This window comes from Canis lupus, chromosome 11 (genome assembly GCF_048164855.1).
Source record: "Canis lupus baileyi chromosome 11, mCanLup2.hap1, whole genome shotgun sequence".
Taxonomy (NCBI): Eukaryota; Metazoa; Chordata; class Mammalia; order Carnivora; family Canidae; genus Canis; species Canis lupus.
Window position 1 is genome coordinate 40,542,621 of NC_132848.1, and position 72,089 is coordinate 40,614,709.

At 45.5% G+C, this 72,089-nt stretch overlaps 2 long non-coding RNA genes across 2 annotated transcripts in view; both read right to left on the reverse strand.

The window, feature by feature from the left end:
* The window catches only part of LOC140643032 (uncharacterized), a 23,350-nt gene extending 7,256 nt beyond the window's left edge, over nt 1–16,094 (reverse strand). Inside the window, exons 1-2 of the long non-coding RNA XR_012039416.1 lie at nt 15,499–16,094; nt 14,237–14,355 (exon numbers count right to left, since the gene is read on the reverse strand). This is a non-coding gene — a long non-coding RNA (uncharacterized lncRNA). The remainder of the gene's footprint in view (nt 1–14,236; nt 14,356–15,498) is intronic.
* A 22,068-nt stretch (nt 16,095–38,162) lies between these two features.
* On the reverse strand, nt 38,163–55,871 carry LOC140643033 (uncharacterized). The gene is made up of 4 exons (XR_012039417.1): nt 55,634–55,871; nt 55,096–55,156; nt 42,759–42,991; nt 38,163–39,661 (listed from the first exon to the last, which is right to left on the reverse strand). It is a non-coding gene; the product is annotated as an uncharacterized lncRNA (long non-coding RNA).
* Between the last annotated feature and the right edge of the window lie 16,218 nt (nt 55,872–72,089).

Genomic DNA, 72,089 nt, shown 5'->3' on the forward strand with positions numbered 1-72,089 from the left:
AGGTTTCTCTTCATTTCTTCTTTCCTCCCTTTCACTCTCTGGTTCACCCCTAAGCTTTGAGAAGGTGAGTCATTCACACTCCCTTTTATTTTGCTACCAGCTCTTTGATGCTATTCTCCAGCAAGACTTCTTGCAATTTTTGACAGCCATTAGCAAAGTCTAATAATGACATGCAGCAAACTCATAAAGTTCTGTTGCATGAATAAGTAAGCAAATGAATAAATGAATGAGCTGCCAAATATGTTAATCATAAAAACACAACAATTACTACCCAAAGACTAATGTTCAGTCTCTAACAAGGGAAAAAAATACGCTTCTAGAAGATGCACACTGACAATCTATGGAGTGACAACTGAGGACATTTATGTCCCCCAAAAAGGGACATAAAGCAATGGCCCTGTCACCATGGCATTTTGGTGGTGAAAAAAGCCAAGTGGCTGTCCATATTTGGGGTTGTCATATAGTAAGTTTATGTACTTTCAAAATGAAGACAATTTGTGATCCAGCTATCAGATCATGAGCAGAATTGATAGGAGAAAAAAATAGTGCGAAAATAAGTTGAGTAAAGAGAATGATGGAAAAAAAATCACTTGGAAGTACTGAAGGAAATCCTTTTTTGCATTGTAAACTGGGACATATTTACAAAACAAAAGGCAAAACAAATACTTTCCAAGGGTAATGTGTTCCCAGTTACATAGCAAACACTCCCAGCCACTTGGACAAGCAGGTGGGACACTCACCTCCAAACAGTAAGTGTAGATGCTGGGGATGCAGTGTTTGATGTCACATTACCTCCCCAAATGGCTTGCTCCATGAAAAATCAACTGTTAGCAGATATCAGGAAATGTGTCACATGCATTCTCATAAAAACATTTAGAAGGGATTTGCTATAAAACCTCAGTATAAACAGTCAACAGGAAGTTTCCAAGCATAAAATCATGGTAGAGATTATTTGCTTACCAAAGTGCATTTTATTGGCCTCTGAAATCTTGCTTCCCCTATACTTGCACCTTCTCTCTAGGTTCAAAATGATCAAAAAATGATCTCAGTTGTAAACAGAGGCATCAGGCATCAGAGTACTTGCCAATGGGATGAGCAGAAGTGAGGCATGTCATTTCTAGGCCACCTGGTATGCTCCTCTCTGGCTCTTTCTCCCCATCTGCCACCGTCAAGACCAGAGCTGCTTGAAAGCTTTGTGCTGAAGGTGACAGGGTCTCCATTAGCCCAAATCCCTGGATGATTGCATGGACCCGAGCCCCTGCATCCCCATTGGCTGGACTTTCTGTGACAAGGAAGTAAACTTCTGTTGGTTGTTAAGCCACAGGTGTGGAGCAGAGGGCCATGCCCACTCCGACATATCTTCTTTTTCTAGCCAACAGAGTGGGTATATCCCTGAACTATGGACAAGGAGCAGTGGTGGGCAGGAGAATGAGTCCACTAGATTATCACAGGCGCTAGGGAGGTAGGGCCTGGTGAGAAACCACTCAGAGAGCAGACCCAGCACTCTGCTACCCACTCCTGGCACACACCTCCTCTCTATTCATCAGTGGGGGATCTTTCTCAATGAGCTAATATAGATGACAGAGAACACAAATTTTTTCTCCAGTATTGAGGGACTTTGAGTTATTCCTCAGAAGACAGCTTGGTTCAAATGATTATATGGGTAATACGTTTCTCCTTTTTCCTAAATCACATGTTTTATAATTTTGTCTCAAAGTAGCATTTTCATGAAAATCATCAAGAAAGTAACACTAGCAGTGTTCCTTAGATTGAACTGTGGCTCAAGATCAAGTGCCACCCTGCAATACATAGGAACTTGTTTCCTTTCTGAGTTTCATGAATCAAGGTGAAGCATTAAGAATATTTATGTGGATCCAAAATGATACTATCTTAGTTTGAGTTCCTCAGAAGCAGACCATGAGAGACATCAGAGGGATTCCTTAGTATTCCCAGGAAAGGCCCATGGTTGGGGAGTAGAAGAGAGGAGGGAAGAAAGCCAAACAAAGCTACAGTATCCACTAGAGACCCCTGGCAGCCAGTGTCCACTCAATGCCACAGGGAGTTTGGGGCAGTGGGGTCACATGGCAGAGTTGCCCTGAGGGTAAGAAAGCTCCAGTGTTTATAGACTCTCATACTGTCAGTCCTTTTATGAAGAGTGGACACCTCAGGGCAGCCCTTGTGTCCGGGGCTAGGGGAGGCCTTTGGGGAGCCAGGATTGAGGGGATAAAGGCAGAGCACTCCCAGTATCCCCTATAGACAACATGAATAGAGTGGGCAGAGGATTGTCCCACCCCAGTACTCCACCACCTTGTGCTGCTGTCCCTGGGTGGCTGCTACACACAAATTAGGTCACCCCACTCATCATTTTGTTCTCTCCAGCCACTCCAAGCCAAAGCTGAAGTGGAGGAGGGCAGCTGAGACATAGAGGGTGGCTATGGTTGGCCACCAGAAACCCCACTCATGGGGGCTGTGGGATCTGCCGGGTGGCAAGCCCTCCCCCCACCCCCCCCGTAGCTGGCTTGGCGTTCAGTGTCAGTACTCTACAGAGAACACTTTTATGGATATTTTCATACAGGCTGAGCTTCCTAGGACTAACAGTCCTCTGTTTTACTTTGTTTTCTGCTCTGACTTCTGTTCCCTGGGCATGATTTTAAGGAGTCTGTATTTTTACATGAAGAAAAAAGAAAAGAAAGACAAGTTACCGACTTATCTACATATATTTTCATTTAAACCCTAGTGCCACCTTGTGAAAATTTATCAAATGGTGTATCCATGGTTTGTGCAATTGTCTGTTTTAGTTATAGTTCCATCAAATGCTGAAAAATAAGTATAATTTTACATTTTACCTTCAGAGCATGACCAGCATTCACGGAAAATTTTCCCCTTGCCTCACACTTTAGCTGGAGCTCTTAAGTGACAAGGTGGATATCCTTCTGCCAGTCTAGATGTTCAGATCTGGGCTCTTTGACTTGTCCTGGAGACCTTGACACCAGGTGAATCGAAGAGATGGCTTGCCAGGTTCCTAGCAGCCACTGCCTGGGTCAACCTGGCTGCCAGCAGAACTTAGGTCATAGAGAAGGTGGAAAAACCCAGAATGATAAAAAGGAAAATACTATCAATTTTCCAAGAAGATGATTCTCAGATATCGCAAGAGTGGATCTGAAAACAAAGTAGCACTCATTCAATTATTTATGGGACATATTTAGCTCGCTGGAAATATTTTGCAGTTTATAAGCAGAGCTAACTGAACCCTATTATTCTGTTTGTTTGCATGGCCTACATATTCTGGAAGAGAATTCTGAAGGAAGATTCTATTGCTGAACAAGCAGATGGGAAAGATACTACTTAATCTTTCTGAGTCCTGGCCTCTATGTGTCATTCCTCTCAACTCCCCACATCTGACCGAAAATAATGCTTAGGACCTAGGGTTCTAGACCTCTTCTCACCCAACATAGCATGCATGCCTTGAGCAATTCCTCTCTGTTCTAAAATTCCCTCATGTCTGAAAGCCTTTTGAAGAAGAAATGTTAAAGGAAAACAGAAACCAGGTCGAAAAAAACGATGTGATTGTTTTTTTCAGTTGGTCGAGTACCAACTACTAACCACTCCAAGTGCATTTTTCTAAAACTGTCACCCATTCTTTCTCAGGGACATGTGAAGGGATTTAAAATAAATGAAATCAGCGTTCTTTCTCTCCCACTGACACACGTGTTCCTTTTCTCAATGGATGGCTTTTCCAGGACCAATAACTACTAATAGAGGTCTATCACCAATTCTGACTGCTATGATTATTTTTGTCTCCAAGGGGAATATTACTTTGTAATTCAGAGCCTTCTGAAATTGCATCTGGCTCTACTGAAAAAAGACATTTATTGAGGGCTCCCAAGAAGCCTGCAACTTAATCTGAAACTATGATTAAAACATACACCAATCAAAGGTCCAATAGGATACAAGCGTGACATTCAAAACATTTCAATAAAAATGATTTTTTCAGTAATAGAAATAGCATATTTAATTTTGAGGGGCATAAATGTGAGAAGCAAATGAACATCACTCACGACCCCCATACTTAAGAGGTAATGACTACGTTGTATGTGTGTACTATATACGTATATATGCACACATATACAGAATTCCATTGAATGCAATTTCATATTTGCCTTTTCAGTTTATATGAAACTAAATCTTCTCATACCATCACATATTCCTTTAAAAAATGTGCATTTTTAGGGAGTGCACTTGTCATGAAGAGCTCACAGTCATGTGTGGCAATGTTGAATCACTATATTGTACACCTGAAACTAATATAACATTATGTTAACATAGTGGAATTTAAATAAAAACTTAAAATAAAAGAAAGGTGCATTATTTACCACTGACAGAATGACAGGAAGAGCATCTTTGTAGCCATCTCTCAGCCAAAGAAAGAAAATATTTGGATCCTGCTGAATTCCTTTGTGCACCTCTATCAGTCGTAAATCATTTTCCCCCACTGAGAGGCAACTGTCTTGCAGATTTTGGTGAATACTATCTTGTCCATTTCTTTATATCTTCCCCTCATGTATTTTGGTTCCTAAGCAAGATACAATGGGATTTTTTTTTGTACTTTTAAACTGAAAAAAAAAATGCCTTAGTTTTCTTTATTTTGCTTTTTATCTTCTCATTATTTTGCAGAGATAATATTTTGTTTGGAGGTTCATGAATGTGGATTTGTGCCACTTAGGCTGTTCACACTCACTACTACCTGGTGAGCTGTGAAGTATATCCACCAGCCCTCTAGTGCACTGCTGTTTCCTGTGTGTTTCCTTTAGAAGCATCATTGCTATTACCATTCTTGGCTGTGGAGCGTTTCTCTAGGAAACTATACCTGGAGTGGAATTGTGGGGCACTAGACGTTGCCCATTGTGCATAGATTTCATATAGCTTCGTGGACTTATTGTCAGACTCTCAGATTTTTACCAGGTTGATGGGTATAAAATATTATTTCACTGTGGTTTTAATTAACCTTGCCTGTTACCTAAAAACACAGTTTTCATAGATGCATAATACTCTGTCTTAAAAAGAGATCAAAACTTATTCATTTTCCCCTTATTACTGGATATACAGTGTGTTCTCAATTTTTCACTATATCAACAATGCTTCTCTGAATATCATTGTACATCAAATATCCTTTAATGGAGGAGAAGCTGATCACTATTCCTTAGGATAAATTTAGGAGGACACATTACTCCAAGTGCTTACACTGGCTGCCCAATTCCCTTTCATGAGGACACACCCGTTTCCTCACCATGGAGCCACTTCTGAGTGTGCCCATCTGCTTGCACTTCCATAAATACTGGTTTTTAAATTATTTAATAAACAGTATTTATCAATATGTGAACAATTGTAACTTGTTTAAATTTGCATGTTACTCCCTCACTGGTGAGTTCAGTCTTACCATTATATGTTTGTTGATTATCTTTATTTTTTATTTTGTGAATTATTAACACATTCTCACTGCCTATTTTTACACTGACTGTCTAAAGAAAGAGATAGCTTGACCCTTGAAGATATTGTCGTTTAAAACTGATTTTCGATCAACACAATTGCAGGATAAGTTCCCCTAAGCAAATGAGCTATTTTGTAAAATGGTGTATGTCCAGAGTGGATATTATTAATCAAGTCACATGGTACCATTAGGAGGATAATTATTATATGGACGCGGAACTTTCAGACTTTGGTTTTGATTTTAGTTTGAGCCAGGTTACCTGATAATGTTTCCTACGGACTATAAACCTGGCATTAATAAGTTCAATGTTAAAGGTAAAGTATGTTAAAAGAATATTTTCTACAAATCCAGGGTGTGTGTTTAGCTGAGAGAAATCTCACTGGACCAAGATAGCTCCTTCCAATATACTCACACACAGCCTTGTGGCAAACTTCATAATTAAGTGTGATTATAGATGAGAATATAATTCAAAGCCTTGGCAATTTTCTACTAGGACCCAGAGCCATAAGAAAGAAGTTCACTCTAGCTAAGAGAAAAGTCATAAAACAAGCTGGTAATGAAGCTCATTTGCAAGGGAAATGCAGCATTTGTGTGAGCTGAGCTGATTGCTTTCCTTAAATGGGAAAAAGATTGTCATCTTTTCAACCTGATAGGAAGGCTCTGATATCTGTTTCAGGAAGACTCTGCCTGTCTCCCCAGTCTTCTTTCCCTCCCTACACTGGGGTGAGAAGGCCCAAGATGTTGACATGGCACATAATTAAATGGCAATCAACTCATAAATATGCAAGAATGGGGAGAAAATCATTAGTTTGAAGTCAAATGAAGTAACTATAAATCTGAGAGAAATGTAATGAAGCAATTAGAAGTCTGAAGACCAAGTATCTTAATATATCTAGAGTCTAACCTTGTTATTCACAGGATTGTCGACCCTCACACAACACAGGGACTAGGGGCACTGGCCCCCACATAGCCAAAAATCCACGTATAACTTTGGACTCCCCCCCAAATTAACTAACAGCCTACTGTTGACCAGAACAGAATAGTGCATTAACACATATTTTGTATGTTATATTTATTGTACACTGTTTTCTTACAATTATGTAAGCCAGAGAAAAGAAATTGTTAAGAAAATCATAAGGAGGAGAAAATACATTTATAGGGCTCTATTTTAGAAAAAAATCTGAGTGGATCCAGGTAGTCCAAAGTCACGTTGTTCATGGGTTCATTGTAGTTATACTCTATAAAGTCACCTCAAACACTAATTTAGTGAATACTGAACCTCTGCTGCTAGAAGAAATACAGAATTAGGTTTCTGCAAGCTTCTGGTCAACAGATCAATACATCAACTTATTTTCTGTGTGCTTCGTTTTAAGGACACCTTATTTAATATACACTGTTGAATCATTGACATTGAACTCATGGCTAACAGCACTCTAACTCATGCGGGAGCGAAGCACATCTCACACTCCTGTGTTCTTCATAAGGCATCTCTCAGCCCCCCTGTGCTTGGGAACACAGGCACCACTTCAGCACAGCCCCGAGGGCCATTTTAAACACAACGTCACCAACAAAGAGTTCAAAGATGCAAACAATTTCATAGTATGAAATAGCCTGGGAAGAAGATGCTTTTTTACAGCATGAGGGTTGGAACAAGAAGGCAGACCAGTGCCTTGTCCCACCTGGATTTGGAATGAGCACATGAGTCAACTCAAATCCCCTGCACCCTGTAACATGTCTGTGAACCACCAGGAAAGCACCCAGAGTATTGATTTGGTGACTGCAAATAAACTTCAGTGAGTGGGTGAATTCACAAATACAGAGTCCATGAAAGATGAAAGATAAGGACCGACTGTATTTTTACTGTACCGTTCCATCATGGCAGACATTAGTTGTTTCAGCCTCTGTTCCTCATTTTTTCCTGATAATGTTACTTAGTTTTTCCTGAGATGCTCGCCTTCCTCCACAGTGAGCATTCCCGACAATATTTCAATTAGTAATCCGGTTCTCTTATGACCAAAGGATGGACATGCCATTCAAGCCAGACCAGTAAGAATATCCATTCTGGGCATGTGAATCTTGAGTTGAGTGATACCTGGAAAATGGTTGAAGCTGATTCATGCAGACAGTGGCACCTACAGGACTTGGTCCTTTGGTTCCTACGCTCTTGAGCCCCACATGTCCTTTTAGTTTCTTCCTTGACTGTGAGCTACCTCTCCTATCCTTCCATTAGACTCCTCTTCTGTTTAGTTAGCCAGAGTGAGTTTCTATTGATTCTGCCTAAAGGGTCTTGACTAATACACATCCTGAAAAAGGGTGGGTGGGAAGGCACCTGTCTTGTTTTGTCTCCTTCCACACAACTGTACCAATTTCTGCTCAAGGAAGCAGGCTCCTATTATTTGCATATTTTAGGGCCAGGGAAAGTGGCCTTCAAATGAAATTGTGCGTAATTACAATATACAATACATTTTTAGTGCATATGTTTGGCATTTTTTTAAAACAACAAAATACCCATTGATGGAAAAGGACACAAAGTATGCACATCAATCTGGCCATCTTCAGTGACATCTGTTGATGGGTAAACCTCAAGAACCTCAGAGAGCCTGTCCTCTGGTTTCTTTCAAGAGTATTGAGGGCATTGGGCAGCAGCTGGTGGAAAATAGAAGGTTCTGGAAAACAAGGACTCCTATCCTCTTCTTTCTTAATGCCTTACCTCTGGTGAGTAAAGCAAGACCTCTATTATTACTTCCCATTTAAATGAATGGCAAAATTCAATATATCCAAAATTGCTTTAGTTAAATGATTGGCCTTATCATTATTGTTGTTGAAATGGAAAGTTAGGTTTATAACATGAAAGGGTACTCCCAGATATTTTTATATGAAAGGTGATGATAAAATTAAGCCAACTGTTTTGAAGGCACATGTCCCTAAAATCCTTGTGAATCTATTCATCCATTTAATGACCATTTAACAAGTATCTGCTGTGTTATAGGCACTGAGCTAATCATTAAGGACACCAAGATTCATTCCTTGAATTCATTCCACTCAGTACTGGCTGAGTGCTTCTGCACTCAGGAAATCCAAGCTTCTGCCTATAGGGGATTGCTCATTCTGGTGCAAGAGGTTTACATGTAAACAAATGACTGGAAAACACTCCATTCATGTTACTTTTGTGGGCCTTGGCTACTCAGAGTGTGTGTTGAACTAGCAACACATCACCTGAGAGCTTGTTAGCAATTGCAGGAGGTGATGAGGAAAGAGGTAGTTTAAAAGTAAGTCTGGAGGGACAAGTAGAATTATCAAGCCAGGCCAAGAGTTTTGCCTTTAGGAGTGAAGAGCTTTGCTTTTCAGAAAAACAAGTCCGGCAACTACACTGAGAATTAATGGTAGTATGGAAATTTGGGGTGACAAGAAAACTATAAACTAGACAAAAGACAGGAAGACTAGGTCCATCAATCCCAAGGCCTTTCTTATTTCTATCACACTGTAAGTGACTGTACTTTCCAGATACAGTCCTTTTGAGCTCCTTCATTGACAATTAACATGGTTCTAGAACCTACCATGCTGGCTGTGTTACCAGGCTGTGCGGGGGGCTTAGGATGAACAGTTTATAGATTTGCCTTTCCAAACACCTCCAGTCAAATTGGCAAGGTTGGAATGTTGAGTGTGTACCTGTAAAAGATGACTGTAATACAAGAGTACATACACCTAGTGCCAAATAAAAGGTGGAGTTGGTAAATGCTATGGGAAGAAGGTGATGTCCCTTGGCCACAGATGTTGAGGGGAGTCTTTAAAGAAGGTGGGGCTGGAGGTGGATCTTGAATGACCTCTCCACTCCTGTCAGGAGAAAAAAACTCACAGGCTAATTCTTACTTGTTCATTCAAGGGCAGTTCTAAGACTATAGGAAGAAACATGAATGAGGCACAATTATAGACTGAGGATCTCTACACTCTGGTGAAGAAATATTGCATTATTTAATTTTTCTAAAACATATGAAAATCCTGCCCAAGTCTCATTTTCCAGGAGGTAGAGGAACTTCAACTAAGCTCTGGCATTCTTCGAAGGGAGTGTATATTGCTTCCATGCCAAACTTGGGATTAGGTGGAAAGCTACGGACCTAGGGTTCCACTCCACCTGGAGGGATGGACCATCCAGCATCTCCAGGCTGACGCCCTGCCTCTTTCTGGGATACTGAAGTGGTGCTTCAGCTGCTCCCATGCCTGCAAATCTGTCTTCTATCTCCTCACCCCAGGTCTGCGTGGTGCTCCTTCACCTTGCCTTTTAAACAGGGTTGAACTTCTATAGTAAGTGGAAAAAAGACCCCAAAGATGTCCAAATCCCAATCCCTGGAACTGGGAATATGCTACCTTATGGGCTGAAAGGGACTTTGCAGATGTGATTAAGGATTTTGAGGTTGGGAGATTATCCTGGGTTGTCTGGGTGGGTCACTATAATCACAGAGTACTTGCAGGTAAAGGGGGAGGGGAAGGTGGGAGAATCAGAGAGATTTGAAGATGCTACGCTGCTTCTTTTGAAGATGGAGGAAGGGCCATGAGCCAAGGACAGAAGGTAGCCTCTAAAAGTTGGCAAAAGAAAAGGAACAGATTTTCTCCTAGAACCTCCAGAAGGAACGTAGCTCGACTGGCACCTTAATTTTAGTCCAGTGAAACCCATTTTGGACTTCAGACATCCAGAACTCTTAAGTTAGTGGATTTGTGTTGTTTTAAATCACCAAATTTGTGTGAATTTGTTATAGCAGCCATAGGAGACTAATACAGGCCTCCTTTCCTGAGGAGGAGCAGAGCGGAGGAAAAAGGGAATCAAACCTCCCCATTCTGTTTCTTGCTAGAGTGTTAAAACATGAGTCAGGGACTTAGCCCACTGTCACACGATGTGGAGCCCAGCCGCCTCGGGAGGGAAGCCTGTTCTGTCACAGAAGGAGCTAAAGGCTGTTTCTCAGAGATGTTTTGGAAGGAGTTCCTGCTTTTGTGTGTGTAGGAGGTGGAGTGAGGGGGAAGGGTTAGTCTAGAATGTCCTCTTCTGTGTTTTCCATACCTGAGTTTCCATTATTTTGAATTAGAAAAGAAAGACTGCTTTTCTTCTTTATGCTCAAATAACAAATCCCTTGTTCTAAAAGCTGGATCTTTTTTTGGTTCTTTTTGCATTTGGAGATGGTAATGTAAGCTGCCAAGATGGCTTATAATCCTTTATTTGAATAACATTCAAATAGCAAAAGGGGCTTACTTACACCACACGTGGTATATGTGCTAATCGGGTTCATTTTGCATTTTCTACAAGAAGGATTTTTTGAGCATTCCAAAGCAAGCCAGCATCCTGAGATCCAATGAACCCCATGAGTCCAGCTGCATTGGGTCTGGAGCCCCAGAGTGAGATCTGAGGAATTTTTCAGCCTCCTGAATTGTAGGATGCTCTCTGAGAACACCGGGAACTCGGGTTCATTCCCCACATATGCCAGGCGTGGAGCTGGGACAGAAGTGGGAAATACGCCTCGTGTGTGCTGGGGGCCTTGTGAGCCTCCCTTCTCTCATCTGTCAAACTGGAATAACAACACCTGGGAACGTAGGGTTGTTGATAGGACCAAATGAGTGTGCAAAGCACAGCGCCTGGCAGAAACCGAGTTTCCTGGATCCGCCTTGTCCAGCTTTTGGTGCTTGTTTCCCATTTCCAGTGACTAAGTGTCCATCTCCTTTCCAGGCAGGGCCAAGGCCTTCAAATTAATTGAGTATAGCTCGTTTTAATTTTTCTTCCTCAGAGAACTTGAACATTAAATGTGCTGCCCAGAGAGGGGCATGATTAACCCAGAGGAAAGCGGGTCAAATGATGGTGGTCTGGGTGCAGAGCGGCAGGGTAAAGAGGACACTGGCCTGGGGAGATGGGGCTGGGATCGGAGGACATCCCTGGACAGCTCACTCAGCACCACACAGAGAGTGTACGTAACTACCTTCTGTCTCCTGGGGGGTGGCCTTCAGGCACAAGGGAGCTGAACAAACAGGCCTGGCTCCGTCCAGCTTTCCCTTGAGAAGAACCAGGGCCTGCCCTACTAATGGCAGCCTGCTGGCACCCTTTTCTTGGCATATATGGCACCCCAAAACAAAATAAAAACCAATGACCTGAAAATGGAATTGTATTTCTTCTTATTCTGGGTAGCTGCTTCTAACTGACACAATGATCCCCACACCTTTCCCTAAACACAAAAGCCCCCCTGTCTGCCGGTCAAACATGCTGGTAGGCCTTCCAGTTCAACTCAAGCACACTCCAGAGTCATTTCCCAGCTCTCAGGAGCTTATGTTGCCTCTCTCAGCCTTGATTTTCCCAAGCGAGGCTGTTAGGCTGGGGTCACAACGTTTTGGGGGGACTCCACTGTTTTTTGTTTGTTTGTTTTTTTTTACCTATAATCTTTAGACTATATGTAAAAACTGAGGGCTCTATAAGGAGCATTCTTGAGCTAAGGACTTTTTCTGACTCTCCTGGGCTAATGAGATGTGTGGAAGGTTGCCCAGACTCAGAAAAATGTCACGTCCTCTGTTTGCAGGAGTGCCTGGACTAGAATCACCACATTTTTAGCCCCTTGAGCTACTGACCTGTCCTTTTTTTCCCACGATCACTCCCCACTCAACACCAGATTGGACCACCGGTAATAAAGTAGTCAATCCACAATCTCCCACTTTTAACAGGCAGGAATTCCAAGGATATCATTTCTACATCTCTCTGCATGCCCCGAGAAAATTCTAAGCTTCCCCATAAGCCTGTGTTTGTGCGCTTACCCCTTACTCCTTCCTGGTAGACAGACTGATGCCCTGCCCACTCACCCACCCCCAAAGATATCTATGTCCCAGTTCCCAGAATCTGTGAATTTGTACCTTCCATGGCATAGGGGATTTCACAGGTGTGATGAAGTGAAAGCACCGGGATGGGGAGATGATCGTCCCTGAGCCTGATGTCATCACAAGAGTCCTGATCAGGGAAAGCGGGAGGCAGGTCAGAGTCAGAGAGAGAGAAAGAGTCAGAGAGAGAGAGAGAGAGAGAGAGAGGTGACAAGAAAGCACACAAAGAGACAGCAACTTGGAAAGGACTTGCCCACAGGGAGTCGGCTTGGAAACTGGGGAAAGGGCCTATGAGCCTGGGAACATGGTGGGGGGTGGGGTGTCTCTAGAAGCCAGGATAGGCAAGGGATGGCCTCTCCCCTCGGGGCCCCGGAAGGAAGTGTCAGCAACTTTCTCTTAGCCTGGTAATACCGGAGTCAGACTTCCACCTACAGTAGTGTAAGATAATAAACTTGTGTCATCTGACACACTCAGCTTGTGGTGACTTGTGCCAGTAGCCGTAGGACACCACTATGCTCCTCCAAAGTAAAATCAATACATTCCATTCAATAAGAAGATATTTTTTTTCAAATAGCTATGGCTTTTGAAAAATTTGGGTTCATAGTAATCAAGCCCAAGCAGTGTAACGTGTCTATTCTGAAACCACTTTTTTTTTTTTTAATTTTTATTTATTTATGATAGTCACAGAGAGAGAGAGAGGCAGAGACACAGGCAGAGGGAGAAGCAGGCTCCATGCACCGGGAGCCCGACGTGGGATTCGATCCCGGGTCTCCAGGATCGCGCCCTGGGCCAAAGGCAGGCGCCAAACCGCTGCGCCACCCAGGGATCCCTGAAACCACTTTTTAAGGAAGGATGGAGGACAGCGCTTGCTCCAGGTCCCACGGTTAACGAGGTGGCACACCAGCTCCAAAGGTTGAGCCTGTGGGTTCCTCTGACTGTTTCTGGGAAAGGTGACTCAGTCCCTTCTTCCTACTACATCTTGTCCCATGGCTTTTCCTGCATCTGCTCTAGTAATGTTGTAACTCCCAAGCCCACCCCACATGCGCCCAGGCACACACACACACACACACACACACACACAAAGAGGGAGTTTTCTTTAATGTCACCCCTCAATTGAAATCACCTTTCCAGATAGAATGATGCCTAAATTATCTCAGTTTCAACGTAATTCAGTTAAAAGTCATTTCTTGAATTATGCATTGTGTTGGCTCCATACGTACAAAGATGTGCAGGAGCTATATGCACCTTGAGTATATCAACCAGATGGGGTGAGAAGAGAAAGGAGAGGCTGATCTTAGTTTTATTTATTTATTTAGAAATATTTTGCTTATTTATTAATGAGAGACACAGAGAGGGACACAGGCATAGGGAGGAGAAGCAGGCTCCATGCAAGGAGCCCGATGCGGGACTTGATCCCAGGACCCCGGGATCACGCCCTGAGCCAAAGGCAGATGCTCAACCGCTGAGCCACCCAGGCGTCCCTGATCTTAGTTTTATTACAAAGGTGCTCAGATAACAAAATGCTACAACCTCCCTAGATGAGGGCTTTGCTGTCGCCTTCTAGAAGCCTCCTTCTCTTGGGTTCTATGAACAACCATCTATCTCTGAGGCCCTCAGGATCTCCTTCCCTAGGGTCGCCTTCCTCTGGCCCCTAATGGAGTCCAGCCTGGGGCAACCTTCACTGTTCGTTTCACACATTCTCTCTCAGAGGTAACCCACCCTCCAGACCCAACCTCACAGCTCTGGGCCAAGATGACTGCTCTTGGATGTGGATGCAGACAGACATACACAAGTCTGTCCTTTTCTCATCCAGGCGGCCATGCACCTGCACCCCACCTCTGTCAGTAGCTCTGTCATTTTCTGAAGCTTGAAAGTACGAGTTGTACAGGACTTGTTGCTCCTTACCTCCACTCAGGTCCTAGCCCACTGCTTTGTTGCTCATTTTTACTGTAGCTCTCATGTGCTGAATACTTGCCAAGGGAGCCGAACATTGTAGTCCATCATCTTATCATTTCCAGAAAACCCTACGGGATACGAGTATTAATTCCATTTTAAAGAGGAAGAAACAGACACCGAGTCAAGTCTACACAAGCTGCCACACAGCAAGCCTGAGAGTCAGCCCAGGTGTGTCTGACTTGATTTCTGTGTTAATTATGTTTTTAATTTTTTTTCTATTTTATGATATTTTGACATCTCAGGGCCTTGTGGGCCTGGGGAGGACAGCCCCTCCCAGGGTTAGCTATTTCCTAGAGATAGCAAACAACCAGCCTCAGAACATTTCTTTGATATGCAAACTAACCAGTCTGGAGCCTGGAGGCCCCCCCATTCACTTCCTTTAGCAAACTGTCACACACTCAGACAATATACCACCCCCACCCCTCCCTAATGCACCCCTGAGCCAGATACCAGACAACTGGGGACCACCCCTATGGCCAGGTCCTACTGAAATTACTCAGGCTATGCCATCCTGAGTTTATTCAGCATGCCACCCCTGCATCACCCATTTCTTACCAGGAAAACCACAACAAAGGCCCTGGCCCCTGCCTCCCCCTCACTTCTGCCTCCAGACCCACCCTGGTACTTCCCCTGGCAACCTTGCAACACAGGCATGCCCCCACCCTCTTGGGAACTTTGAGTGATGACTCTCCTTTCAAGGCCTTATCTCCCTGTCATCTTACCACATCCGATTAAAACAAAATCCTGGGGACATTTTAAAACAACTTCCTGTTTTACCCTGCTTCTCTCCATGTCCCCTGTGCTGATCTCTTAACCCTGACCATTCTCCTTAATTTGTATGTCTAGTAGCCGCCTTCATTTCAAAGCAGGATCAGAACCAGCTCAACCTTCATTGCATGTTAGAATCACCAGATGAACTTGTAACAAAGCCACACCTCCCTCACTTCACCCAGAGATCCCGAATTACTTGCTGTGCAGTGGGGAAGTCTCATACTTGGGAGGGCATCTCACTCACCCGAAGGACTGATTAATACAGACCGTGGCCAAGTACTGCGGCATACTTCTGGAGGACAAGGCACTGGCATGCTGAATGAAGCAGGAGTGGGGATCTCGGCTTCAATGTCCCCTGCTGTCATTTACTAGCAAGGACCCCCCAGTCCCTGGGAATCTTCTCTCTGCTGTAAAATAAGGAGACCACCTGCCAGACTTACCTTGCTGGGAGCCATGAAAAGCCCATGAAATCCTCATTCCATTCTGCCCAGAGGAGGGATGGGGGAGGCAGGGACACACAAAGTATCAGCAGAAACTGAATTGTCCCATAATCAGAGCCCTCGCTCACCAATTTCTCCTGTTTATAAAAGGCCATTTTTAGTTCTTTTTCTTTTTCTTTCTTTTTTCTTTCTTTCTTTCTTTTTTTTTTTTACCAACCCTTTATAGTTTCTTTAAAATAATGCTATGAGGGATCCCTGGATGGCGCAGCGGTTTGGCGCCTGCCTTTGGCCCAGGGCGCGATCCTGGAGACCCGGGATCGAATCCCACGTCGGGCTCCCGGTGCATGGAGCCTGCTTCTCCCTCTGCCTGTGTCTCTGCCTCTCTCTCTCTCTGTGACTATCACAAATAAATAAATAAATACCTTAAAAAAAATTAAAAAAAAAAAAAAAATAATGCTATGAAAAAGCCATGTATAACATTGACCTGAGGACATCGTTAACTACCCCAAGGGAATAGATTTCTCTGCTTGCTGAATATCCAGGGCATCTCCACTCTCAATTTTTCATATATTCCTGTGAGTTGTCTCTCCACTGCTGCCCGGGAGGCAGACGGATCGCACGCTCAGTGGGGACTCCGCTTGTTTTCCCACACTCTCCGGGATGAAATACAGACACGCTGTTCTCAGCTCCCCCAATTTTCCTGACTGAGTATGTTCCAAATCATCCCAGACCATCTGTGAATTGGCTCACACTAAATCACTCTGTCTCCTTATCTCCATGGAAGCCTTCTCTTTCAACCCCTTCCTTCCCGGGACAGCGTGTCCCCAGCTCCTCCTCTGCACAGCACTCAGGGAACCACAGGATGCAGAGAATGGAAAATCCCGAGAGCAGTGTCCTGAAGTGTTTCCAGCACTTCTGCCTGAAGCTAGGAGACTGTCTTTGATAGGTTTGGAAGAAGGCTCCAGAATGTAACAAACCCTACAAGAATCTTAAGGGTCTCTACTCTTATGAATCTTTCTAGGATGTGCTTTTCCTTTTAACTTGGGTCCCTAAGGCTGCTGGGACCTGCAAATTCAAATCCAGCTAACCTGATGCCCAGGATCCTGCCAGGGTCAGGAAATGGTAACCCACCCTCTTCTGAAAGGGACACAAGCACTTGAAGGCAGATTAGTTCTCATAGTTTATCCCATGGTTTTCAAACTTCAGTCCCTGGAGTCCCCGGGGGGTTCCCACAGAGCTGTCTGAATCCAGCCGTTAAGAGAGCAACTCCCTCCCTCTCTACTGAGTGGTGGTCATCTTTCATACAGTCTGTTTGAGATCTTGTCTGACCAAACGGAGTGCAAGGAGGAGTGAAAAGTGATCCTCTTCAAAATAGTCCCCTTTCTCCACTTAAAATATTGTTTCATTGTTTTTAACTGGAATATACGCAGATGATTAAAGAAGTTAAATAGCAGTGGAAACATGTAAAGAAAAGTGACAGTGGGGTTGACAGGCCTATTCAAAACCATGAGACCATCTCCCGTGTTCAGCCCCATGTCCTGAGCCTGCTCCAGAGCTGTGGTTCACACCTGAACCACAGGGTTGGCCAGGCTCACTGAACTCCTTCATCTGCTGTTCTCCCTCGAAACCAGGCCAACCTGCACATTCTCCCCCCTCTTATCTACTTTCCTTCTCCCATCATTCTGTTGAAGTGTCTTGTCTATTAGTGACTCTCTTCATTAAATTTGCATTTATGTGTTATTTATTCCTTTCCTATAATTTTATTGGGATCTCTGGAAGAAGAGGAGATAAAATGTGTTGGTTCAACCTGTTGTCTTTAACCATCTCAATCTAGAAAGCGTTTTCGATGTCAAATTTCAAATATCTTCAAATTTAGTGCCAGTATGTTTTCTTTACATCATGGCTTTGTTGACCAGAGATAAGTCTGGTTCCATTGTTTTAATCTGATGTTTTTGATTATGGAAGATGTGGCAGTGACTGTGTTGGGGCTCAGGTATAGTGTATGCCAGAATTAGTGGTTGTAACAGGTCAGGATCCCTGAAAATAGACCCCGAGACTCTGAGATTTTTGTGAAGGTTTTGTGGGAGTGCTCTGAGGATCAATATCCATGGGGAGAGAAAGTGGAATTGGGCAGCAGAGGCTCCAGTCCATCCCACAGGGAACTCTACGCCTGGGGCATCTTTTTGAGATGTTTCAAGTCAAGGTAAGGGACTGGGACCTTGCACCTCCACAACGACCATTTTCAGGATGCCTGCTCTCCCTAGGAAGGAGTATGACCTTGGGTAAGGCAGCTTCCTTAGGCCAAGGGCAAGTCCCAGAGATGTGAGTGGTCAGCAGCAAAGCCTGCCAATGGGGTCTGGGTGCACAGTGCAGTATCCACTACATTTGTCATTTCTCCAGATCTGAAGGACTGAGGTGGGGCCTCAGAAAACATCACCAAGAGGCCTGGTAAACATGAGCGTCAGCAGGCCAGTGGATGTTCAAACTCTGCTCCAGGAAGTCCTGAGGCTGCTGTCAGTCCTCTTTGCTACTCCTAGACACCTGGATTTAATTCTTTGTGCTTATTCGGCTTTCTGGTGTGGTTGGAAGCCTCATCAGAGAATCATCTGTGAGAGTCTCCCCTTACTCCTTCAGGCAGAGTGAGTCACAGAAGGCAACCCTGCCCAAAATGAGGGGAGTGCCTTTGGAGGGTGGGAGAGTAGCTCTGTAGTCTAGAGAAAGGGGTCTGGGAAGCTACCTCTCATGTTTTGTAGGCCTAAAAGGAAAAACTGCCTGAATCTTTGGGGTAGAGCCCCAGGTGGGAAAAGGACGTTAGTCCTGAGACCTTGTAAGTGGTCCTGGTGCCAACTGTTTTTGAGGATCGTGAAGTCAGAACACTGACTGCAGGAGTCCAGCTGGGAGGGTGTCCTTGGGTGAGGGGATCCTCTTGTCCTGAAATCCTGGTTGGTCCTTGGAGAGCTCTGTCCTTGGGAAGGTTCCTGGCTGCAGTGGGTAAGTGTCTGCTGTATTCTTCAAGACCTGTGTACAATGGCCAGGCTGAAGGCCAGCAAGTCACCAGGACCCAATCTTGGATGGCTACCCCTAGGGTTCCTGAAAACTATATTGGGGTGTGTGTGTGTGTGTGCATGTGCACACATTTTCTTTTGGAAGGGAGATTTCATGAGACATATACTGAATTTTTTTTTTTTTTAGTTAATATGTGAGGTGAAGGTTTAAACAATTAGAAAAATAACAATTGCTACTCTATTTGCTTCCTGCATTAATAAAGCAATTCATCTGGTTTATATACACCATGTTCCATTTGAACAGAAGCCTCTGGGGCTGAAATGATTTTTGAGAGCACTGTCCCAACATGAAGGCATCCTCACAGCAGGGGTTATCAGGGAGCAGGAGCAAAGGCCAACACTAATTCTGGAACTGCTTGTACTACCTCAATAATCCCCTTACGCAGCAACTGCACCAGCAAGGAAAGGCCTGGCTCCTTCCTCCAAGGGGCCACAGCTCTGGAGAGCAAAGTAAATCATCTCAATATGTCCATCGTGATTGACTGACTTTACAAGTGAACACCCACAAGCTTAAATCGTAATGCTCCAAGGTGGTGTGAACCTTGCTGTGGATTGAACTGGGTCTCTGAAAATCTCGTATGTTGAACCCCCTAATTCCCAATGTGACGATATTTGGAGATGGACCCTTTGGAAGGCAATTAGTGTTGGACGCGATCACGAGGGTGGGCCCCTGTGATGGGATTAGTGCCCTTGTAAGAAGAGACACCAGAGAGCTTGCTGAGTCTCTCTCTGCCATTTGAGGACACAGCAAACAGTCCTCTGCAAAGCAGGAAGAGAGCTTTCACCAGGAACAAAATCTGCCAGCACCTTGATGTAAGATTTCTCAGCCTCCAGATCTGTGAAAAACAAATTTCTGTTGTTTAAGCCACCCACTTTATGGTATTTTGTTATGGCAGCCTGAACAGATTAAGACAAGTCTTAAAGGAAAAGCAGTCTAAATGGCATCTTGGTGTCTGCTCAGCTTCGAGCTGTTAAAAGCGGGGGAAAACCCCAAAACTTCTATCAGAGTGGTAGACTGGCCCTGGAAAATATCAGGCTGATATGATGCTGAAGCCGAAAAGCACAAGAAATTGTTGGAGATGAAGCACCGGAGCCTAACCTCTCGCAGCACAACATTTTCCCCGTGATCATTGGTGCTGCCGTGTGGGTGCCCGGCTGCACCCCAGGAAAGGTACAAAGATGCAAGTGATCCAGATACGCACCAGGAAATGGGCAGACTGCCATGTGAAGGCAGATGAAGCATTCTCCTCCTCCCTCCCTCCCCCGCAGACAACAGGGAACGAAACCCAGACACCACAAAGCAATATTCAGCCAGCACAGGTCTGACTCTGCTCCTTCAGGTGGGTGAGAAAGCTGACCCTCACCGCCATCAGCTGTCTTAAAGGTGCTCCTGCAGTTTTGGGACTCTGTTGAAGGGTCTTTTTTTTTTTTTTTTTTTCCTAAAGAGCTTTTTGGCTTTATTCAATGATTCTTGGGCATGGTCCTTTTAAGAAACAAAGAGCCAGGCCATGAAACAGTCACTCTAGACAAGGTCAGAAGGGAGCAGAAGACATATGTGCTGTTGTTTTAATTCATTTCATGAAAGAGTATTTGTGGGTCCCAAGTAGACATGGCATAAGCAGAAAATGCGCGGCACCACCCAGCAGCGGTGGAGGCAGCTGGGATCAGAAGTGCTCTCCTGGCAGCAGATAGAGGCAGGAGCAAGCATAAGACAGAGTCGAGAATGCTAAGAAGGCAAAACAATGTCTTTAAAAAAAAAAAAAGCAACAAAAAAGCATATATTATGGATACTTGAGACACAAACATGAGGGAAAGGATAATAAATACAGTGCATACCTGTATATTTATCACAACATTTTAAAAATGCATAACTGCCAACAGGCTTGATCCTGTGATCTTGAGTAGGTGAAATGGTGCCAGGCCCACCTGTGCCTCCTTTAATGATCGACTTTTTCACACAGGATTGTGATTGCCAGATTAATGGTCTTTAGCCAGCTCCTTGCAGGCAGGCACTTATTCATTGTAGGGGCTACTGCAGGTTTGCAGAAGACAATCAGAAAATACTTGAGGAATTAATGAAAGTGTATATCACAGAGATAGTAGGTTCCAAAGCCCGAAGTAGGGGTTTTTATGGCCAGATTGAGAAGTCTGTCTTTTTTTCACATGCAGGCATCAGATCGACAATGACAGTAACGTACAGAATGAACAGTGAGTGTAATAATGGCCAGCTAGGAAGCTCCCCAATTTAGTTGTTTGAACAATTATTGAACACTAGCTATGGGCCAGGCACTGTATTAGTCTTCAGAATGTGGACCTCATTCAAAAAAGCATAGCCCAGCCTTCCTGTCCATGTCCGAGGGCAATGTCTTGGAAAGGTCAACTTAGAAATCTTACACATTTGCTATAGGATGATGGCCTTGCTCATTGCTGGGATGTATAAACATTAAGTATATATATATTTGCAAATAGTATTGAAAAATATAAACCATGATTTTTATATGATTCATGCCTGTGGTTTCCTACAAAAAGCCTGCTTGATACAATTGCATTGCCTCATTCCTGATGACTGCCATTAGTGCCTGGGATTTGCTTCCCACCAGGCAGGATCTCAAGTGCTCAGCATCTGTAAACATATTGACTAAAGATCTAGGGTTCCAAGCTGCATCCCATTTTTTTCTAAGTTGGAAGCTGAGCCATCTGTGGGGAGAAGAATGAAACTATCAGGGGAAGGTGGTGGGTCCATGGGTCCAATATCCACCGTAGGGGATGTGGGAAATCTTAGGGCACATTACACAGGATGGCCTCTGTCTCTGTAAGCTCATCCCCCACTGTCTTCCATAGATGCTTTAGGAAGGTTCTGGAATTAGGAGAATTTGATCAGTTTAAGAATAATTTTCTCCAAAGGAAATCCTGCATAACAAGGATTGTGTGGTTCCTGCTCAGCTTTTAAATGTCCTGTGTACAGCATTTGAAAAACTGTCTGCTGGTGATTTCTACTTCCACTTCCTTAACACACAATTGCCTAATAAGCAAAATAACAAAGACAAGGCAGCCACATTTTAGATTCTAAAACCAGATTTTAAAAGCCTGGTTTGGGGATCCCTGCGTGGCGCAGCGGTTTGGCGCCTGCCTTTGGCCCAGGGCGCGATCCTGGAGATCCGGGATCAAATCCCACGTCAGGCTCCCGGTGCATGGAGCCTGCTTCTCCCTCTGCCTGTGTCTCTGCCTCTCTCTCTCTCTCTCTCTCTCTCTCTCTCTCTCTCTGTGTGTGACTGTCATAAATAAATAAAAAAAATATTAAAATAAAATAAAATAAAAGCCTGGTTTGGAGTTATGTTCCTATGGGACCCCAGCTCTCGAATTTTAAATCTGAAAACACTCGTACAAATGTCACTGTACATTTAAAGGAGTGGTTCAGAGTGGTGAACTTTCTCCCTTTCTAGTGTTGTGGGTCAGCAAGTGGACCAATGCAGGACTCAGCATGGGCAGGCGCTTTAGAGGTGGCAAGCTTTGGCAGGCAGAGAGCCCCATCCTTACAACCGATAGACTTAGAGGCTGAAAATTAACCATCACAATATTGTTTGGCAAACTTACATGTTTATTTAAAACTCTGAATCCTGAGATGCTTGGGTGGCTCAGGGGTTGAGCGTCTGCCTTCAGTGCAGGTCGTGATCCCAGATCCCGGGATTGACTCCCACCGCGGGCTCCCCCCAGGGAGCCTGCTTCTCCCTCTGCCTGTGTTTCTGCCTCTCTCTCTGTGTCTCTCATGAGTAAATAAATAAAGTATTTTAAATAAATAAATAAATAAAATAAAAGTAAAACTCTGAATACTGTATTTCAGAGTCTTACTTCAAGGGATTCAGTATCACGATTGCTAGAACACACTGAAATTTTATAAGTGAAACATGAAATTTCATGTTTTCATTTCATGAAAATGAAAGGCATTCTATTTCCTTTTAAAAGGACTGTTTTCACACACCATGCTTCACAAACATCACCTGGGTTAAAAATTTGGGTCTGCCCTTCATTGGGTGGGGTTTGGAAATATTTTGGCAGCTCTGCCTAATTTCCAACAACAAAGAAATATTTTTAAAACATGTTAAGAAGTTTTAAATCTTTGATAATTCATAAAGTGTCGACCTATGCAATTATTTTGACTATCTCTGATGTGTCATTCCCTTGGCTACAGTAATGAGATTTTTCTGTAATTTTCTTGCCACATTATCTTCCTGCTTCTCTGTAGCTTTCTTTGACCGAGCAACCAGATTTCCCACACTTTCTTGCCTCCCTTGGCTGTCATCTCTGCAGACACTTTTTCTTGTCTATATTTTCCCTTTATTTCAAATTTCCATATTTCTCTTTATCTCTGATCTGTTTCTTGGGAAATGCAAGTGATAGAATCAGCGAAGTCTGACGGGTTGATTTAGACACAACACCTTTCTCAGGCGTCAAAGGGGCGGTCTCAGAGGGTCGGCACTTCCATGGTGCCAACCACAAGCAGGGAGGGAGGAACAGACCACTGAGGGCTGGGACAGACCAGGGCACAGACAGTACTGAGGGACAACACGAGGACACCAACTGAGTGTCCTCTTTGCTCAGAGAGCTTGTGTCTCCTCCCTAACTTCATATTCCAGGTGATGCATGACTGGGTGGATGATTCCTTCTTACCTGGTGTCAACTTCCCTTTGGGGAGAGTCCACCTCACAGTCAGGAAGAGGCAAAGAATACTTGGTGATTGCCCAATAGACTGGGGCCCGTGTGCCCCAAATGTAAGGCAGACAAATAACAAAATCAGCCAAATGCTCTCTGCAAATAAAAAGTCATCCCTCCAGCGTTTGGCCTGAGAACAGGCAGGCTTGCCTGAGAAGAGCTGTGTCTTTGTCTGTGGAACTTCTCCTACCGACCGTGACAAATACTTCCAGAGATTTCCACTTCCAGAACTGGCTTCAGCCCTTTGACAGAGGCCTGATTTTATTCCTCAGTTCCTATTCCTGAAAGCTTAGCTAGCCCCTCAGCAAATTAAAAATGGAAACCTTTGGTTTTGCATTTGGGGTCTTTTAGTCAGAGGATGATGTCATGAGTTCACATCTGTGCTCTGTGGTGTCTGAGGCAAAACTGCTGTGTGCCAGAGGGCCCTGGTGCCTTCTAGAAGGACCTAGTGGCTCCCTGTCTTCCCCTTTTGCATGTTGCTCTAGCAGAGGTCAGACCAAGGTTGTTCATTTTCAGACTGAAGCCCTCCTCTTTCCATATGAGTCTACCATCTTTTTGCCATGACAGGGATCCCCACTTTTCCAAAGTTTGCATCACACCACTTCTGTTTATGAAAGACCTACATCATCCCTGTTTGCACTAAACTGAAAGAAACCCTAAGAGGATTTTTGCTTTTAAGAAAAAAGATAAGAAGTGACAATAGCGTGTAGGGTTGGTTTTGCAGTAAGCTGTTGCACAGGAGCACACCCCAAGTTCCTTCCTGGGGAGCCACACTCAGCATCTCAGCTTTGCTCCAGAGATCAGAGCTCTGGACTGTGTCTGTGAGCACCTGGGCTTTATCGCCATTTATTTCCCACCTTCTGTAGCAAGATATGTCCTAAGGTAACAGAAAAGCCTAAGAGAGGCTTTATTTTGGGCCTGGGAAAACTCAAAAAATTTCCATGGAAATTGATGTAATTGCTTCTTTGCTTTATTCCATTTTGGCTCATGAAAGGTTTCATGGGAACGGTCCGCCTCCGGATATGGGGGGACACCTGTACTTGTCACCTACATGGGTCCACGGCTCCCTCTGCTCCTCCCTCTCCTTCATGCCCACTAGGGTAAAAACTTTGTCCTTCAGAAACCTTACCGTGGTGAGTTAGTGCGCGGTTAGCCTGCGCCGTGTGGGGATGCGCTGCGTTCTGGAGAGCCACCAAGCCCGCCTCCCACATCTGCTGTTTTCCTCACCATGTGCGGAGCCTGAGCAGCCAGCAAACATTCATCACAGAGGTTGAGCTATGCACTGTTCCTGATGAACAATGATGAAAATGATTCTGAATTTTCCAAAATCACATCACAGAAGGTTTCGTGCATCAAGTGTTGCAGCATATCTAAAATCTAAAAGCGCAAATGGAAAGACCTGGAAACCCTGTTGAGATGTAGGAGGAGAGACAGGCCTGGAAGTGAGGCAGCTGGTCACACAGAGGGGATAGAATCCTCCAGTTTCGGGATCTGGCCAGATAAAAGTCCTCTTCTGTCAGAAAGTTAACATAAATAGGAAGCATGCATGAAGCCATAAATAAAATGAAAGAGGAGTGTGAGCTTTCCCAGGGGCTTGGGTCAAAGGTCAGGTAAGTCAGCCAAACACTGTCCACTCAGATTTTGGCTCCATCCCAGACCTCTCTTCTCCCAAACTTCAGCTTTTGCATGTTTCCAACATCCTCTTTTCAGGCCTCTCGGGGGTTAGAGTCACCAGCACTGAAGAGGCAGTTGCCTGATAAGAGTCGGCTGTGGGGAGACAGGGAGGGAAGGGGGCAGAGGGAGTGATGACAGGAGCAGCACATCCTCCTCCTGGGGCAGCCTGAGCTGGAAGACCGTGTACCCCAGGACAGGGGCTGGTGGGTCAACCCCTCAGAGGGCTCCAGACTGTGTACTGAGGATGGAGGCGTGAGTGGGTAACCCCCTCAGGGGACTGGGAGACTGTGCACCCCAGGAAGGAGGGCCCCAGTGGGTAAACCTGTCACAGAGGGCTCCAACCTGTGCACCCCAGGACAGAGGGGCTGGTGGATAACCCTCCTCAGAAGGCTCCAGAATACCTTGAAAAGGTCTTGCAGACTGTCAGCTGGCAGGCCAGTTCATTCCCAGGCTGCCTGTCTGGAGGCAGGACTGGGTCCCCGGATTCCCAGAGAGGCCCAGGGGTGCGTCCCATGTATGTGGAGACAGAACCACTTCTGAGGGCACAGAGGGAACCGCTAAGGGGACTCAGCCGGCTCAAAACTTTTGCAAGCAGAATAGGTTCCTGAGTTGAGAGAATCCTATGCTGTACCCACTAGCCTAGGAGAAAGAGAAGCGAGTGGAGAATGGCTCTGTGGGCAGTGCTCTCCAGGGGTAGCATGGTCGGGTCAGCCCAGGGCTTAGAGATCCAGGGGCACAGAAGCTACTGGTTGCTATTGCTACCCTAACTCAATGAGTTTTACGGGTCCTTCCAACAGTGTAGTGGCTGAAAGATGCAGGACAGGCTGATCTGGTGGAAAGATGAAGAGAGAAGAGCAAATCTCCAGTACCAGGGGAAAGAGGGGCCAGGGTGTAAATAAGAGAAGGAAAATACTCATGGCCAACAAGCACATGAGAAAATGCTCTGCATCACTTGCCATCAGGGAAATACAAATCAAAACCACAATGAGACACCACCTCACACCAGTGAGAATGGGGAAAATCAACAAGACAGGAAACAATGGAGAAGATGTGAAGATGGAGAACCCTCTTGCACTGTTTGTGGGAATGTGAACTGGTGCAGCCACTCTTGAAAACAGTGTGGAGGTTCCTCAAGAAGTTAAAAATAGAAATTCCCTACAACCCAGCAATTGCACTACTGGGTATTTACCCCAAAGATACAGATGTAGTGAATCGCTGGGTCACCTGCACCCCAGTGTTCACAGTAGCTACATCCACAATAGCCAAACTGTGGAAGGAGCCTCGATGTCCTTTGACAGATGAATGGATAAAGAACATATGGTCTATATATACAATGGAATATTACTCAGCCATTAAAAAGGACGAATATCCCCACTTGCTTCAACGTGGTTGGAACTGGAGGGTAGTATGCTGAGTGAAGTAAGTCAATCAGAGAAGGACAATCATCATATCGTTTCACTCATATGGAGAATACAGAAATAATGGAAGGGATTATAAGGGAAAGGAGGGAAACTGAGTGGGGAAAAATTAGAGAGGGAGACAAACCATGAGAGACTCCTAACTCTGGAAAACAAACAAAGGGTTGTAGAAGGGGAAGTCGGTGGGGGAATGGCGTGACTAGGTGATAGGCACTGAGGAGGGCACTTGATGGGATGAGCACTGGGTGTTATACTATATGTTGGCAAATCGAATCTAAATTTTAAAAATTAAAAAAAAAAAGAAGAGAAGGAAGAAAAGAAGAGGGTCAAGACAGATCCTCACTCTCCCCTGCGGCCCAGCAAGTTTGAAATGCAAGAGATCTCATCATGACATGATGCTGTTGTCAACAACCTGGTACGAAGCAAAGGACCCCAGGGATTAATAAGTTTCCATTCGTGAATATATATATATATTTTTTTTTTTTTTACTGATTTTTATTTATTTACTCATGAGAGACACAGAGAGAGGCAGAGACACAGGCAGAGGGAGAAGCAGACTCCCTGTAGGGAGCCCGATACTGGACTTGATCCCAGGACCTTGGGACCACAACCTGAGCCTGTGTTCAACCACTGAGCCCCCCAGGTGCTCCCATTCTGTGAATATTTTAATACTATTGTTGGGACCTGGGAAGGTCATGGTGTTTTAGGGTTCCCTTCTTGCCACTGAATCATCTATCTGCTTCTTACTGCGTCACAGGAGGTTCTTCTGAGAAAGCGCAGCCCCATGAAAACAGATCTGGGTGAGAGTGGCCCCTCTGGCCCAGTGTTCTGCAGGAGCTCCTGCCCAAAAGGAAAGCCATTTGCACAAGTCACACAACAAGAAGAGGAAGAAGACCCAAAAGGCTGTTATTAGAAATGATATCTAGCCATTCCCATCCATGCCATCCTAGAGTAATCAGCCCTAGAAAGACAGGAATGACGATGGCCCTGAAAAAACAAACAAACAAACAAACAAAAAGCAAGTAAGGCAGCACGGGAGAGTTAAGGACACCAGAGGATGGGAGAGCAGACCTGGCGAGGTGAGTTGTGGGCAGGCCATCCAAACTTGCTGAACCTCAAAACTACCTTCTGTATGAAAAGAAGAAAAGCAACTGTCCTTTGGGTGAAACCATGGGTCTATTTGGGTGAAACCATGGGTCTATTTGAAAACTCTTCATGACCTGTAAGGTGTGATTCCAGTACAGGTATTCCAAAACAGGGTGGTTCTTCAATCTGTGAATCTGAATGTTGACACTAGAAACCAATGAATTGCTACTCAGTTTGCAAATATTGCCAGAGAACCGGTTGCACAAAGATTACATACACGAGGGTGCAGGTCTACCCTTAGTATTTGCCAATCTAGGGGAAGACAAATGGGAGGCTTACCAAGCACATGTCTAGTATTTAATTTCCCACTCAAGCTAACAAAATGTGAAATAAGTTCTACCTTTCTACCTTGATAAGAGCCTGGGAGATCAGTTTTGGATGAAGCTCCTCAGCATCCCATGCTAGAGTGTGCTGGTGCAGGGAGAGCTTCCCCATCGGCTTCTCCCCTCCCAGCCCTGCCTCAGCCTGAACCAAAGCCTTGAGCACCTTGCACAGATGCTTGGTCTGTGGGTCTGAACCCTGTTCGCACCACTCACAGGCTGTTGCTGCCCCAAACCAGCCAGGAATACTGAGAGGAGGCTGCCTGGGAGGCCTGTCTGTGACAAGGGATGCCAGATGCCATCTTTGGAGCCCACCAGCCACTTCCAGCTCGCAAGTGCTGCTGGGAATACTGTGGCTCAAGGTCATCGACCTGGAAAAGATGTTTGGAATAAATTATGCAGGGAAAAAAGCAGGTTTGAAGGTACTCTACAATATCTGTTGAGGAAAAAAATAGCCCTAAATCTGGGAATGTATATATATATATATATATATATATATATATATATATATATATACACACACACACCAAAATGTGTGACTTTTATTATGCTTTAAATAAAACCATTTCTATTACCTGTCCCTCCTCAGGAACAATTAACTTTTGATCACTACTGTGGTGTGACACTGAAATAGATGGATACATAGATGGATGGGTAGATGGATGGATGGAAGGATGGATGGACAGACAGACAGGTGGCAGGGATTTAAATACAGCAATATAGGTGTTTCACAACACACATGATCGACACGTTTGAGGAATATTCTCAATAGGTGATTAGTGACCTGTGGTTGGGGAGGTTGGGGATGGAGAAGGAGTCTCATAGATGTCCGTTCTCTCTCTCTCTCTGTCTCTCTCTTTTTAAAGATTTTATTTATTTATTCGTGAGAGACAGAGAGAGAGAGAGAGAGAGAGAGGCAGAGACAAGGCAGAGGGAGAAGCAGGCTCCACGCAGGAGCCGGACGTGGGACTTGATCCCGGGTCTCCAGAATCACACCCTGGGCCAAAGGCGGCGCAAAACCACTGAGCCACCCGGGCTGCCCAGATGTCCGTTCTCTACCCTGTTAGGAACAGCCCCATCCCTGACGGGGATAATACAGCCCACAGTGTTCATAAAGTCGGTGGCTGGAGAGCAGGATGCCGGGAAAGAGGCTCCAAATGCTGGAAGGTCAAGTGCAGACTAATAGAAGAGTCTGTGCAAACAAAGGGCACAAACGTGAGCTGACAGCACGTGGAGCTGTGCGGAGGGGCAGGCAGAGGTGGCAGGGCAGAGCAAACGTGGGTGGGTCATGAGAGAGCAACAGGCTACAGGTGACACAAGGGCACATGCACACACATCTGTTGACTACCAGGAGGAGGAAAGAGGCTGGTAACTGCACGACGGCCTTCTGCCCTCACAGCAGCTCAGCCTGGGGTTACCAGGGCCTGCAGGCTGGGGCTTCATACGGGAAATCACGTGGGTGAAGATCCTCAGGGCAGGTAACTAAAATAATTACCTGTTTGGGCATGACAAATACCAAAGCCATCTCTCAGTTGAAAGGGAAACAAGCTAAGTTGGGCTTTCATTAACAAAAGTACTTAAAATATAACAAACTAGGGTAGAAAATAACAGCACCATACCACCACCCAGATTGGAACCGAAACTGCGGGTGATTCCATGGCCTTTGGCTCCCTCACCTCATTCCCCTCCGCCCTTTTCTAGAGGTAAGGTAAACATGACCCCCAAGTCAGGGAGGGTTCTTCCTGACAATGTGTTTGCATTTTTTTCTATAGATACTATTGTTTGGAGTAATTTAAAATTGATATTGATTTGATCAGCCCAACTCGCTTTCTCCCCACTAACTTGGCAGAGTCTGTTTGGCCAATTCGTTCGTGATGAAGTATGCTTCCTTGAGCTCATCAACTTTCACTCTCAGATAGTCTACCTAGCATTCCACCCATAAATACATTGCAATTTACCCGTTTACCATCGATTGACTTTTTTTTTATTGTTCTTTTCATTTGCTGATACAAACAATGTACAACAAGCACCTTTACGCATCTTCTGTCCTGCGTATATAAGTTTCTCCAGGACAGAACCGTAAACGTGCCCCTGCTGAGTGGTACAACGTATGCACACCTTCACTTTCATCAAATGCTGCCAAGTTGCTCTCTAAAGTTGCTGAAACAATTTATACTTCTGCCAGCAGTTTGAGAGTTTCCATTTCTCTACATCCCTGTCAATACTTGTTGGCTCTACAATAACTCACTGCCATTTAATTGACATTTTCCTGATTACTCGTGAATGATCACATCTTCGTTATATTTTGAGCTATGCAGTTGTCCTTTTCTGTGTTTTGCCCATTCATATCCTTTGCCTGTTCTTCTCTTGGTCTGTTTATATCTTATTGATTTGTAGAAATTGCTTATGTTACTATTGTCCTAGTCTTTTTTTGGTTCTATGAATTACAAGCCTTTTCCTAACAATGGCTTGTCCTTTAAATTACTTTATAGTGTCTTTTCCTGGAAAACTTTTCACCTAATAGTTTTTTGTTTTGTTTGAAGATTTTATTTATTTATTTGAGAGAGAGTGAGTGAACTAGCCACAAGCAGGAGGGGAGGGGCAGAGGGAAGGAGCAAGAGACAACCTGCTCAGGGAGCCCAATATGGGACTCAAAACCAGGACCCTGAGATCATGACAAGAGCTGAAGGCAGACATTTATCCAACTGAGCCACCCAGGAGCCCCACTTTTCACCTGATTGTAATCAAGTATATAAGTCCTTCCCACTCAGTATCAGGTGTGTTTGTTCTCACTTGAAAATATCCTTTCCTACCCTAATAGTATACAAGTATTTTCCTATATTTTCTTCCAAATGTTTTAGTTTTGTTGTTTGCATTCACAATTTTTTAATGCATCTGGAAATAATCTATTGTCCCTACCTTGATAGCTAATTTTCCCAAGTACTCTTTATTAAGTAGCCCATTCTTTCTCCAGTGTCTGATGCTATATTTGCTCCACCCCGGAGTTTCCATATGTTTGAGTCTGCTTTTAGAGTCTCGGTTCTATTCCACTGATCTTTTTGTACATACTTCATAATATTTTTTTTTTTTGTAGAGCAAGTATTCCAACTTTTATTCTTCTTGAATTTTCATGTTCTTAGGCTTAGAATTGTTTACAAAAATGAGTTACATTTCTCTGCTTCCTTTAAGGGTATGACAAAGCATCAGTTAGGAATCCTTTCTCCTGCAAGGAACAAAATATGCCTCTGACTATTTTAAGCAAAAACAAGGGGGGGGGGAGTTTTTGGGTTTTGTTTGTTTTTCTTTTTTTGAAAGACACAGGTCTCACAAAATTGGTAGGAAAAACTCAGATCTGGCTTAGAAAATGGGTCAGTCCCAAGACACTGATAGGATACCAAGCAGAATGAAGCATAATCATCACAGAGTGGCCTGGAAGGTGGTGAGGGTGCAAAACAGACCCTTTCAACATTGGAGGTTGTCTAACAAACCCAGGGATCCTATTTGATATCATTCCTGTAGAACCACTCCAATTTTCAGTAACTGGAAGACATGGACATAATGTCGTCATAGAGGAGGAGCATATCTGACTTGCTCCCCCTAAGTATCAGATGGACAAATAGCAAATTCACATCAACTCTGTCAAATGATTTTTATAGAGGTTCAATTAGTGGTACTTAATCCTCCATGTATATTAAAATCACCTGGAAAGAATCCCTCTCCCCAACCTTTCACAACTTAATGATGCCCTTGACCCTTCTCAGACTAATTAAAGCAGAATCTCTGGAGATGAGGTCTAGACTTCAGTACTTCTTGAAGCCTTCCTGCCCTACTCGCCCCCCATCCAGTGATGCTGATAGACAAGCCAAGGCTGAGAGGCACTGAGTTCTGGAGAAACTGCTGTGCTGATGTGAGTTCCCAGTCACAGTGCCTCCATCTTTGATTTGCATGGAAGTATCATCACACTAATTCAAAAGAGGCACAGACAGCTTGCACTCTACTTCAAAATTTCAGTTTATGGATGGAAGCAAAGGCTAGTAGAAGGTAGACACATTCTTCAGACACATTTAAATAATCTTGATGAGATGAACCACAATATAATAGTGTTTGTGGTGAAATAATGGGGCCTGCAACCACCTCCTCTTATGGGTGATATTCTTTATTTTTTAAGTCCTTCATTTTTTTTTCTTCATATTTTTTTAAGTGGGATCCACACATAGCTTGGAGCCCAGCGCAGGGCTTAAACTCACGACCCTGAGATAATGACCTGAGCTGAGATCAAGAGACGCTTAACCAACAGAACCACTCAGGTACCCCTAAGTCCTTCATATCTTTGAGAAGAAAAAAATCATATTTTGTAGAGAACTCTTATTGAATCATAAATTTATAATATAAAGGGGATAAAAGACTCCATTTGCAAAAGATGTAATATACCAGATATTTTCATCAGGAGCAAACCATGTTGATAGACTTAATTATAGTAAACAGTTTGGCAATTAAGTTCTATCACTCAGAACAAGATCTCCGTAATTCTGATGGCAAGAGAGCTACTCCCGAGGCATATTTTTCTTCTTCAAATTTGAGTGATCTAATTCTTGAGATTGGTTGGAGTCCCTGGCTTCCAGAAAAGGGAATCCTTGGAACCATTTTAAAGAGCACTTGGATGACTTTAGAGTGAATCACTTAGTTTAATCATATATGAAGATCTATGTCTGTAATCTTTTCCCAAGAGCTCTACCTCGATCAACATCCTCAGCTGTGTATGTGTTATTGATCCTATTATCTGAGTCCAGTAACTACACAGTATTGGTGGTGTGCCATAGATTTTTTAATAACCAACTCTCTTGGGGGAAAGGTCCTGTATGTAGTGATTTCCATTGTGTACATACTCCCACCATGGCTGATTTCATTCCAGGCTACCAAATTGAGACCACTTAACATAGAGTTGGGAAGATTAGCACAGCAGCACACCCCTGCACTGTAATTCCACTATATAGGTGCGATAGAGAGAGGAAAACTTAGTAACATAGATACTAGCAATATGTAACAAGGAGGAAATGAGGAGTTTTGTGATTATTACCTCTGTTTTTAGGATATTTCATTTAGTTGAAATTTATACTGTTCAATTTTTTAACAAGCTCTATTTTTAGAACACTTTTAGATTTATAGCAAAATTGAGTGGGAAGCACAGAGATTTCTCATATACCCTGTGCCCCTGCACATGCACGGCACTCCCATTATCCACATCCCCCACCAAAGCGGTACACCTGTTACAACTGAAGAACCTTACACTGACACATCATCACTCAAAATCCAAAGTTTACATTAGGTTCACTCTTGGTGTTGTACATTCTCTAGGTTTTCATAAGTACATAATGGCATGAATGCATCATTATAGTATCATACGGAATCACTTCACTGCCTAAAAATCCTCTGTACTTGGCCTATTAATCCTTCTCTCTCCCCTGACTCCTGACAACCACTGATATTTTTATTGCATCCATAGTTTTGCCTTTTCCAGAATGTCATATAGTTGGAATCATACAGTGTGTGGCCTTTTCAGACGGTTTCTCTCACCTGCTGATATGCTTTGAAGTTCTTTCCATGCATTTTCATGGCTTAATAACCCATTTCTAGTTAGTGCTGAATACTATTCCACTGTCCAGATGTACCACAGTTTACTTATCCATTATCCATTCATCTACTGAAGGACATCCTGGTGGCTTCCAATTTTTGGCAAGTATAGTAAAGCTTCTATAAACATCTGTGTGCGGGCTTTTGTATGGACATAGGTTCTCTACTCACTTGGATAAACACCAAGGAGTGTGATTGCTGAATACATAGTTTAATCTTTAATAATGGAAGTGTTTAACAATCATCTTGGGAAGTTCCTGGAAATTTAACAGCTTTCATTAGCCTGTGTGAGCCAGCTTTGACACATCACTGCATTACAACTGTATCCTTACTCTTCCTCCAAGTTATACTTAATAAAAATTTCAACTTAAGTTTTTAAAATGTTCCTTTTGTTTCTGTATTCCTGTGTATTAAATTAAAAATAAAACTGGTTAGTTCTCAGATTTCCAACAAAAGTGAATCAAAGCTAGTACCATTCTTTTTGCTGCCCTGAAGGCCTAAAAGGGGCAGAAAGTGATGAACTCCTATGATCAGAGATCATTCAAACCACTCACAGTATCTCAGGCTTGTAGAAGCGCCCCAGGGAACAAACCAAATTCAAGTAAATCTCTCCCTCTCCCCAACTTTGGCTGTTCTCCCTGAGGTTCCTCCAACCAGAGCTTCTCCACTTGTCTATTTGATGTCCAGGGTTTCTGCACTAGATTGTGTTTGAAGAAGGATTTTGTGGACTAAAAATGTTTTCAAATCACTGCTTTGGAACTCACAATGTTAATCAAGGAATTGGCTCACACCTCACAGTGTTATTCCCTGACTCGTCAACCATACTGTTTGAACTGTGTTTGCCATTCGCTTCAAAACAATTGCTCTCAGGATCAGAAGGCAGGCAGAGAGGAGAAGCCTCTGGCACTGGGGTTCAAGATGTCCTTCTCCATAACAATGTTACAAAACGGAGAACCAATTGCTAAGTAGGCAAAAGTGCTGTCTATGTCATTATAGTTATGTGTGGAATTATTCTAGATTCATACCTGGGGCTACCACTTAACACTGTAAAGTTGCAAATAGAAACAAGTGTGATCAATTTTTATTTTCCTCTTTGACTCAATCAGGTCTTTCTAGAGGAATGACCCATTAAGACACAGCTTTGGCAATCGAGACTCCAGACAAAGTCTTGGCAGACATGTTTGCCAGTTGCGTTAGGTAAGCCTCCCTGAAATTTATGTTGTCCAGTGCAGATTTCTTTACTGTCATGTGAAGAGTTTATCACATTGATCCTAGGCATTACATATTTATATTTTATACATAATTAATTGGTGAGTGCTGTGGACCATAAAATACACTCTGGAAGCTAGATCAGAAGTGGAAGAAATGAACACAGAAGGTAGGCTCTTTGATATCTCAACTGCTGGTTATGATCATGCTATTTGCTGACTCCTCAGTTCTCTGACAGAGGCAGAAAATGGGGCAAAACTTCTTGCAGGTATGCCTCATGGGGAAGAATCTATTCATTTGGAGCTATTTCAGAGGCAAGATAGAAGGAAATTCTCCCACGTACAGTTCCCTTTTGCAAGCAGTCTTCTAGAAAGATCAATAAATCTCCTTTACTTTCTGTTCTTTTCCTTCATTTGCTTTTCTGGAAGGACTCCATCTGGGTCTCTCCCTGGGTATGGCATAGTAACTATCATATTCTTAGGTTTCATGTTGGACTGATTAGAAGACTGGAGAAGGTTATATAAATGGTATACCATGAAAGAAGCTGGATCAGATGTCATTTGGCAGGTGGCAGGCTCTGTATTGAAGGAACAATATGTTTCCAGAGGCTCTCTTCCATCCATCTGGGGATGGGTTTCATTGTTATTTGGAAAGGACCAGATCTGAAGCTCTGTTGTACTCCCCAAATATTAGAATCCAAAATTTCAAATCTTGAGATAACCTTGCACTGCATCTTCCATTTTATATAACAAAATCGGAGACCAGAGAGTTTAGCCAGGCTGAAGGAGGCCACACAGCTCAGAATCGGCTGAGGTAATATGTCACTTCATGTCTAGTGTTTTTTTTTTTTTTTTTTCTTTTACTTTTATTTGATTTTATCTTTCTGAAACTTTTTGTTAAAAGAGGGCAGACCTTTAAACAAAAGGTGAATGGATCGGGGCTCTGGTCAGGAAGCTAAAAATGCCTGTGAAGAAAGAGGAATCTGGCCTTATTCGGGTACGGAGAGGATGGTTTCTCCTCTTCCCCTTTCAGAGAAAATTTTAAAAAACGTAAAGAGATGAATTAGCAGAATCCTCAACAGTAAAAAAGGCTCACTGAGGTCTAAGCAAGTCCCAAAAGGTAGAAGCTACAGAAGCCTTTGTATCTCTGGGAATGTGCTAAATTGCTCACATGCTCAAGATGAGGGAATTCAGCTGGAAATTCATTTGTTACCTAGAGCCACAGGCTCGGGCTCACGGCTGCCCTGCCTGCAGCCCACCACCCCCAAGCCTGAGGCATTTTTCACCTGAGAGGGGAGGTGACATGTAGGCCAAAAGGTCTAGCCACAGCACAGGGGCTTTTGCAAACCCCAGCAAATACAAACAGCCCTTGCCTGCTTTGCTGACAGGTTTATTTCTGGGAAAGTTAAATGCAGGGCTGGCTCTAGGCAAAACCGTAAGTAGGTGAGTCCGCTTCCGGCACCTTCTCTTCCTCCCCATTAACAGCACCCTGTTATCCCTGCACCACCCACTGCTGGCTGCCACTCACGCCTTTCCATCCCTTCCTCATTCTGGTCCAGCTGTCCTGGGGGCAGCCCTGTCCTCCCTCGTCCCAGCCCCAACTCCCTGACAAACACACTGGGGCCAATGCATTGGTGTCGCTAATGGGTTCCTTCGTTCACTCCTTCCTGGGCAATACGCTTTCACATTAATGTTAGCTGGCTGGAGGCAATGTAATCAGATTTTTCAGTGGTAGAAATTTCCAGAGCTATAAAGTAGGGGGACGTTGAGAGAGGGAGTGGGGGAGGGCTTTGACCTCTGGCCGTCAGTCGCTCACTTTGGTTTGGAGAAACTAAAAAGTAGTGCAGGACATGGCATCTTTTTGTTTTTTGTTTTTTGTTTTTTAAGACTTTATTTATTTGTTCATGAGAGACACAGAGAGAGGCAGAGACACAGGCAGAGGGAGAAGCAGGCTCCCTGCAGGGAGCTCCATGTGGGACTCGGCCCCAGGGCCCCGGATCAGGCCCTGAGACCAAGGCAGACACTCAACTACTGAGCCACCCAGGCGTCCCAGGACATGGCATCTTAAAAGCTTTTCCCAGGCACCGGATTTTCTGAAACTTTTGCACCACACAGACCTGGTTTTTTTGGCATTCCCTAAATCACCAAATAAATGCTAACAGTGGGCTGCCGGTGGCTCTTCCATAATTGGGCCTTACTCAAGGAGCCTCTCCCCAAGCTCAGTCTTACAGGACACGGGTTCTCTGGGGCTGGCCCTGGCTCTGGGCACCCGGGTTGGGAATAGACACTTATTCTAATGACGAGGTCTCGGCTCCTCTTCATCAGCCGCCTGATGCCCAGTTTGTGGGGGCATTCTGCGTTGTTCTTCCACCTTTCTTTCTCCTTGCATTTGTTTCTTGGTCCCCAACTTTGCTTTGCTAGGAAAGGTCAGATGAGGTAAGGCCAGGGTGTCTGGGACTCAGAACTCTTGTTCACCCTCACATTGTGGTTTTGGTGTAAACACACTGGTTTAAAACGAGGAGGAAAATCAATCAATCAATCAATCAATCAAGGAGGATGGGGCACCTGGGTGGCTCAGTGGTTGAGCATCTGCCTTTGTCTCAGGTCGTGATCCCGGGGTCCTGGGATCCAGTTCCATATCGGGCTCCCTGCAGGGGAGCTCCCTCTGCCTCTGTCTCTACCTCTCCCTGTGTGTCTCTCATGAATGAATAAATAAAATCTTTAAAAAATAAAATAAAATAATAAAAAAATAAAAATGAGGAGGACATCATGGGAAATTTTTTAAACAGATATCCCTGGGAAGGAGGGACCTTGGTACTGGTGTCAAAGGTCTGCCCATGTTCCTCTGAGAGAGCCCTGGAAGTATCACTGCACGGTCATTAGCACTTGGGATAGCCACAAGGCCGCGGAAATGAGTCCTTCATTGTGTTACCCTGTGTGCTGCCTGACTTGAGTCACACGCTCTGTCTCATCTGTTCAACTCTGTCACAGCATATTGCCACCTGAGATTGGTGGCCCCGTTGCCCATGGCCAGCTGCACTGTGGGCTGATGTCAGGGAAAAGTGGCCTAAACAGATCCTGCCTTTCTCCTCCTGAACCTGCGTGAGCATTTTCCCGAGACAATGCCAGCAGCGGTTAACATTGCTCTAGGTCAGGTGCTTGGTGACCAAGGGGTGGAAGAAGTCTTGGGAAGCAGACAGTGGTGCTGGGAGACAACACCCCCCATTCCAGGGCTGCAAAGCTATTTTGTCTCCAAGAGTGACAACCTGAAGCCTGTGTTCCTTGGCAGTTGACATCAAATGCATGCGCTGGACTCCCCCAGACACAGTCACTCGTGCTCCCTCTCTGCAATAAGCATCCTCAGGAAGAAAGCATCTCCTCTTCTGTTGAGCTCTGTAATTATCTTTCGATAAGCCAACTTCATAAAACAAGACAGGCAGCCTTGTGGGCCATCCGCGCGTGCACACACACACACACACACGCACACACAAATAATCACAAGACTTTATTTTAGAAGCAGCCAGAATAATAGCTGAAGCATCCAGGAACAGTTTTGAGGAGTGTCTGTGAGTGATAATTAAATGTGAGTGCTTCCCACGTCGATGACAGCTTCTCCTTGGAGTGACAACTTCAAAGTCAATGTTAGCAACACAGTTCATGACTTCTTCAGTGCCAGTGAAGTGTGGGGATTTCTCAGGGCGGTATGCCAAGCACTTAAAAATGGACTTTCATAAAAGTAGGCGTTTGTGCCATGGCTGCTCAGTGATCAAAGAAGTGGTTTCTGATGCTCCAGGAAAGGGGAGCCTCTAGCACATTTAGAAGAAAGCTCCCTGTGAGGTTAAAGCTTTCAAGGACAGTCAACCAGGAAGTCACAATCTCTTCTCAGACTTCTTTTTGGAAGGGGGTTGGTGTTATGCTTCACAGCACTTAGCCACTGGGAAGTGTGACCTTGGTGGCCTTGGCCAGGGCCCCTGGAGCATTTCTAGAAGGTGATGCTGCTGCCTGAGCCCCACCATCTCAGGAGGATGTCACTGATTAGCCCCACCTTCACATCACAGCCACCTATCATTCATCAGCTTGTCCCCCTAAAGAGATCTTTGCTTGGTCACTTCTTTCTCCCTCTTTTTCTCAGCTGACCTGTCATTGTCCTTTACACACTTTGGTACACAATCCAAACCCTACTATTCCTTCAAGGCCAAGTTCACGTTCCACTTCCTCTACAAAATCTTTATTGCCAGAGGTAATAATAATAATGTAATACTGCCTTACCAACACATAATTATTTTATAGCTTTCATATACATTATTTCATTAGAATATCCTACAGTTTTGGAGCTGGAAAGCCTGAAAGGCCATCACACCATGATTTTATCGAGAAGGAAGCTAAGGTCCAGGAGGCTGAGGATACAAGATGCCAGTGCTGGTTGCAGAGTGAGAAGGAGATCCAAGGTCTCTAGACCAACCCAACCTGTGTTCTGTCCCTTAGTAACTCTGGAGGAGCCGCCCTGCCTGGAGCCTGCTTCTCCCTCTGCCTGTGTCTCTGCCTCTCTCTCTCTCTCTATGTGACTATCATAAATAAATAAAAAAATAAAAAATATTTTATTTATTTATTTGTTTGAGGGAGAGCATGAGCTGGGGGGAGGGAGGGATAAGTGGACTCCCACTGAGCAGGGAGCTTGAGGCAGGGCTCTATCCTCAAGGCTCCGTCCCAGGACCTGGAGATCAGAAACCCCAGAGGTAGGCAGAGGCTTAACTGACTGAGCCTCCCAGGTGCCCCAGGCAGGTATTTCTGCCTCACAGCTGTGTGAGTCCCATGAGGAGGCCCAGCCCAAAGGCCTGAAGGCCAGATACCAGGGGTATCTGAAGATGTCTTTGGCCTAATCTTGGTAGAATCTTGTGCTGGTTCCCTCGCAGCGATTTCTCTCCTCTTATGGTCTTTCTCAATATCAATGACCTTTCTTCACATTCTGAGCTCCAGTTCCTCTCTGGGATCTGCCAAAAGTAGGTACTCAGGTGAATTCTCTTCTGGATCCCCTTCTTGACAGCGTCCCAAGCTACAGCAGCTGGGGGTGGCACCCACACAGTCATGACTGGGTCCCTTAATAACCTGCCTGAGAGGCTGATGTGCTCCAGCTGTCTATTTTGCTCAGACATTTCTCTAGAAGGTTCCTACTAAATGCATATTATCTGGGAAACTTTAAACTCATTGATTTGTGTGGCAAATCATAATTATCCCTAAAAAAACACAAGGGCCTGTAGAAACAAGACTTAGGAGAACCAATATTGGATTGCAGGTACTGATTAGTTGGGGTTTTGTTGTTGTTGTTGTTGTTGTTGTTTTTACCTGCAACACAAATGAGTTGGACTAGTCTCCTAAGATTGTTGTTACTTTTAACAACAAATATGTGCTTTTGGCATCTAGAGTCCTGTGGTAGAAGGATTAAAGAAGAGTCTCGATTCTGTACATCTGTGTAGCAGACTCATGGAACTGTGTGAGGCCTATACCACCACAGTGGAAGGCAGGCCCCAAGGTTCCCAACCAGGGGGAATAGAGGGGCTTCTCTCTTTGGGGCTTATATCTGAGCCCCAGGAAGGTTGAAGTGTTCTTTGCCAGAGTCCTGATCAGGCCAGATGGGTGGTGGGCTTGGAGAGACTGGATCTACAATGATTGTACCCATTACTGTTGTGAGGACAGCCCCATTGGATTTCCCCAGCTGAGGGGGAGGGGGAAGGAGAGGGATAGGGTCTGAATAAAGGCCAGTCTGTGTATTCCCTATGTCACTGGCAGGCAAGTGTTCTTGCCCTTTTGTTTTTTTTTTTTTTTGTTTTTGTTTGTTTGTTTTTTATTTTTATTTATTTATTTATTTATTTTTAAATTTTTATTTATTTATGATAGTCACACAGAGAGAGAGAGAGAGGCAGAGACATAGGCAGAGAGAGAAGCAGGCTCCATGCACCGGGAGCCCAATGTGGGATTCAATCCCGGGTCTCCAGGATTGCGCCCTGGGCCAAAGGCAGGCGCCAAACCGCTGCGCCACCCAGGGATCCCTGTTTTGTTTTGTTTTTAAAGATTTTATTTATTTATTCATGAGAGACACAGAAAGAGAGGCAGAGACACAGGCAGAGGGAGAAGCAGGCTCCCTGCAGAGAGCCTGATTCAGGGCTGATCCCAGGACCCTGGGATCATGACCTGAGCTGAAGGCTGAGCCACCCAGGTGCCCCACCTTGTTACTTTGTTACAGATTAGAATGAAGCTCCACGGAAGGAACTTGCCTGGGGCCATGCTACTTTCCCTTTTAAGGCATCCTCTTCCAGGGCCCTGTGGCCCTGCTAGCTGCTTACCAGTGGTCTGTTGTCTCACTTTGGGGACAAGTGAGGCTGGCTTCCTCCTAGCCCCGGACCACCTGGCCTTCATTTGCCTTCAGACTCCTAGCGGCATCTCCTGACACTTCTTGGGAGTCTGCCCTCCTTCTCAGTCCATAGCCAGCCCACAGGAAGGGCGGTGTCACAGACACCTGGGAGGCACACAGCCTGTGCCATTACAAACACACCATGTGGTCCTTTTTCTTTTTGAAGCAAATTACCCCAACTGGAATGGTCCAGAATTCCTGTGTCTATCAAGCCCAAGCCTGTAGCAGTGCTATAGGTAGCAAGAATGTCTGTGTGTATGGTCACATGTCTGATGTGTCTTAACATAGAGATTGCTTCTTAGCATGACAAGACTAATAATGAGTTGTGAAAACAAAACTTAATTGTCGACAATGAAAGGAATTTCCAATTCACCACACTAGAGGAAGGATGGCTCTCTCTTCTGTTCCCTTTATAGAACAATGGATCAGTGCCAGTTAACAAGGCTCTCAGACTATGAAAGGTATGCCACAGAGTTAATTCACAAAAAGACGATCTTAGGTTCTGGACATTCTAAGGCTTTTAAAAATGTGTAATTCATTATGACTGTTTATTGTTGTAACACACATTGATTTTGTGTAGGATATCTGCACTAGTAGTTTTATATTCATCTTCTTGGAGAACCCCTCCCCTGCCCTGATGGTCTAAGTTTCCAGCCCCATGGAAGCTCAATCTGCTCCAGCCTGATGGCTACCAAAGGTGAGGAAGACTGGTGAGGAAGACTAGTGAGGGTGGAGGCAGAGAGGTTGGACAGAGGCATGGGTGGGAGGGGAAGGTAGGCCAGGGCCAGCTCCTGAGAGGGCTCAGGGGCCATGCTAAAGAAGCTGAACTCTTGTTGGGGGCCAAAGGATCTTTTAGACAGGGAAATGACAGAATGAGATTTGTGTCTTTAGATAATCCTGATGGAAGGATGTCCCTCCGGAGCATCAGCTAGCGATAAGAAGACCAATGTCTCAGATAGGGAGGGTCAGGAGAAGGGAGGGAGTTTCAGAGACTTCCAGAGAGCAGAGGAGGAATGTGTTTGGATGTGCTGGGGTGTGGGGACCAGGGGCAGAGATAGGGCTAAGGTGAGGGAAGGGGTTGGCCGAGAAGAAACTGAAGTGTGACCTGGGGTGGCTGGGAGAGTACAGATGCCTGCCATTTGAAGAGAGCCCAGAGGGAGCAGCATCTCTGAGCAGACAGTTAAGCAATGTTGAGGCCAAACAGCCTAAGTATTGACCTGCAGAGCTAAAAGAATTAAATGATTTGGGTCAACAAACTGTAAGTTTAATGAGCCCGATTACATGCTGGGTGGGGATAAGGTGGAGGGACGGTGCACCCTGAACGGTGGTGATGACATGGCCTTGGGCCCAGGGAAAGGGTCACAAAACAGACTGCCCCCCTTTCATTTGACCTACACAGTATTTTATTTCATTATTTAAAAACAGGAAATGTATTCAGTGGTTCAAAAGCCAAAACATGTCAAAGGATATTTATGAAAAGAATCTCTCCCTGCTGGTAATTGGTGACCAGTTTCTTGCACATTAGAGATATTCCATAAACGTGCAGGCAAATATGTACACTTCTGCACAAATGCTTTCTGCACTTTGCTATATATCTTGAAGATAGTACAGTAAAAACTATGTCATTTTTAATAGCTGCGTATTTATCCTTTGTACAGATAGAGCAACATTTATCTTACCAGTCAGGATTGATGGTCATTGGGCTGTTTCACACACTTCCTGGGAGTGGCATCACCGAGTCAAAGGGCGTGTGTGTTTGTAATCTCGGCATACATCCACAGAACAGTTTCTAAAATTTGGGTGAGAATCTGTATTTATTATCTTCAGGCTCCTGCTCATCATGGTCCTCACTGTGCTGCATGGCCTGATGGTCATTTCATACCTTTGTGTTATCTGTCTGGCTGCAAAGACACTGGGGAAAAGAAACAAAGGTGTAAGAATGGGGGGACCATATTCCAGTCCCAGCTTCATTAGTTACTGACTGTTTTTGTGGGTAAAGCAAAAATAAGAACCATGTCCAAGTGGTTTCGAGAGAATTAAACAGGGTAATGTGCATTAAGAGTGTTATATGAAATGCTAGGTGGGTTGTGGCCAGGTGTGATGATGATGGTTGGTCTCTATCCTGGACCAGCACGAAGGAGAAGAGGATCCTGTGGGGGAAATCTTGCCCTAGCTTACACCTGCTCACACAGGTCACCTGACCCATTAGCACTGGAAGGTAGGGCAACAAAGCACAGAACAGATAAGGAAGCCGAGGAGGCCAGGGACCCTCTCTGTGTTGTTCACTGTTGGATTCCTATGCTTAGAAAACCTAGTAGGTGCTCAGTAGGCATTTGTTGAAAGAATTGGAAGACCAGATGTCACTCTGCCTTTTCTAGATGTTTCCTGACTGCTCATATGCCAGGTAGAAGTCAAATTCTTTCAATTTCTCAGTTACTCAAAGCTCATCATACTGAGTCGAACGGTAACCTCCTCCAAAAAAACCCATGCCCCTCCCCCTAGAACCTCAGGATGTAGCCTTATTTGGAAATAGTTCTTTGCAGATATAATTATTGTCATTAGGATGGGTCATAAGAGATTAGAGTAGACCCTAAATCCAATGACTAGTGTCCTCAGGGGAGGGGAGGCTGCTCAGAGGGGACAAGGTCATGTGAATCCTGAGGCAGAGACCAGAGTGACATGTCTTCAAACCAAGGGATTCTGAGAATTGCTGGCCACTACGAGAAGCCAGGAAAAGGTCTGGAACAGATCCTATTTTCAGAGCCTCCAGAAAGAACTGACTGAGCTGATATCTTGATTTTGAACCTCTGGCCTCCAGAACTGAGAAAGAACAAATTTCTGTTGTTTTAAGCCATTCAGGTTGTGGTGCTTTGTTATAGCAGCCTTAGCAAATTGATCCACCTACCCTTGATTCTGGGCCTCAGTCTTATTAGGGACTCCAAATCTCTGACAGAATGTCACACAGCCATTGAACCAGCCATACCACATGGGGAGTGGGCAGGATGGGGTTGTAAGAAATCATGGATAAACCTGGCTTGAACCTGGGCTTTACCACTAATGAACAATGCACACTATCCTGAGCATCAGCGCCCTCACTGTACAAAGCAGATAGCAATATGCACACACAGACACATCACCTGCATGTACATGTCTCCCCCAACACACCACCTACACATACATGCCACACACACACACACACACCACTTGCACATAAACATCACATGCATATAATATCTGTACATATGTTCCACACACACACACCATCTATACATACCACACACATCACCTGCACATACACACCACAGGCACGAAATACCACACACCACACACACAAACTTCATACCACACACATATAATAAACACCACACATACTAACCATATACCACACACACCACACACACCACTCACACAAACACACATATACCCCCTACGTAAATATCCCAAATGATACACATACATATCCCATATGTCACACACTCACAACACACATACACACAGTTGTTGTGAGGGTCCATGAGGTTACATGCAAGACATACAACATATAGAGGGACCTTGATAAATGTTTTCTCTGTCCTCTTTCAAACAATGAATGACGTTTATATTTCTTCTTTAACTGAAAAAGAATAATAGCACCTTATCCTTTATAATATTTTACTGTAAGCTTTAACGCAAGACAACTTTTATTGTTTAAGCAATTATTGGGACCTACAGCAGAATTTCTGAGAAACAATTTTTTGGTCTGTCAGATATCATTATTATAAAATGCAAGTACATTTAATAAACCAGGAAAGTATAACTGGGAATAAAGAGAATTCAGTACAAAGAGGTGTGTGCGCGCTCAGGGTTTGTGACAGATTTTGTGTGCAGATTGCATAATGCCCTTATAAATATTAACTGTCGGTATCAGGTTCATGTCACAGAAGAGACAGACTGACATCATCACTATTTCTGCCCCCTCAAGTAAATAAGGCAACCTATACAAAGAACAGAAATAGTTTATAGATAAAATAATCTTCTCAATTAAGTGTATTTGGAACCCTTGGCAGTTTTGTCATCTCGGCTCTTCTGTTTCTCTGAGTTATGCTATGAGTTATACTCTTTTTTTTTTAAAGATTTATTTATTTATTTATTTATTTATTTATTTATTTATTTATTTATGATAGACATAGAGAGAGAGAGAGAGGCAGAGACACAGGAGGAGGGAGAACCAGGCTCCATGCCGGGAGCCCGACGTGGGACTCGATCCCAGGACTCCAGGATTGCGCCTTGGGCCAAAGGCAGGTGCTAAACCACTGAGCCACCCAGGGATCCCCAGTTATGAGTTATACTCTTGGTGGTTCATCCAACAGTTCTCTCCTCTGCTCCTTCTTTCTTGCTAGTAGACACTGCCTTCCACTGCAGATGTTGAAAACACCAGATAGTCATTCCTAGCCTCTCTTGCAGCTAGCTCATGGGTCTGAGAGCCAACCAAGGCCAATGGACAGTAGTGGGAACCTGCTAAAGGCCTCACTAAGGAAACAAACAAGTGGAAAGAATTTCCTTGTCTGCTTTTATTGGACTTGTGGGAAGCTAGTGCCTGGGAAGAGGCCACCATTTTATGGCTTTGAAAGAGGGAGGGGTGGCCAACAGTCAGCCTTATGAGGAGCCAGAGAAGGACCTGAAACCTCTAGAATTTTTGTTATGTGAGATAATAATGAACTTTATTTTTTTCATCCCTAGAAATGGAATATTCTGTTCATGTCTGAATGCATCTAAAATCGCAGACTTAGTGTCCAAAAACATTCCATGTTTTTTGTATATGAGCTTCTGTTTTATACCTTTATCCAATATCTTCAAATGAAACAGTCTGTTTTATAGGCCTATAATCTTAAGATTTATATAAGGTAAGGTAGGGAGGCTTGACCTAAACAATTAATGACTGTAAACCATCGACAATAGTGCATGTTTCTATTCCAAATGTACAACCTCCACTCTTATCTCCTGGTCTAGATATGTTAAATAACCTTGACTTTTTCTCTGAAATAAAACATCACATTAAGGAAGAATTAAAACTTGCATTACTTGCAGATGACATGATACAATGTACAGAAAACTCTAAAGACTCCACCAGAAAAAGTACTGGAACTGATAAATGAATTTGGTGAAGTTGTAGGATACAAAATTAATATACAAAAATTGGTTGCATTTCTACACACTAATAATAAAGCAGAATAAAGAGAATTTTAAAAAACAATACCATTTACAATTGCACCCAAAATAATAACATGCCTAAGAATAAAAACAACCAAGGAAGTAAACAACCTGTACTCTGAAAACTATATGACATTGACGAAAGAAATTGGACACAGCACAAACAAATGGAAAGATATTCCATGCTCATGGACTGGAAAAACCAATACTGTTTAAATTTCGATTAAAAAAAAAAAACCCACGTAGAGGAATTCATTAATGGGTACATTGTTTCATCCATCAAGCATATATTGAATGCCTACAACACACCAGGGCATGTACTAGACCTTGGGAAAGCAAAGATGAATGAGAGCGAGCCATCGCCCTTAGGAACTCATTAGTTACTGAGGGAGACTGGGAGACAAATAGATGACATAGCCGAAAACCACACTCTTCTCAGGCAAGGTCTCGGCAGAAAACAGACGGCATCATCAGAAAGTCTAATTGAAATGAATTTAACTAACCAACTATTCAGAGTGTGGATGGCTTTCACGGAACCATCAAGAGAGGGTGCCTAGTATCTGTGAGAACTGTCACCACTCTTGGACCTGAAGGGACAGAGGGAGGTGCCATGTAGTGGAGCCCAGAGAAAGCTACAGCACCCCACCCCCAACGGGGCTTCCCCTGCCAAACCTGCATCCCTAACCAGAAGTCAAAGGGCCAAGAAGCCAAGGGAAGGTGCAAATACAAGTCAGAGTCCTGGGACACACAGGACAGGGAAAAGCAGAAAATGAGGGAGTGGTGGGGCTAGTGGAAATAACCAGTGCAATACTAAAACGTGGCTTTGTCCCAGAGCTCTTGTTTCTCTTGTTACTGACATCGATAATTTCCTATTTTAATTCTTCTAAAAGTGAGCACCCCTTTGTACTTCCATTTTTCAGAGCTTTATCTTGAGTTTTATTACAAAGGTCATCCCAATGGGAGCAGGAAAAACCTTTTCAATCTTAGAAAATATAGAACTGTGCATAGACAGCATCAACTCTAGCTTAATTACAAATTCAAGTACCCAGTGCGTGCGGCAGGCCCGAGGGGAAATGGTAAGAATTAAAGACATTCTACCAGCAGTGTGTGCATGGAAATGAGATGTGACCCCTATGACAGGGGCATGAGGAACTGGGAAAGAGGGTACTTAACCTGTTTTAGCTTTCACTCAGGGACCTTGGGCAAGACCCACTCAAAAACAGCAAACTTCATTTTACTGACATCAACAATTCTGAGGAATAAGAACACTTAACTTTTAATGAACCTGAATCTCTTTAATCAAATCTATAATTAATTCTCATGCTACCCAGGCTTACACTGGAATCTTTAATCATTAATTCAAATTATCATCCATACGTCCTACCCTGGAAACACACTCAGACACTTGCCATGTTTTTATGGCAATATAGCAGCAGTGCAATTGGAGATCCCTTCTCTCCCAGAGAGACTGTTGACTTCTCTGAAGAAGAAGGTGTGGATGAAATTGGCCACCCACCTTTTGCCACTGCATCTGTGAAACTGTGCACCTCTGAATCACCTGCCCCCTTTCCTAGTCCTTATCATGACTCTGTGAACTGCTCTTAAAGATCAAAGTTCTTCCTTTTCTAATTTGTGGGTTTTTTCCTATCAAAATTATATATGCACATATTTTAAAGTCAAATTGTTCCACAAGGCTTTTTATGAAAAACAGCAGAACCTCCTTAGCATGTTTCGCTCCCCCAGAGGCAACCCACTGGCCACGAGTTTAGCACATCCCTTTGTACTTCCTTTCCTATCTACAAATAACATGCCCGCGTTCCTCTTCCTGGAGCCTTCCATTTTAGGCCCTATCTGTTAACTTCCCTTTATGGAAGATGACAAGCCTGTTCTCAGAAACCCCATAACCATGGTACCCTACTTTATCCACGCAGGTTTCTCGACTTTTCATCCTCTCAATATCAATACAGTTACAACATAGTTTGGTTGTAGCAGTATTTGGTGTTTATATAATTATGCTTGCAAATGCTATTTACAGCTGAGTCACAGTATACTGTTACTTTTTCTTTCTTGCACAATACTATGTTTTCCCCAGAGCTTTTCACTGTACTGTGTGTATGCGCACATGCACTTAACTCCCTGCATATTTATTACCACCATACACCCAAACAGTATCCTTGTGTAAATCTCCTTTCTATATATCCAAACATGTGAGGATATCAGGTCATTTTTTCCAAAGAAATGTCTCTGCCATGTCCTTTGTTTTCTATATTCCAATTCTTCCTCTTCTGTGGTTTTTTGGAGGATATGTAGCAGCTTCCTCAGTAATTTCTTCATGAAGTGAATTTCTTGAAATTTTGTATATCCTCAAAGGTCTTTGTTCTACCCTCACATTTAGTGGATTTTTCTGGCAAGGGATAGGATTCTAGGACAGAAATAATTTCTTCTTGGAATTTGGAAAGCATTGCTTCATTGTCTTCTAGCTTCTGAGATTGATACCAAGAAGTCTAATTAATGTCATTCTGATTTTTTTTTGTTTTTTCCAAAGCAGTTCCTTTTATTATCTTTTTAAATATAATGTCATTCTGATTCTTGATTCTTTACCTGTGAGCCACATGTTTGTCTCTGCAAGTGCTTTGAGTCTTCTCTTTGTCCCCAACACTCTGAAATTCTGATGTACTTTCGTTGGTGTAGACCATTTTCATACTTTGGACAGGATATATGGTGGGCCCTTTTCATCTAGAAAATAGCCTTCTTTGGTTTTAGGAAGGGTTCCTCTGTTATTTCTAACTAATTTCCTTCCCACTGCTTCTTGTTTTTGTTCCTATGATTCACTCATTGATTTCCTGTTACCAGGATTGATTCTCTAATTTTCTTATTTTTTCCTATCTTTAATTTTTTAAAATCTTTTTACTCTACTTTCTGGAAGATTTCTTCTACATTACCCTTCAACTTTCTTACTGGGTTTTAAGTTTCAGTTTTCATATTTTTATTTTCTCAGATTTATTTTGTACCTTCCATATTCCTTTTATACAAGATGCTCTTCTTGTTTTATGGATGTAGTGTCTTCTCTTACCTCCTCGAAGTTGTTCTTTTCTTCTGTTTGAGTGGTCTCTGCCTCTACAAGATGCTCTTTTCCTGTTGCTTTGCTTTTCATTATTGCTGGGATATACTTGACCCTGTGTATCTTGCCTGATGATCCTTGTCAGCCAATGTGTAAGAGGGGGCTGCTAAGGGTTTACTGGAAGACTTGTGGTGCTTATGGCCCACAGTCTTTCCTATAGGATGGTCAGGCTGGCCCATGTCCTTAGGAGCTCCTGGGGTCAGTGTCTTAGGTATTTCTCATCACCTGGTGAGGTTTCCCAGAAAAGATGCTTTGAATCTACCCGAAGGGTATATGGCCAGTTCCTATCCTAAGATGGGAAGGAGTCTGGAGTTTTGAACATTTATTTGTAAACTACCTCTTACTCTCCTGTCTCCATATCCTTCCTTCAATTGCACTTGGTGCTCCCAGACTAGATAACCTCAGTTTAGTCTCTTCAGAAAATACCTCCAGGCCACTGCTGAATCTAGCCACTTTTTAAAGAAGACTTTATCCAGTCCTCCCTCACTACCAGTCACAGGAGCACTTGCTTCCACCAGTTTTGAAGAGTTTGTGTGTGGAGAAAGTGGATCTTATAATGTAAATAAGGTTGTTTCTCAGTGTTTGACACTGCCAGCTGGGGGCATCATTTTCTCCAATCCACTAAGCCAAGTGCCACTTTTCCATTCCATTCGAACCTTCTAAGGTCTTCTCTGATTCTCTTTGCCTTTGTGGGTTTATGACTTTGAAAGACCCAGTACAGTCATCTCAGTGGGGCTTCAGGAGGGGATGGAGCCAACCTCTGGCTCAGCACTAAGACTAAGGTGACTCATTTGCCTTGGCAGCAAAATTAAAGGGGACACCAAAAAATTCAGTCATCAAGATAAATAATGTTTACTGCAATCTTTTAACAAATCAGAATTAATTCAAAAAAAATCCAGCATGAACAAAATGTCACTATTTTAAATAAAGACAAGATCAGTACGATTGGTTTTTCCTTGTGCATCGTGTTCCAATGTGGTTGAGCATGGCATTCGTGCAATTCATCCCATTTAACCAGTCCTCATGGTCTTGATATTCTTTATGACCATAACAGGCTATAAAGCTTACAAGGGGCCGCAAATTATATTTTCATTTGTCCACCATGCTTGTTACTTGAACATCCAAAGACTAAGGGCTTATCTAGCCTGGTCTGAAAGATTTTTAGGCTGAATGCTACGCTAGCATGTGGCAGAGGAACTTGGTCAGCACTGGTGTCCAGCAGGTGGAAATTCCTTCATAATAAACATCTCTTTGAAAAAATTTGGTGAGTTAAAAGCTATATACATATGTTAACGAGACAAAGAAGCCCCAGAACTGGTGTTTTTAGATCTACCAGGACATTTGGAGCATATTTGAGGCATTAGCCAATAGCAAGGCAGCCCCCACACCTAGAAGAAAGACAACATAAATTCAGGTTTTTTACCATAATTTACTTCAGGAGTTTTTTCACAACACCCCAACCACAGGAGATTAGTGTAACCCATGCCAGGCTAAACTCAGACACCTCAATTTTTGTTTGGAAACTTCCGTGCGAATCCAAACCCTCCTCTTTCACTTAACCCTGAGGCTGTTCAACTGCATGTTTCTGGATGGTGGTAAGTGGTGAGCTCCAACTGACACCAAAACATCCTAAGAGTTCAGAAAACTCTCATTATCTGATATTATTCAGTAATTATTTGATTCTTCTAGAAAAATTACATTCTCCTTCAAATAAACTGCAGTTAAATCTCCCTCCCTGGCAGCCACATTCCTGAATACTCTTTCGCTGATATCACTCTGGATACTCTTTCAGAAGCCCCACCCTCTGGGTAGATTTTTCCCAAAAGCTTCCCACCTTACACTCAAGCAAAATAATGGGTCACATTTAAAAGCAGAGGTGCTGTTCCCAGAGGGATGTTATAAAGGTAAACTTACGTTTCTCCTGGTTCTTTGACACTCAAGAGGACAGGTATTCTAAAATTTCAAGATAATATTATTAACTTTCATCAGAAACACATTGTGCTATTAAGTGGATCCCTTGAAAAAATATGGAGGCACCTAGCTGGCAGTTCTCTGTTTTCTGAAGGAGCCGATAACCTACTTTTGCCCAGCTTTTGGAAGTGAGCGAGTGTGTGTGTGTGTACACGTGCGCACGCGCGTGGGCGCACACACATACTCTCTTCACCAGCAGTGAAATTTATTCGTAAGGTGCCAGGTAAGAACAAGGTATCATTATGAAGAGAAGCATTACCTCACAGTTCAGAGACTAAAATGAGACCACACCTGGAGTACTTTGTTCTGTTTCAGGAAGCTTAGTTACAGAAAGATGAGGTGGTGACTGGAGGGACGCCAGGAGAACAGAAAACAATAAAAAGATACAGGAAATCAAAGCTTCCAGAACACAAGTAAACATCTCCAGAAAACAACTATCCCCAGCTTCGATAATTCATCATTATTTAGTAAAAGTCTCAGATGTATAAGGCTTTGGAGAATGCAAAGACCTAGTCTCTTCCCTCAAAGCACAAACAATATAGAGAATAAGTGGCCAGCATAGTTGTAATATAAACAACTCAAACCTTCCAAGCCATTGTGCACACTGAGGAGGAGGGTGTTGTTTCATCACAAATATTGATTAACTTCCTGAGCTCCTGTTATACAAACATGGCGTCATCAGGCTAGATAAACAGACCTTAAGCAAGCAAGCACTCCTTCTATCTTCTACCAACAAAAGATTTTAATTGAAAAACAAAGCAAAGCCTAATGTAAAGCAGTGCTGTGATTCCAGTCACCTTAAAGTGGTGCCATGAAATGCAAGACTGCAAATAAGGTAAAAAGAGGGATGCAAAGAGAATTCCTTCTTTCTGAGATTCTGAAATAGTTATAGACATAAATTGTGGATTATAAATGGCAAACAATGATATATGAAAGATATTTAATTTGTGCCATACAGGACAATGTGGAAAATAGCTTGGGAAATGAACTTGTATCCCAGCTGTGATCGATGTTGCTAGCATTTCCTAGGCTGCTGTAACAAATGCTGGGAAAACTGGGTGGATCAGTGGTTGAGCGTCTGCCTTCGGCTCAGGTTGTGATCCCAGGATCCTGGAATAGACGGAGTTCCACATTGGGCTTCCCTGCAGGGAACCTGCTTCTCCCTCTGCCTATGTCTCTGCCTCTCTGTGTCTCTCATGAATAAATAAATAAAATCTTTAAAAACAACAAAAAACCCTCAAAAAACAAATGGCCACAAACTTGGTGGACCAAAACAACACGTATTTATTACCTTACATTTCTGTAAGTTGGTAGTCCTCACTGGGTAGAAATCAAGCTGTCAGCAAGGCTGAGCATCTTTCTGGAGGCTCTAGGGGAGAATCTGACACCTGGTGTTTTCCCACATCTAGAGGCTGCCCACATTCCTTGGTTGCTGATCCCCTCTCTGTCTTCAAAGCCGGCAGTGGTGAGTTGAGTCCTTCTCCTATTTCATCACTCTGATCGGCTGTTTCACTTGCCTCTTCCACTTCTAAGGAATATTGTGATTACCTTGGGTCCACCCAAATAATCCAGGATAATCGGCTTATTTTAAAGTCGATTTGATTGGCAACGTGAAGTCCTCTGTGTCATGTGTTATGAATTTTTTTATGTGTTATGAATTGAATTGTGTGCCCCCCAATCAAAAATGGTACATTGAAGTTCCAACTTCCAGTACCTGAGAATGTGACTTTGTTTGGAAACAGGGTCATTGAAGATGTAGTTAGTTAAAATGAAGTCACAGTAAAGTAGAGTGGGCTTCTCATCCAATATGACTGGTGTCATATAAGAAGACACAACATACAGGGAGCACACTGTGGAAATGGAAGCAAAGTGCTGTATCTACAAGCCGAGGAATGCCAGGAGCCATCACAAGTTAGAAGAGGCAAGAGAGGGTCCTCCCTTACAAGCTTCAGAGGGACTGTGGCCCTGCCAACACCTTGACTTTAGACTTCTAGCCTCCAAAAGTCCAATAAAATTAGTGCCTAATGTTTTCAGCTTATGATATTTTGTTATGGGAGCCCCTAGAGACTATTACACCATGTCAGGTAATATATTCATAGGTTCTAGGGAGGAGAATGTGAATGCCTTGGGGTGGGGTAGGCATTATTCTGCCTACCATTGTGGCCTTCAAGGAATTTTGGCTCTTGGCAATTTTCAAAAAGAAGTGTTGGTAGGAGTGCAAGTGTGTTTGGAGACGATTCTTCATTGGCCTTTTAGGTTTCTGCACATCTTGAGAGAAGAGGCACAGGATGCCTTTGTTCCAGACCCTGGTTTTCAGAATGTTTGTATGGCAAACAGCCTTGATATATGAGAACAGTGTCTACCCTTGGAGCAAGTGTGTTTTTTAGTGTCAGTAGAATAAAGAAGTATCTCCCTCCTAGGCAAAAGTCAGGTAGGCTTACTGCCCATTACAAAAGATTCAGGTTCCCTAAGTGCAGGGCGCCTCTCCTGTGCCACAGCCCATCATGGGGCCAAGCATCCTCCAGCCCTCTTGGCATCACTCTGTGGGAACTGGCACTGGGAGAACTGGTGGAAATGCTGATACTCTGGCTGCTGCTCTGGCTGGAATCTATAACCTGTCCTTTGTCTCTGACCCAGGTATCTCACATCCTCTGCCAGCACCTGGGAATCTGTGGTAGTCTAACAGGTTAGTCTGCAAGTAGGGTAAGCCTTAGACCCTTCAGTACTCGACAAAGGAAGACTCAGATAGATAACCTGGCATGTGTGGGAGAGAAGCTGCAGTGAATGGCTGTCAAAGAACAACTCTACGTAGAGGTCCAACAACCTGGCATGTGGCTCACTCTACTTCTGGCATCACTGGCTTGTGTCAACAGTTCTCTCAGTGAGGTCCCTACATCTACAGCATCAGCATCAGAATGTTGGCATCACTTGGTAATGGGTTAGCAATACAGATATTTGAGCCACATCCCAGACTCATGGCATGAGAAACAGGCTGCCTGCCCTCCTGCCATGTGGGCTTCCACAAACCCTCCAGGGATGCTGCTGTGTGCAGTTTGGGAAGCACTGGCCCTCCCTGTGGTCAGCTGTCTAGCTGCACAGCCCTCGTGTGCACACAAGGGATGTTTGCATGGGGGACACTGAAGCCTGGACTGGGGCAGGAGAAAGACTTCACATGTCCACCCTCTGGGGCTCCTCCACCTCCGTGTCGGTGGGACAGGATGCTGTCTTCTGCATTTCCCATAATGTTTGCCCTCCCCATCCTCACCTCTGGAGATCAGACCTTTAACTAAGGGAACATCCTGAAGTCATGCTGTGAAAGTTGGTCAACAGTAGCAACCATTCTCAAGGGTGCACACGGGGCTTGTCTACTTGACTGTCCCCTTGGAAAAGAAGGGTCAAGAAAAAAAAGAGGGGGGCAGGAAGAAGTGTTTCAGAGGTCTCATGGAGGCAAGGTTGGCCCCAAAGTGAAAACCGCCTGACCCGGGGTGCTGTGTGCATGCCCCATGTTGGTCCTTGCACACTGAGGCAATGAGATCCCAGGCAAAAGAGGGTGAGATGTTCTTTGTACACCTGAAGTTACCACGTGCAGGCCAGGATCCTACAGGAATCACTTACAGACTTCATGTGGACGGGCAGGGACAAACAGATTCAACAATGCCTAGGATAAAAAATGACCATCTGGATGTCCAAGTGACTAATAGAATTTTCTTTTTCTGTCCTTGGGTACAAATTACCTTGAAAATGCTCCTTAGTTCTGTAGCTCCAGAACAGAGTGAAGGATGAACAAGATTCTTCCTGCAAAAAATAGTACAGGGGAAAAAAGAAAAAAAAAAAAAGAAAAAAGAAAAAAACGTGACAGGGATCTTAGGGGATTTTTTTCTAACCATGCTTTTCTTCCTCCCTCATTGCCAGATAAATCCCAGCCTCAAAACTATTCTATTCACTACACATGAAGAGCTTTCAAATAGACTGGTTAATAAAACGCTGAATGCAGGAGCAACGACAACAAAAAAACCCACTTCAGTACCAAAACTAGTTTATCTATACCCTTTTGTTAGATTATCATAAATGGTTTACAACAATCGCACCTTGGCTCGAATGGGCCGCCACCCCAGAGAGATGAGCATCAGGGTGCCGTGAGCACCCCGCCCTGCAGTCTTCCCACTGGCTACATGGGTCCTGTAGCTTCCCATGAGGGGCCACAGACCACCTGGTGATGCCCAGTGGACACCTCTCATGGAATATTTAGGGAACATTTTATTAGTTTATTACCAATGGGCTTCACCACACTCCTTCCACGTGAACAGCTTTTTTTCGGGCTTAATTCTCCTGACTAGGTCAGAGTCATGTGTACGCGTTTCGAGCTACTCTTGTGGGCTGAGGTGATTCTCCCCGTGAAAGGGAAGAGCTGGGCTCCGCCAAGGTGAGTGCATTAGCTCCCACCGTGAAGAAACTGAAGACACCCGTGCCTTGGCGGGGCAGGCGGCCTGCATACAGGACAAGGCGGCGGCGGCGGCGGCGGCGGCGGCGGGCGGCGGGCGGCTCGTCTCAGGGCTGCAGGCCTGGCACCGAGTGGGGGCCCGGAGCAGCTGGCCCAGGTCTGTTAGCGTCCCACGGCGGAAATCCAGCGAAGCGGCCCACGAGGCCTGACAGAAGGTGTGGCGGGAGGCCCGGGTCTGCACCAGGGCCCGGGCGGGCAGAGCCTCGGAGGACAGAGGCCGCCCCTTCTCCGGGCTTGCAGTTGGGGTGAGGTGTCTGCGGAGAGCTGGGTCTCCAGACAGGGTGTCGTCAGGGTGTGTGGAAACCCGGGGGGAGGGGACCCCGACCCCTGAAGGGGCCCAGCAGCTCGGGTGCGGGGGGGGGGGGGGGGCTGCAAGGGGTGGGGGCGTGAGAGCCCGGCCTCACCCAGGGCGCGCCGCGGGCCTCTGTGACCTGCAGCAGGCCGCGCCCCTCGCGCTCGCACGGGCTCCTCGGAGGTGGTCCCCCGTCGCCGTCCTCGCGGAGGTGAGAACCGCGTCCAGCAAACCAAACCGGTCCCCGGCTCCAGTGGGGGGGGGGGGCGGGGCGGGGCGGGGCCCCCACGTGCGGGGGGAGGGGCAGCCGTTCACACTCCACGTACGCACGCGTCTGTGAGGCGCGACGCAGGCCCTTTCACACGCGTTTAGGAGACTGTGAAGCTCACGCTTTGGTGCCTGAGACACACGCACGAACAGACGTTGGAGCTCTCGGCCCGAAGACGACTCCCGGAACCCCCTGCGCCGGCTCCGCGCCCCCTGGCGGCGGCGCAGGGCTCGCTCCCCCCGACCCGCTCGGCTCCCCGGACTAGCCCCCGCGCGCGCGGCCCCCGCCCGCCTCCCCGTCACCCCGCGGCCCCCGCAGCACCCGAGCCGCCTTCGGGAGGAGCCTCCCCCCCCCCCGTCCCCCGGGAGCACAGCGCCCCTCCCCCCTGCACACAGCGACCTCGGCCCCCGGAGGAGCCCCGCACGGTGGGAGCCGGTCAGGGCATCATCCCTGGAGCGGGAGCGCCCGGGCAGCTCCTGCAGAGCCGCTGAGTCTGGGGCGCTGCTACAGTCGCTATTGTCAAAACCCAAAACATCCTAAACTCCAAAATACAGCAGGCCCCCTGGGTGCGTGTTAAGGGATTGGGGGTGGGGGGGCGCTGCCTTATGGGAAGTTTCGGTTTCCTGCCCGGCACTCCTCTTCCAAATCCTCATCAGTCCATTTGGGAAGAATTTTCGAGTGTTCAGAGAAGTTATCTCCCTCCCCCTCGCCCTCTCTCCCACCCTCCCTCCCCTCTGCCCCCACTGCCTCTCTCCTCCCCTCCCCCTCCCCCCTCCCTCCCTTTCCCCGACCTCTACTATTGGATGCATATAGGACAGCGTATGGCCCCCTTGGCCGCAGGCAGCAGTCCTGTGACCCCAGGGCAGCCAGACTTTGGTTGAAGCCCACAGACGACACGACGACAGGGCAGAGAAACAGAAGGGGATCAAGTCCCCCGGGGCCTCTTTGAGCTCCCATCTTGCCAAGCCGGGCTCACCCTCCCTCTGAGCTCAGTTATATAAGATTTTGAACTTCCTGGATTGCTTAGGCCGGCTGGAGTCAGGCTTTTTAGTTTTCTTTTTAAAAATGCAGATCTTATCATGCCACACCCGGCTGAGAATCATTCCCCTCCCCCGCGACGTTCAGAATAAAGGGCCACCTCCTCCCCTGGGCTCAGGGCAGAGATCAGCGGCCCCTCCGTGCCCCGCATACCTCACTCATATTCCCTCAACTGAACTCTCTCCTCTGGCAGCACCAAACTCTCTGCACCCCCACACGCTCCAGGAGCTTCACTTTTTCACGCCTTTCAAGATATTCTCTGCTGGAATGTGCTTCCCTTGTTGTCAATTCAATGCATATTCTGTCTTCAAATTTCAATGCGTTATTTTTTTGGTACCTATTCCTGATCCCCAGGGAGCAGGAGAGTAGAAGGGTTGGAAGTACAGCTGGGGCAAGAGGAAGGGGGAGGACACTGCCAAGAATGGGGAAGATATGGGGGCACCTCTGTGGCTCAGTTAAGCGTCTGCCTTTGGCTCAGACCATGATCTCAGCATCCTGGGATTGAGCCCAAAGTCCAGCTCTCTGCTCGGCAGGGAGTCTGCTTCACCCTTTCTCTCTGCCCCTCCCCACCCTCACCCTTGCACACACACACACACACACACACACACTACTCTCTCTCTCCAATAAATAAAACCTTTTTAAAACGGAGAACGTATGAAAAGATAAAGGAAACATAGAAAGAAACTGAATCCTGGTCAGAGCATGTGACGTCCTGAATCAGGCTTAACCTGAAGGTGAAACTACCTTAAGACTTTAAGTCTTCTGAGCTCGTAAACTTCTGGTATAGTATAAGTTAACTGAGTTAGACTTTTGTTTGTTTGTTTGTTTGTTTCTTGAATCCAAAAGCCTACTAAAATTCCTTCCCAAAGGCCTTAGCATTCTTTGCCATGGACTGGCAGCTTTTCAGGGGCAAGAGTCATAGGTTATTTGCTTTGCCCTTCTCTAACCATTCCTTATCCATTAGAAGATACTCAGTAACAGTTCACTGAAGTTAAATAAGCTCTTCACTCTTGCAAGTTCTATATTATATTTCAACAATGCTGTCTATTAATGTTGGCAGTTCAAAAACATGCTGGATTCTAGTGAGACACAAGATTGGTTTTTTCTTTTAAGAACAAAATTGAGTGCATGCTTGACATGTCATATCTAAATTGCATTGAGGGCACAGAATAGAAATAGTAAAATTACACACTTTACAAAAACACCAATTTTTTATTTAAAATATGTAGTCCCCGATGATTTAATCTTTTTTTTTCCAGTAGGATCCAGCGTTACCCTCTATTAAGATAATTTGTTTCCTTCTCACAGCAGACCTAATTGCCACCCTGGGAGTGAGGTATGGAAAGGTTGATTCGAGATAGAGCTTCCATTCCCCTCACTGTGCCATCGTCTGCACTCACATGAAGTTCTAGCCCAGAGAAGCAGCATGGAGCTTCCTCTGAAAGGTGTTGAAGCTCAGACACTTCTCCCTCTGGCCTGCCATCCTTCCTTGGTCCTGCTGAATAAACCAGCCAACACACAGAGGTGCCATCCTCATGACCCTGCTTGGGAAAATGTATAAGGAAAAAGACATCAAGCTGTTCCAAGAGGCTAATATTTTTGGGAACACTACTAAACAGTTATTTAGCTTGGTGGCTCGGCAGTAGAAGCTTCCAGTAGCCCTTCCCATGCTCAGGGGGTCTCATGGGCAGAGCTGAGGAAAGATGGCTGGCAGGTCAGACACCAGGCACAAAGCTGCAATAACAATGTGGACCATTTGACATAATCACTCTATGGTTACTGGCTCAAGAGAAAAAAAGAGCTTGTGGCTTATGTTACTAAAATGGCAATGACTTCAGTTATGGGTGGATCCAGGTGATCAGCAGACATGCCAAGCCAGCATTGACAGCCAAGGGATTTGTCAGAAAAAAAAATACCTTTCCTTCCCTATAGTTATAGCAAATGCTGCGATGCTCCTCATTAACCCAGTGTGGATCCCTTGCTCTTCCCTGAGCCGTGATCATGATGCACAGAGGGTTGTTAGGGGGTTTTGTTTGGCCACGCCTGGGTCACTTGATAATTCCTGGTCACAGAGTATATTCATCTGCTGTGGCTGCGGTAACCAAATACCCAAAGCTGGGTGGCTTCAAACAGCAGAAATGAATGTGCGAAGTCATTGTTTTGGCAGAGTCACGTTCCTTCTAAAGCCTACAGGCAAGCATCCTGCTTTGCCTCTTTCTTGCTTCTGGTGGATGGCTGCCACTTCTTCTTGCATTCCTTGGTTTGCAGCCGCAGCAGTCTAATCCTCTGTCGTAACACGGCCTTCCCCGTGTGTTCCTTCACAGTTGTCCCTGTGTGCGTCTGTGTCTGAATGTCACCTCCCTATAAGGACCCCAGTCCTAATGATCTCCTCTTATTACCTCTGTAAAGACTCTCCTTCCAAATAAGGTCACTTTCTGAGGTAACTGAGGGTCAGGATTTCAACGTAGCATTTGCAGGGCCTGGAGGTGAATAATTCAACTTATAAACAGTAGGAAGAGTTAAAATGACTCTTGCCAATTTCCCCAAGTGTAAACTGGTTCAATAATAGCCTCCTCCTCCCTGAGCTGATGTGATGAGTCAATGACAAAATCCATGGAAAGTTATGATCCCAGGCCTGGTTCATGGTGGACACATGGTTTTTACTTTCAATACCTCTATCATGGAGCAAAATCATGCTCTACTTTTAACTTGTGTGATTTCAACTGTATATCGGGGGAGAGAGAGAGAGAGAGAATGTAAATAAATGAAAGGCATTTAGTAACAGGGGCACGTCACCCACCGTTCTACCCAGAGATTGTGGAGTGGAAGAGAAAGCTGAGCTAACTTTTGTTTCTTCAGATGGCCTGGGTCCCAGCATCACTCACAGGAATCATCTTGAAGGAATGGCTGTGCTTTTCTTCACCTTCGACACAACCACATTTGGCCAGACTTTGCTTTGTTTCCTCAAGTTAAGAAGGAACTTGTTTGTTCCTTCATTTGGCACTCAGATCCTGATGCACAGGGCTGGGAGGTGAGTGGGGGAGAGGGCTGGCATGAGGAGGCGGCCAGGCAGCCAGCGAGGACAGCCAGGAGAGCTTCTCAGGCTATCAGAGAAGCACCTTAGCCCCAAACCGAAGGACATGAAGGCCAGGAGTTCTCCCTATTACTTGAAATCTCCAGCTTCTCAGAAGTTCTATGGTAGTAATTAGAAGTTAAGGTTGGGGTTCTGGGTAGCTCAATTGGTTAACTATCTCAGCTCAGGTTTTGATCTCAGGGTCTTGAGCTCAAGCTGTGTGTTAGGCTCCATACTAGGCATGAAGAAGAAGAAGAAGAAGGAGAAGGAGAAGAAGAAGGAGGAGGGGGAGGGGGGGGAGGAGGAGGAGGGGAAGGGGAAGGGGGAGAAGGAGAAGGAGAAGGAGAAGGAGAAGGAGAAGAAGAAGAAGAAGAAGAAGAAGAAGAAGAAGAAGAAGAAGAAGAAGAAGAAGAAGAAACTATTGTTATTAATTACTAAGTACAATGTTGATGCTGAAATAAGTCGTTCTGTGCCTGAACACTTCCAGGCCACTCAGGTCCAGCCACGACTCCCCAAAAGCTGCCCTGGGGGTCCAGGAAACACCCTGCTTGGCTGTCCTTCTGGATGCATGGGCCATAGATTATACTAGACGGTATACTTCTGCCCCCCATACCTCACATGTGGCGAGCACTGTTGCCACAGAATTGTATCTAAAAGTTAAATGAGCACAACCCTAATGGCCATTGATGAAGGGACAAACAAAACGTGGTACATACACACAATGGGATAATGTTCAGCTTTAAAGGGAAGGAACTTCTAACACATGTTCAACTGGATGAATCTTGAGGATTTATGCTCAGCGAAAGAAGCCGGACACAGAAAGATAACTGTTATGGGTTTCCATCTCTCTGAGGGGCCTGAAGTAGTCAAACTCATGGATTTAGGAAGTGGAATAGTGGTCGGCTGGGGCTGGAGGAAGGGGAGTCAGGAGCTATGGTTTTATAGGTACAGTTTCCATCTAGAAAGATGAACAAGTTCTAAAGATGGGTGGTGGTGATGGTTGTGCAACAATGTGAATTTTTTTTAAAGATTTTATTTATTTATTCACGAGAGAGAGAGAGAGGCAGAGACACAGACCAAGGGAGAAGCAGGCTCCATGCAGGGAGCCTGATTTGGGACTCGATCCTGGGACACCAGGATCACACCCTGGGCTGAAGGCGGCGCTAAACCACTGAGCCACCCAGGGATCCCTAACAACGTGAATGTTAATGCCATCAAACTATACACTTAAAAAACCACTTCACATGTTAAATTTTATGTTATGTATATTTCACACTATAAATTATTTTACATTTTACAATTAAGGGGAACCTGGTGGCGAAGTAGATTTGGCATCCGACCCTTTATTTTGGCTGAAATCATCATCTCAGGGTGGTGAGATCGAGTCCCAAATCTGACTCTGCACTCAGCAGGGAGTCTGCTTGAGATTCTCTCTCCCTCTCCCTCCCCGCCTCATCCACCTCCTCATGTGCCCTCTCTCTCTTGCTCTGTCTTTCTAAAAAAATAAATTTAAAAATAATTTTAAGATATATAATTTAAAAATGTCGGACAAGCAAGCACATAGTTCTGTGACAGCAGCTGGTAACGAAGACTCACTCAGTCAAGGAACACTGAGCACCTGCTGTGCCAGTGTTCATGGGACCACGTTCTAGGAGGTGGCAGGAGAGCCACGAGCAACAGAGACAATCCCTGCCCTCTCTCCAGGTGCTTCCTTCCCAGTGGAGGACCTGGGAGGAGGCAAATAAAAGCAAGCAGTCATTTCTGGCAGTTATTAGCTTAGCACTGCGTAGAAAGCAAGGCCAGGTCGGGACTCAGGAGAGATACTGGTAGGGGAGGGAGATGGCTCCTTGACTGAGATCTAAGAGGCCAGCAAAGGACCCTCAAGGAGGACATTTGAGAAGAGACCCAGGTGAGGGCACAAGGTAGGGAGTGTGACCTAGTGCAGAAGCTCCAGGGCAGGGAATGTACAAGTGTACGGAGAGGCCCGCGGGAAGGTCTGCAAAGGAAGGAGGGGCCAGCAGGAGATGAGTCTGGAAGGGAGGGTTAAGGATGCTGTTCGAAGGGGCGCAGGGGGCTGCTGGGGGGTTTTGAGCATGGAATGGTGGGAAGGGACAGCTGTGCTGACACGTTTCTTCCCGCTGTGGGTTGCAGCCTCTGCAGCCGGGAGGAAGGGGGGCGCTGCGGGAGAGTTCAGAGGGCCAGGCTGGTCCCGGGGAGGTAAGACATGGCCACGCGGAGCCCCCTCGTGCGGGCAGAGCCAGCAGAAGGGGGCAGGAAAGGAGTCTGTCCGCTCCTGACAGCATCGGCTGGAGCAGCAGGCCAGTGGTGCTGCTGCATCTGGAATCGGGGAGTCAGGGGGAGAGGAGAGGTCCAGGGGTGGCTGTCTCCAATGAGGGCTGATGGGAGGTCCACGCAGGAACCACGTGCAGGGGGTTGGAAACCAGATCTGCAGTCAGGGATGGAGGCCAAAGGTCCCCAGTCACTGTACGGAGATGCCACCACTGATTTAAAGCCAGAGTGGGGGAGGGATGACTCCCGCGGAGACTGGAACCCAGCCTGGGCCTTGCAGAGTTCAGACGCCCTGTTCCTCTGCGCCAGGGGCCAGGCTGAGGGAGCCAGCACTGGGGGCGCTGATGCCGCTCTGCAGCGTCCCGGGGCTGGGTATTCTTCTCTGCCTTGTCCTCAGCCCAGATGTTCTCAAACCTGGCACACGAGACAACCACCAGGGCAGCTTTTCAAAAACCCCATTGCTTTGGGCTCATTCCGGACAAATTGACCTCGAGTCTTTGGGATGAACTCCACATCTAGATTTAGGTATCCACACAACTGAGGCTGAGAACAGAGGATTCCATGTTACTTGCTGCACACGGGTGGGTGGGTGTGCACATTTGTGCATTTTTGACTTCTCCCTGCAACCTGCTAGAAAAGGCCTCTGGGCTCCTTAGAAGGAGTATCTAACAGCTCATCTACCGGTTCTCTGGCTCCTTTGGTCTCAGATATCAGACTCAGGTGGATTTACCATGATAACTAGACCACAGAGAGATAACTCCAGGTATATCTGGCAAGAAAGCCAGGGGACACCTGGGTGGCTCTGTGGTTGAGCGTCTGCCTTTGGCTCAGGTCATGATCCCCGGGGTCCTGGGGTTGAGTCTCACATCGGGCTCCCTGCAGGGAGCCTGCTTCTCCCTCTGCCTGTGTCTCTGCCCCTCTCTCTGTGTCTCTCGTGAATAAATAAATAAAATCTTTAAAAAAAGAAAGCATTTTTAAAATGTTCTTCTTTCTCATATTGCATCATACAAATCATACATTAATACATTTTCATTTTAAAAAATTTAAACAAAGCTGATTAAACAACAGACCTCATTGGTCTCTCATCTTTCCTCCTCCTTGGAGTGGTCAGCTGGGTATAATTTCAGCCATTTTCCAATGCATTTCAAAGCATTTACATGCACAAATGTAAGTGTATTATTTTGTTTTGGGTGACTGTATTTTCACAAAGGGGATTGCCTTAAATGTATAACACTACCATTTGCTGTTGCTATCCCCCGCCCCCCTCTTTGACAGCATAAAACTAAGAATCTTTTGATCCAGTGTGTTTTGGTCTGGTCTGTGGCCCCTAGATACATGTGGCTAAGCTTTAATTCATTAAAATTAAATAAAATTTAAAATTCAGTTCCTCGGTCATGCTAGCAGCCCTATTTCGAGTGTTCAGCAGACACATGTGGCTAGTGGCTGTCGTACTAGATAGCACAGATATAGGACATCCTGTCATCGTGGCAAATTCTCTAGGACCGCCCTCCATAGGGATGAGTCCTATCCCATAGTATAGCCATGTCAGAGCTTGAAAAAGAAGGATTTAAAAAGAAAAAAAAAAAAAAAAAAACCCATCCAGCTAAGGGAGAAGAACACTTCAGTGTGTATATCTTTCATGTGAAAAGTAGGTCAGTCCACAGCAAATAGTTTCTCCAAGGGGAGGAAATCCATTCTGTGAGAGTCTGAGGTGGCAGCGAGGCATTCAGGATTCAAAGACGTCTCTGCAAATGATTGTTTTGCTTTTGCTTCCAATTTCTTGGGTTCCCTTGCCACCTTTCTCATCACCAAACAGTAGAATCACCTCCCAGATCCTGGCGTTTCCTGGACTCTGCCTCAAAGACTCCCTTTGCCTGCCTGCGTGGCACCATCCCCACTGTGGCTGCTGGTTTCCGTATTCATCTCTTGGTGGTTTGGGAACATAGTCCATGGGCTGTCGTTAATTCTAAGGTTAGAGAATTAATATTCATGACAGCACCTCATCAAGAGAGCACAAAGGCATGGTCATCTATATCTCATGCCAGCCTTGATAGCATTTAAAGTTCCCTGGGAGGGGACAGTGTTTTTAAAATATTCCAGATGCCCTTTAATACTGTTGGTTGAGTCCCTAGGATTAGAATCGACAGGTTCTTATCTACAGGTATCGAACACTAAGGGACACAGGGGCAGAGGGGAGGGGGGAAGCAGTGGGAAATAGAAAAGACACAAATGAGGCCAACATAACTAAATGTTAAAATATTTATGATAAAAATTCAAAGAGTTTTGTGTGGATACTGCATTGAATTTTTGGTTATATTCGTCATGCTTATGTATTTTAACTACTCCAATTTGTTCTTAAAGTGATTCCCTTATTCATTCCATAAATATTTATTGATTGCCTACCCCAGACCAGGTGCCAAGGACACCATAGGGAATAGGACAGATATGTCCCTGACCCTCAGAGGGAGACGGATAAGCAGCCAGGCAAATGCCCCCTGGAGAGCTCATTGCTATGGCAGGGCTAGCCCAGAACCCTCTGGGAACATTTGAGGGTGGCACGTCACTGCAGTTGGGAAGCCCTCCTAATAAACATTTTTCTTGTACCTCTCCTTCATGTAGAGGTCAAGTACAAGGGACTCTAAGCTCCTTTCCATCTCCTGCCTTTGTAAAGGGCAGGGTAAAATGAGTCCTTAGTACCAGTTGAAATGGGATAGAGATTCTGAATTTTCTTCCTGACTCTACCACTGCCTCAAATCTGACCAGGAAAAAAACATTGCTTTGTGATTCCTTTTTTTCAATTTAGGAACAGCATTGAGTTCATTCAGATCTGGTGCTTTCAACACGGGCTCAGTGGCTCAATATTCATCCTTGAGCCGTATTCAAACTGCTTTGGATGTGCCTAAGAACATTTTTGAGAAGATCATCAGAATATTGAAGGTCTATGACCCCAAGGAGATAAAGAACCAGAGACTTGGTTCTAAGTACTTGAGGTGTTTGGAAATAACAAACTTATATCCTTCAAAATATTTCATCTTTTCCCAGCGCATGATGGGTGATGCAAATTGTACAGGTGGTATCGAACGCCTGGCATAACCTGGAGGTGGAGCAGTTAGCAGTGGGTGGGAGTGGAGGGAGAAGCCATAGGACATGGCCTCGCCTGTAGGCTCCAATCTGATATGCTGAGGGCTCTCCTGAGGGTGCACATCTTCCCTAAGACCTGTCACTCACTCATCCAGGTGCCTGTGTGGAGGCTGTAATTTTGCAGGCACACCTGCTGTGTTAGGCAGTCACTTCCTATACCTTTCTTATTCTATCCTCAAGACAAGGCTCTGGGATCAATACTCCATCCATCCTTTCACAGAGGAGGAATTGAAGTTCAGAGAAGTTTATTGACTACCAAGATTCCACACCTTGTCATTGACGAGAGATGTGCACTGAGGTCCCTCTAAAGCACTGGTTCTCAGCTTGGCCTTCACTTTAGAAACCCTGGGGAACATGTAAAGCTCCCAGTGCTAAAGCCAACCTGGACCAATTAAATGAGAATGTCCGTGGGTGGGACCCAGCCACCAGGCAGCATTGTGCATGCACTGTATTCTGTATTTTTCACTACAACACAACAAATATTCCTAGAAACCGCTTAAGACAATGAGAAGCCTTCAGCAAATTAATTTTCCAGGTAGAGATTCAGATACAGAACTGTCAGTTCCTTTAGAATGGCAGCGCCCCGATGGATATGAATAACCTTGGACAAGACTCATAGGGAGCAGAGGAGTGCACAGACTCAGATGCCTTTCCTGAGGTCTGAGCAATAAGACATCATGGAAGGAGTTGTTGCATTTATGAGCAACAGCCTGTTGTCATATTTTCACGGCCTGAGTGCCCAGCGAGTCTGAAGCTGCCCAGGGAAGAACAATGCTCAGTAGGTGTCATGCGAAGGAAGTGTTTGCTAGCCCCAGACAGAGGTCACTTCCCTGACATCAGCTGGTGAATGATGCTGACCAGGGGTGTGGGGCGGGAGAAAGGAGCCTTCCCTACAGGGCCTGCTCTCTGCACAAGTAGGCTAACACCTGTCGGCTGGGGTACAGGGTGCGGATTGGATCAGAAAGATGATTCAAGTCAGTTCCCAGCCCAGAAGCACTAGGAATGGCTTGAATGAATTCCAGTTCCATTTATATCACTCCAGAGCACTCTCAGATGCTGTGTCTGTCACCAAGAGGGAGCGTTCGCTGTCAGGCAGCCAGAATAAAGGAGTGGACGTACCCGAAGGGGGAATGGAAAGGGCTGGATACACCCAGCGGCTGCCCATGAGGCACTGAGCCTCCACGAGGTGCCAGCACTGTCCTAGGGGCCACAGAGTCCTTATCCATAGAATGAATGCTCACAAACACCCCCACGGGGCAGGGACTGTGCTCCTCACCTTACAGATGAGCAAGCCAACATTCAGAAAGGTCCATACAGAGCCCAAAGTGCTGGAACTGTGGCTTCCCTGTGCTTCCACGCTTCTAAGGTAATGGGGCTGGAGCACAGCCCACCATTGCCAAACTGTGGGCTGTTCCCGGCTAGGGTGAGCTGTCCTGTCACCAGGGCAATGGGCTTCTGTGCTACTGGGCGTCACCCATGAGCCACACGCAGCGGCCTGCACTGCCCCATCTCAGTCTCTCTTGACTGATCACCTTCTCACAATCGGTTCCATTTCATCTTCAATTGCTCAAAATAAGGCCAGAGTTATCTGACAGGGAAAATAAGAGAAATCCCTACATTGCAGATTTCCATCTCGATGCTACCAAGAGCTAGGATGCATAGATAAGCAATGAGGCAATCTGGGGCACAATTATTGTTTTCCCTAATAAGTAGACACGAGTTCCAATACTGATTTTCAGCTGAACCACTTAGACCTTACTGCCACCTTCCCAGAAAAAGATCTGCAATCCTGGCCAGAGATGCAGTGTGGACAAATTGTCACAGCTCAAAGTACGTGAGAGGGGACACAGAGTGTGGGGGGATGGCATCCGCCACCAGCACGGTTTGCCATGTTTCACACCCAGAAGCTTGGGAAGGTGGGGGCAGCTAGCCCAGGCTGTGGATTGGACACCGAGGCTTCCGTGGGCTAAGTCATCTGCCAAAGATCACCCAGCTGGTTCTGACACAGGGAGACTCAAGTCAAGCCTGCTCTACGCCTTTGCAACTGGCCTCACAAGGATGGGAAGCCTAGGGCTGGGAGGGGCCGAGTCTTCTCAGGAGCCCATGGATGGCTGTTCAGGGGATGGAAGAGGCAGTAAGACTCAGAGAGTTACCTCTGCAACCGCAAGCTAAGTTGCAGGGTCACCTGTTACGTCACAGCTTTCAGAGGAGACCAGAGCCCATCATCTTGACTGCCCTGGCTGTGTATACAGACAAAACCTCATGCTGTCTGTGGAATCCACCTTCAGCCCATGGGAGGTCACCTCCTATTTGATGATAGAGAAGGTTTGCTTCTACCGCCCCTCCCCTTTTTTGACATCTACATTTTAGAGTGTAGGACTTCAGGGTTTCAGCACAGGCTCTACTTTGGATTAGCCATGTGACCTGGGGTGAGTCAATTGACCTCTGTTTCCACATCTGTAAAATGGGTTATGGGGGAAATGAAATGAGATCATTAGAATAAATGAGGTGGGAAAGCAGAGCTGTGGGGAACATGGTTCTAGAGCCTGACTTACCGGTTCTCACCCAGCCCTGCCACTCACAAGCTGTACAACCTTGAGTTTATTACCTAATCCTTCATAGCCTCAGTTTCCCCATTTTGCAGATGGGGGAAGTAGTAACCCTTACTGCATGATATGAGCCACCCACGCGCCCCCATGAAGGCATTTTAGGATACCCTTTCAGTCCCAGGTCTTCAAGAGAGAGGTCATTCTGTCCTGCGATCCCATCCTCTATGGCACCATCTCTGTGCCCTGTGCCCAGTCAAGAGAGGGACACCCTAGGCTTCCTTTTTCTGGTCTCTTTCTGTGCCTCAGGGGCTGGAATGTCGCTGAGGTTGTGTGGGAGCCTGGAACTGGGCACAGTGTGCCCTCTGTGTCCTTGGCTTCATTGCACAGGGTGTACACCCCATGGAAGTCCTGCCCCTGGCCTGCTGGACATGGCCCCAGGAGACCATCCAAAAGAGGCTTGGAGTGTGTGATTGATTACCAATGGGCCCCAGACTGCCACCATAGCAGGTGCTCAGTATTTCTGCCCCATCTCAACCTACTCCAGAGGGACAGGTGGCCTTTTTCTCCCAAGACAGCCTTGTCACTGACCAGTTCTCAGTCGGGACAGTGCTGGATGGCTGCTTTACCAGGTGGAGGGACTTGGCGATGGAGGTGCTGAGTTTCTATCCAGCAGACAATAATCAGGTTGTTCACCACCCTCCACTGGGCTGCGTGGGGCCCACAGATGGGCAGTATGCCCAGTGCCCCCAGTCTGGTCCTGCTCCCTCTCTGTCTGGTAGAGGTGGGGACCGCAGATTGGCAGCGCTCCAGGTCTGGGAGATTCTAACGGTCACCAAAGGGGAAAAGTGGGTGCCTGGCAGGGAGAGTGCAAGCCTTCTCTAAAGCACGAACAGCTGGGCACTGCGGGAAGCTGTCTCTAATCAACGGGACATTGTATGAGCTGTCACCAAGGGCTTCATATAGGAGGGTCAAGCCTCTCAGAAATAACATCACAGGATTCTCCCGGCAACACAGGGCCTCCTGTGACATTCCTGGCAAGGAAGCAGTTATGAGAATAGAGCAGGGAGCACTTCTTCCCACCACCCGGCAAAGGGCATTTGGACAAATTAAGAGCACTTTCACCTGCAGACCTCAGGGATCGCGTGACTAGCAGAGGTCTCTAGAATGAGTGTGCTTTGTGTTCTCTGTGGGAGAAGAGCTTACTTGTCTAGTTGTCGCTAGATCTACACAACTGAAACCTCTCCCACAAACTTGAACCATCAGACCTGATTTACTTGAGTCCACTCATGGCTCTGGGGCTCCTGTGTTACCGGGAAAGTTCTTTTCTAGTTGCGGATTCATGAGCCACCCATTCGGATCCATTCTGATCAATAGATACCAAGAGAAGTTCTTTGATTGGCAGGCCTCGAAAAGCCAACCGCCAAGCTCATGAAGCATTATTCATAATAGCCAAGAGGTGGAAGCTCTCGGACTCAGGGCCCGTCGATGGGTAGATGGAAAAACAAAATGTGGTGTATACACACCATGGAATATCTTTCAGCCTTGAAAAGAAAGAAAATTCTGACACATGCTGCAACAGGGATGAATTTTGAGGACACGCCCAGTGAAACAGGTTAGACATAAAAGGACAAATAACGTGTGATTCCACTTACATGAGATTCCTAGAGTGGTTAAGTTCATAGAGACAAAGTAGAATAAGCGGGTGTCAGGGGTTGGGGTAGGGAGAAGGAATAGGGGGTTAGTGTTTAACCGGGATGAGTTTCAGTCAGGGAGGATGAAAGAGCTTTGGAGATGCCTGGTGGGGACAGTCGCACAACAACGCAAATGCATTTAACACTACTGAACTGTGCACTTGAAAAACACTAAGATGATAAATTTTATGTTACGTGTTTGTAAAATAAATAAATCTAAATAAATAAATAAATAAATAAATAAATAAATAAATAAATAACTCCTCCGGGCCCACAGCCCAAACTGCATGGCAGGATAAATAGGTCTAATGTGGTGCCATTCGTTTCAGACTAGGATGGATCTGAATGTGAGGGCCCCCTTTTTAAGAATTTAGGGGTTAGGATCTTGCCAGTTTTTAAGGAAACAGCGGCTGGGTCGAGATGGTGATGGCAGCATAGTCCTCCCTGGGGGGCCGTGGGTGGGGAGGAAGGGAGGGGCAGGTGTCTTCAGATGGCAGGACACCAACTTTAACCCCACAGTGAAACTGGCAGGCAGTGCCCCAAGTGGGGTTCAAATGCTGTACGCCTTCTCAACACAGTGAGGAGCAGGACGGAAAGGGGCCTGGCAACCTCCTGGGGGTCCAATGAGCCCTAGTCCTCATGAGCAGAGAGACACCTGCTAACTCGTGAGGCAAAGACGGTGGCACAGCCTGGTCTCAATCTGGAGCAGCAATGTTTGAGCTCGAGGGCCTGATGCCTGCCGTCACAAGGCTTTGCTGAGGAAGGTGTGTGGAGGGGGCTGCTGCTCAATTTCTGAGTCAGGAAAGCACTGGAGAACTCCCTCAGAGGCATCCAGAAAACCCAAGCAATCCCTCAAACTAGCGGGTGGGGCGTCAGGCTCTCCCACATCCCAGGGGTGCCTGACGCAGCCCTGTTCCCATCTCTCCAGGTCCAGTACCTGCTCTGGAAGGGCTGAAGATGGAGAGGCAGGGGAGCCTCACCTCCACCTGAAAGGCCTCACAGAACACGAAGTAAGACAGGGACGAACAAAATCACACATTTGAGTGAGTGTTCACAGGCACAGAAAAGTCTAATGGAAAAGAGAAACCTGCTGAACGTGCCAGACTGAAGAAGCAGGTTACCTGCAAGGGTCCGTACCCAGGCTCTTCCCTGAAAGCTTGAGAGAGATCTAAAAAACTGGTCATCACCTTACACTGTAGAAGGAGGAAGGGTGAGCCAGACTTCTCCTGGATCCTTTGCCCACGTCCAAGCCCCAAGACAAACGTGGACTCTGACAAAGTTGGGTCTGTTGGCTCCTTGCAAGGAGGGAGAGGTGCCCAGAACCACAGATACCACCAAGAGGAAGGACAGAGGCGCCCAGGATTTAGGGGGGCCGAGGAGGCAGGGGAAATGTACAGGCAAACAGGGTTTTCCTCAACTCAGAGCAAAGCGGGGCCAGATGTGGGTGGGTTGGCTTTGGGTCTGAACTGCAGAGTCTTGTGTTCTTGGAAGTCATAAAAGTAAGATGGATGTGGAATTCGTGTCTAGAATCCCCTCATCTGAAATTCTGCTCCTGGAGTGGAAATGGAGGCGTCTCATCAGTGACCTAGGTCCGGCGTGGGATGCCTCCTCCCAACACTCGAGCTTCAGAGAGCTTCTGTGTTCTGAGACAACACAGTTTTTCTGTGTTCTCTGACATGGCAGGGGCTCAGTCAGCATGTCCCAGGGAGGGGCCCTGGTCACTCGTCAGTGGGCTGGTCTGTATCTACTATCCCAGACTAAGGCAATGCCAGGCACATTTTTACCACGTGGGTCTGAGCTAATTTTTACTCCTCACCCTTCAGATCCTGCCCTTCTCTGCCCTATTCTGTGCCCAGGGCTGACCTCCAAGTGCCATATCAAGGGTC